The following is a 70278-nucleotide window of genomic DNA, read 5'->3' on the forward strand; positions in this document are numbered from 1 at the left end:
GGTTGGCAGCGCTGGACACAGAGGAGTGCGGGACTGGCTGGCTTCAGGCAGGGCGCAGGCAGGGGTTGTCTGGAGACAGGCAGGAGGTGCGGGCTGGTGCGGGCAGGGGCTGGCTGCAGGCAGGCAGGGAGGCGGCGCTGGGTGCAGGCAAGGGTGCGGGTACAGGGGTACCGCCCACCCTGTACGGTAAGTGCCTCCTCCTCCTCCCACCAGGGTAGCAGCAGCAGCAGCTCAGTTCGGGGGCTATTTAAAGGGCCTGCTCCCTGCTTCTAGCCCCGGCCCTTTAAATAGCCACGGAGCCTTGGCAAAGCAGTGGGGTTCCAGGGGCTATTTAAAGGGTTGGGGCAGTAGAAGCAAGGAGCCCCAGACTTTTAAATAGCCCCCAGAGCTCTAGCAGTGGTCTGGTGGCATTTAAGGGCCTGAGGCTCCAGTCCCTGCTGGGAGCCCCAGGCCCTTTAAATTGCCCCTGGGAAGCTGGGCCACCCGGTACAGCGCACTGTCAGGGCTTGTGCGGGGCCCTTAGGCGCGGGGCCCGATTCGGGGAATTGGCTGAATTGGCCTAAAGCCGGCCCTGGGTGCTGCTGCCTCCACTGTGCGCTGGGAGCCGGGGCTGAGCTCCGGGCTGCTGCTGCGGTGCCAGAGGGGCTGCTCCAGGGACAGACGTTCACTGAAGCACTTTCTGTGCCCATCCGAGGTGGGGACTTTCTCCAGCTGGACCCAGTCCCAGGCTCTGCTGCCCCTGGCCAGGGGCTGCAGGCACCAGGGGCCAGAAGGACCCCAGGGGCAGCCCTGGGTGGGCAGAAGAGACTCCACACACAGGTCCCAGAAGCTGAGGGTCTCGCAGCCCCTGGGGATCTGCTCTTGGGTGGGATCTGGACAGCAATGGAGCCCCTGCCTCATGCTGCCTCAGGTGTAGTGTGAGAAACTGCTGTGTGTAGGAATTTGCTACTTAGGGTGCATTGAGCATGCTCAGTAAATCTGCTGAAGCCACTTCCCTTCACCCTGCCCTTTCTCAGAATCATTCTGCAGATTGCTATTTACAGGGTGTCATAAACGTATAGCTACAGGTAGCATTAAATACCCTGTAAAGGGTTAAAAAGCTCAGATAACCTGGTTGGCACATGACCAAAAGGACCAATAAGGGAAGAAAATACTTTCAAATCTGTGGGGGAAGGTTTTTGTTTTCATGTTCCTTTGTTCTCTCTGGGTCAGCGAGGAACCAGGGCATGGAAAATACATCTTCCCTAAGCACATGGCATAGAAAAACCTTAGAGTTCTGTCCATAGGCAGGTCCTTCCATAGCTTGCTGAATCACAAGGTGTATCTGCCTTCTCTCAGTGGGTCGACTGTAGAGCTGATGGTCCGTAATGGGCCATCAAGCAGGCTAGGCAGAACTGACACCAACTTGTCTGGCTGGGGTGTTCCCTGGAAGCAGAGCACAAGTTTGAAATACGGGCAGCATAGAGCCAATATTCATAACATCAACTACAAAAATGATACACATCTAGAGATAGCATCATTATAATCAGCCAATCAGAACCTCTCCATAGACCTCTTACACAACAACCTTTCTACAATATTGGCTGCGAATATAGAACAGTGGTCGCAACAGTGATCTATACAGTTACAGATTATGTCAGTAATGTCACAGGAGGTGACACGGTTCTGAGGGCTGGAGAAAAATGCCTTCTAGTGAGCTATTGAAAGAGCTCAACCTGTTTAGCTTCTCAAAAGAAGATTGAAAGGTGACTTCATTGAAGTGTTGAAGTGCCTTAATGGAGAGAAAAGATTGGGTATTAAAGGGCTCTTGAATCGAGCAGAGAAAGGCCTAAGAAGACCCAATGGCTGGAAGGTGAAAAGAGACAAATTCATATTACAACTAAGGCACAAATATTCAACAGCGAGGATGATTCACCACAGGAACAAGTTACCAAGGAAAGTGGTGGATTCTCCATCTCCTGATGTCATTTCATGAAGACTAGATGCCTTTATGGAATGTGTTTGCCCCAAAAGTAGCTCTTGTGTCCTACAGGAGGCCTGCGATACGCAGGGGGTCAGATTAGATGCTCTAATGGTCTCTGCCATAAAGTCGACTAATTTCTGAAAATCTGAGGGTAGCATTGGGAGCAGCGTCTGATGTTTCCCTGCCTAGCCGGCTTGCTGCCTAGAACGAACGCTCCTTGAGTGGGGTGATCCACAGGGAGTAGCTCAAACCTGCAAAGTGCCTGGCCAGGGGCAGGACGTTAACCCAGCAAGGGAGGGGTGTGGCAGTGACATCACAAAGGCCTTTGCAGGACCTCAGCCTATTGGTCCAAGGTGGTGGGAGGTGGTGACCTCACAGAGAGATGCTGACATCAGCCAGGCAGGACAGGGCGAGGGGCCAGGGAAACCTCAGAGACCCCTGTGGCTTTACTGGAGCAAGTCTCCTTCTCCAGGTCTCCTTCTCCTTCTCCAGGTCTCTCTCTGAGGACTGAGAGAGTATTCGGGTTCATGGACGTGAGCGCCAGGAGGAACCTCTTTCGAGTTTTCTCCTTCCCTTTTAGTGATTTTACTAGAAAACAGCCATCCCTGTTTAGAAGGTAAGAGCCTCCTGGAGGTTTGAAACCTGTTCAGTCTGATCCATCTGGTGAGAGTTGAATTCTAGGCATGGAAAACACGAGCTTAAAGAGGCAGAATTTTATTGCGCACCTGGGATTTTGTCCCTTAGAATCACTGGGGACATTAGGGTTTGTCCTTTTTGTTTCACATTTTCCTCCATCCCTTCCTCCCTCCTTTCTCTTCTTCTCTTGCTTATTTTGTTCTTTCTCCTGTTCCCCTCCCAACACCAGGAGGGAGGGGGGGGTGTTGCGGGGGAGGGCTCTGCAGCTCCCACTGTGGAGGTCCACCCAAAATGTGAGGCTGAAATAGTGCTCAGGCAGTCAGGACCGGATTAGCCTTTTGTGGGTCCCGGCACCAAACATATTTGTAGGCCCCTATGTAGTCACTGTGGGCTCCGAGTGTGGGCCTGGTGGGCAGTGCCATTGGTGCCATAGGATACCCGGTACTGAACCTCAGAGACATTTTTCATTTTGATCACACACCCCTACATGACTGTACGCCTTGCCATACACAGCTCCCTCAGCCCCCGGGTTTTCTTATTGAGCTGTACACCCATGTGGGTTTACCAGTGTCCACAGTGAGCAGAACTTTCATAGTGATCAAGGAAACTCCCCACAGATTTATCTCCTTCCTCATTCAGACCTTCTCTAGCCATGTCTCCAGTACCCCCCATGTCACCAGTCACGGCAGGTGGTCCTAGTCTCAGCTCAGAGTTCTAAAGCCAGCAGATACCTGATCAGTTCTGACAGATCCCCCCCCCCAGCCCCCATCCTGCCATGTGAACCAGCCACCTGCAAACACCATCTCCCCAAAGTCAGGACTGAGCCCTTGGGAATCTGAAGCCACCAGCCTCTCTCCCTCTGCTCCCATCTACATGCTAGTCTGCTACCTGGTCACCACCACCTCTCCCCATACTTGTTTCCTTTCCACTTTGGAAATGCTCCCACCCAGCTGGAAGCTCCTCTGCCAGCCTGACCTGCTCCTCCTTCCCTGCTCCCTTGACATTCCTGTCCTACTGGTGCCCTCTGTTCCTTGAGGTGAACTCCAGTGTCTTTAGCTGCTCTAGCTTAATGGCCCCAGTAGTCACAGAGCCACCTGCAGCTTCTCTGGCTACAGCCATGGGGCCAGTTCCCAGAGGCCAGCCTTAGCCAGCTGCAGCTACTAGCCACAGGAGGGGTGGCAATGCCAGGGCTGAGCGTGCTTGAACCTTGCAACGGCAGCACTAGGGGCTCTAAATCCTCAGCCCTGGCCCTAGGCAGCTGCAGACTCTGGAGTTAGGCACTTCCCTCCTCTAGGCCATGGCTTTAAATACCTGCGATTCCCATCACCTGCAGCAGAGGCCACCAATTCCCACGCCCCCCTCAGCCAGCACCTAGTCGTGCAGAAAGTGCAGCCTGAGTGATTTTGGAGGCTGGGGTGCCAGGAGGTTCCCATCCCTGAGCAGCAGCTCTGCAACAAGCTCACGTGCGTCCCAGTTGGGACATTAGCTGTTACTGACAAGGCTTGTCTGTGTTCTTTTTTTATCTCATTGTTAGGTGTGAGAAGTATGAACTGTTGAATAGGTTCCATTAGTTGGTTAATAAGATGTCTACGAAGTAAATCACTGGCTTTAAAATAAGATCCAATCTGGAGCATATGAACTATTGACCCTGGACTCCATCTCTGAGAGGGGACTTGTTTACCATCAGGGACAGGCTCAAACCAGTCCAAACCGGTTTTTCCGCCAAAACCAGCCCTCAGCGTTCTATCTCCTCAGCCCTTTTCCCGCCACAGAAGTGATATAAGGACGTGCTCAGCGCCTGCGCGGGCCGTCCCCAGCGACGGCCCTCCACGGTCGGGTCTTCCCAGTGCTCCCGAGCCGAGAGCGACGAACCCCTGGGTCCCGCCGTGAGACTGAGGAACAGGAGGCCTGTCACCCCATTCCTGCCGTCCTGCATCCCTGGTGTCCAGCCTCCCACGGAGCCCCCGGGGAGTGAGAGACCCCGGGGGGGGGCACTGGGGCTGGGCAGGAAAGTGACTCTGCCCCGGGGAACCTGGGAGAAGCCTCAGAGCTGCCTCAGCCCCAGTGGAGCTGCAGCAGGAGCTGCCCCGGCATCGCTGGGATTTGGGGGCAGAGACTGGGGCCTGGCGGGGATCCTGTGGTGTGGGGAGATGGGGGGTGTCAGGCAGGGAGGGGAGAAGCTGGAGTTGTAGGAGGGGGAAGGTCAGTGGGACGCGGAGCGGGGGGTTGAACTGTCTCTGGGCAGCCAGGAAATTCCCAAGTGGGGGGAGAAGTGGTGGGCGGGGTAGGGGAGGGGGTTAATTGATCCTGGCCCTGTTTGTGCCACTTGCCTCTCGCCCCCGATACAAATTCTCTCTAGTTCTGCCCCTTTTCTCGCTCAGTGTCTCACACGGGGCTATAAAATCTGGGGCGATTTCCCTTTCCTCCAATGATCAGCTCTCCGTCTCCCGATTTCCTGTTCTCCCCATGAGTCTCAAACGTCAGTTTAAAATCTTCTCTCGTGAGGGGCATTTTCCACCCGTGTTATCTGCAGCGATTTGTCCTTGTGTAGGTGGGAAATTGTTGCCCTGCGTCATTCCCCAGCACATGGCTGCCCCTGGAGTGGGGTGGGATGGCTCAGTGGCTTAATGCTCAAATAAATTTGTTAGTCTCTAAGGTTCCACAAGTACTCCTGTTCTTTTGTGGATACAGACTAACACGGCTGCTGCTCTGAAACTATGTAACTGTACTCTCTATGCCAGGATCTAAATCATGAATGAAGATATTGAACAGAACTGGACCCAGAGCTGAGCATGGTGGGACCCCACTCCTTATGCCCTTCCGGCCTGACTGTGAACCACTGATAACTACTCTCTGGGAACAGTTTCCCAACCAGTTATGCACCCACCTTAGAGTAGTTCCATCTAGGTTGTATTTCCCTAGTTTGTTAAGGAGAAGGTCATGTGAGACTGCATTGAAAGCCTTCCTAAAGTCTAGATAAACCATATCTGCCGCTTCCCCATCCGCAAGGTTTGTTACCCAGTCAAAGAAAGCTATCGGGGGCTGGTTTGACACAACTTGTCCTTGATAAATCCAAGCTGGCTATTGCTTCTCTCCCTATTATCTTCTAGATGTTTTCAGATGGATTCCTGAATTGTTTGCTGCATTATCTTCCTGGTGCAGAAGTTAAGCTGACTGGTCTGTAACTGCCTGGCTTGTCCTTATTTCCTTTTTCATATATGGGAACTACATTTGCCCTTTTCCAGTCTGCTGGAATCTCTCCCATCTTCCATGACTTTTCAACTATAATAACCAAAGTAAAACTAGCCCATTGGGTCTGTGAGCAGGTAAATCGCCTCCTCGCCCAGCAGCTCCCAGGGCAATGACCCAATGCCTCCCCACCACAGGGACAGAAGCTGAAAGTCCATCTGATGGCAGGTCAGGGGCTAGCGTGGAATGTGCTGGGATCTCGGCCTGGGCCCTAGTGGGGTAGGTGACCCCGTCACCCGTAACCACACCCAGCAAGGCCTGCACCGATTTTCTCCCTGTCTGTGAGTCCCAGCAGAGAGACCAGGGACTCATTGGTCCATGGAGAATGAGCTTTCCCCAGCTGGGGCTGCAAACCAGTGATCAAGGGCAGCGGGTGAGGGAGCTTGCACTAGCGCTCCTGCAGGGTCCATGGTGTGGGGTGAACAGAGAAATCCAGTGTCCTGGGCTCTCAGGCCACGTGTCCATTCCACTGCAGGAGGATCTGGGAGCAGCCTGAGGGGACTGGGGCAGGAGTCGGGAAAGCAGCCGTCTGGGAGAAGGAGGGAATTCAGCTGTGCTGGGGAAGCTGGGCTGAGCAGAGATGCTGCTGCAGATGCTGCTAGTTCCTGAGTACGACGCTGCAGCACTTTAACTACATGGTTAATATAGAGGTTGCAGCTCAGCTGAGTAGTGTGCTGCACTCATTTTAATGGTGTTAGTGGCTTTGCCAGGGTATAAAACCAGGGCCGCCCAGAGGATTCCGGGGGCCTGGGGTCTTCGGCGGCGGGTCCCGCTTCGGCGGTAATTTGGTGGCGGGGGTCCTTCCGCTCCAGGACCCGCCACCGGTGCCCCGGAGACCCGTGGCGGGGACCCCTGCTGCCGAATTACCGCCAAGACCGGGCTGCACGCCGGCGGCGGGTCCCACTTCGCAGTAATTCGCCAGCAGAGGGTCCTTCCACCCCAGAGCGGAAGGATTCCCGCCGCCAAGACCGGGAGCAGAAGAAGCTCCAAGGGCCCGGCCCGCAAGAGTTTTCCGGGCTCCCGGAGCGAGTGAAGGACCCTGCTCCAGGGGCCCCGAAAACTCGTAGGGGCCCCTGCGGGCCCGGGCCTGGGGCAAATTGCCCTCTTGCCCCCTCTCGGCGGCCCTGTATAAAACTGAGGTGCAGCTTCACCCTGGTCACACCTCTATCCCTGCTCCACCCCTCCCCTCCAGCCTGTCCATGCTCCCCTCCCGAGCACTCCTTGTGCCTACAGCTGCTGGGAGGCACAAGTGGCACCTGTGTGGGAGGAATTTCCCAGGGTGGGGAGGGCTTTACCCTTCCCTACAGCCCCTTTGGCCCACCCTGGGCAGCATGGGAGGCAGAGCACAGTGGTGGGCTGGGGCCAGATTTCAAGAATGTCTCTTGATGTCAGATCCAAATATGGGATCCTGCCTTTACATGCGTAGGGGCTGGACACCTGCAGTGCCCAAGGACTCCACATGCAGCTGTGGCTGCAGTTGGAACAAGTTCCTGCAGTCCTGTAGTTCAAAGGAGAAACTGAGGTACCCAAAATTAGGCCATTGTTGTAAATTGAGGCCTTTCCGCCTTGCCCGTTAACAACAGTCGGTGGGCTAAGGCTCATTGGAAGTCACTGTTTAGACTTGATCACGGCTGACGTAGTCCTGGTCATAAGCAGAAGCCTGGCAGTGAAAGGTCCTGATTCCATCCCCAGCCTCCAGAGGCAGATGGTCCCCCAGGGATGGAACAACCCTGGGGAATATTTTACACTCACAGTCTTTCCCACGGGCTGGGTAATTCCACAGTCTCATTCACAGGGCTGAGAACCTCAGGGTTAAGTTGCACAAAGTGAAACTAACTGAAATGTGCCCCCTGCGCTGCACGCTGTGCTGTGCTGCCCTGGGGAGATGTGGCTTTAAGCTGCTGTCCCAGCCCCTTCCCACTCTCAAGAAGGACTGGGCCAAAAGAGATCTGATGAGGTTCAACAAGCGTAAGGATTTTTATCTCTCTAGGCCGATCTGATCAGAAGATCTCGGGAGCCTTGCAGTTTATCTCCGCTGAGTCCCCTTTTAAGGCCATCTATCAGAGCTGACTTTAATGAACTCCACACACACAAAGCTATAAAATAAAACAACAACACTTTATTTGCTAAGGGAGAGGAAGGAATGGAAAGGGGAATGGATTAATGATTCTGGAGATTCGAATAACACACAGGCACTTATAATACAAGATGTTCTATCTTTACAGACATCAGCGATAAAGGGGTGCAGGATCCAGAAAAGAGAAGCCAGTAGTGAACACTGACTGTGGACAACAGATGAAACAGACAGGTACGTATCCCTATCTTAACTCCCACCCTAACCCGCTTTGCGTCGTCCTGAGTGCACGATTGATCTAACTAATCGGACCAGGTCCGTGTATGCAAGTTTGCTTTCCCAAAACAACAAACAAACAACCCCAACTTAATTAGTAAGTAGCTATTGCAGGCCCATAGCCAGTGGCAAGATTGTACCGCACCAGGAGAGAGAGCAGCCACCTGCACCTCTGACAGCTCAAAAGCTCAAGAGCCAGTGCCCTGGCCCCTCCCCTCATTGGTCTCTGTAGGGAGCTGTTGCTGGGCAAGGTCAGATTCCTGCTCTTCCCACTTTCCCGCCTTTTCTAGGTACTGAGGAACAAGAACCTGACCCCCAATGGAGGTCGCCTTGTCCTTTTACCAAAACAAAATGGCCTTTTGATTTACAGAACTTATTTTAACTTTTATACAGAATAATTCGCAAACATGTATACTGAAATTAACATTTCCCCTCTTGTCGGTGTTACACCTGTTTTAAAAGATGTAACTGCCGACACCTGTGGCTTTGCCAAATTATGACCCACCCGATGAATAAATTGTCACATGGCGAAAAATTTGCATTGAACCCAAATACAACCATAGTATTACAGAGGGGTAGTGCTGATTAAAACATTCCTTATCGCAGACTGGGGATGTGTAATAACTGTTTGATTTGCTTCTTCCTAATTACCACGGGACCAGTTAAACTAGGAATAGGAGAAGGAAGAACCAAAACAAATTGGTATACTCTTATTCCATACGGACCTACCATAGACCATTTACCAGAGTCTGCCGTTGTAACATTCATTTTAAACCTCCTATACAAGTCTAACTATTTACGGAAAATTTAACCTTGATCTTACTGCAGTAGAAAGTTTTACAATGAAAAGACTCTTCCTGCTTTACATCCATTTCCTGCATAGACGAACTATCGCAAGAAGGTGTGGATACAACAGTACATTGAGAGCCGAGAAGGAAGGACTGTGCTGGAGTACTAATTCTGAACATGGCACTAGGTCTTTCATGAACCCAAGGAGCTGATATATTTCCAGAAACCCACCCCATGGTACATGCTCAGGTACTTCCAATTTAATGCAACCGCAAATCTGAGAACTGTTGGGCACCCTAAGTTTGGTACAATTCCCAAAAGAGGTTTTACTATATCCCACTTACATGACATTTCTGTTTTTTCTCTGCATCCCACAGGTGCAGCCTGATAGTTAAGGCACATTTCTGAAATTACTGCTTGAAATATACCTGCCTTGTTCGATCTTTCTTTGACCCACTTGAGCACACAGCACGGTTCTTCCTTGATCATTAAAACAGAAATGGGGTCATTTTGTTCCAAAGGATCCAGGGTGGCCATGGGATCCTCTGTGGCATAATGACTCCTGTTATACAGAACAGATGGTCACCTTCAACCAAATCAATTAACCAAACCTTAACAAATACAGTGCAACCTATATACATAGAGAATAGGATGATGGCGGTCATGTCGATCTAGGAATGGAAGAGAAAATATGATTGGCACAGTTAAATGGGTTGATTTCCTTTCCATTCCTTTACCTGGCTGCTATGGAATCACTTTAATTTGATCCCCTTCTTTGCTGGTATTTGAACCTGATATACAGAGGCACTTGCTCCGTTTGTTATGATAACTGGACCCACCCAACGAGGACTAAGGACATGGCCTTTTCTATATAATACCTAAACATTACCTTTGTACCAACCACCCATCCTACATCATTAATGTGGCCTAACCAAGCACTAATGACTTGGTTATTAGCTTTTAGTTGAGGAGCTACTCGATGTTGAAGACTGCTGATGGTGTCTAGCAACTGTGACATGTATAAGTCTATTTGCACCCTGGGAAGGTACTCATCCGGTGGAACTCCTCCCACCCACTAAAGTTCAGGGGTGTGCATAATTCTCCCAGTTAGCATCTCGTGCGGTGAAAACCCTCACACAGTTCTAGTAGATCGCATGGCCGCTAGGATATATGGGAGTTTGCTATCCCAATCCCTTCCTTGCACATCTATTACTTTTCTAAGAGCAGTTTTCATGGCTCTATTAGCCTCTCGACGATAACAGACTTTGCGGGTGAGCAGCTATGTGCAACCGCTGTTTGATGTTTAAGGCCGCACACAGCGCTTTTGTGACTTCACCCACAAAGTGTGGTCCTCTGTCTGAATCTATTTCTGATGGGATACCAAATCGAGAAAAGGTTTGTTCCAGTATTTCCTCCTTTATGTTAGGCAACCACGCCACTTAGACACCCGTTCCAAAGATTTGGACGCAGCATAGTGTCCCTGGCCATGAGCTACAGTTATTAGTTCTTTTCGTGGAGTTATTGGCATAACCAGTACAGGTAATTCACAGTTTGGTGATGTTGCTATAATCAATCCGTTTTTGTCCTTACATATCCTTGATGTTTCCCTGCTGTTAAAAGGGCTTGGAGATCATTATCCTGTTTTTGCAGGGTCAAGATGCCATGGCCTGCTGACACATCTGGAGACGGCATCTTAACTACAGCAGCTGAAATTGGGTCTTATCCCATGTATATGCTGATCCTAACCTAGCAGCTTGTTTTGCTAGCTGATTGGCCTGATTGTCAAGCGTGGTCAGAACCGAACACCTTCGTATGGGCTTTTACTTTGAACTCTTTTCTTCCAGATGGGAAGGGCTTGAACCACCCAACTAGAAGCAGAACACAGACAGATGTTTTCCTCAGGTGCTACCCCAGACGATACTGCCAGGACCGCAATTCATTGTGCAGCTTGTGCTGACGGCGGCCTCACCGTACCCTGCACCACTTGCTGTGTCCCCTCCTGGATTGCAGCAAACCCTGCAACAGGATGCCCTTCGTGGTGACAAGCACTCCCATCAACTGCCCAGAGTGTTAACCCTTTTCCTTGTACTTCTTCCCAGGATGTTGCTAAGAAGAATGGAGATAGTAAGTCTAAATCAGGATCTGGCAACGGACATTCGTGCTCATCTCCTGCGGTAATCGGAGCATAGGGAAGGATTCTCGTATGGGGGGGATCTTCTCAGTACGAATATCCCGATTGACCAGACTTAGAGTCCATCCCGCCAGCCGGGGAGAGGATACCCTTCCCTCATTAATTCTTCCAGAAATGACATATTTTACTGGAGTATGGCATGTCCTCACCACAATGAGAGCTGTGCCACTTAAATATTCCCAATGTGTTAGGGACCATACCAGGGCGAATATCTCACGTTCGCAAGCTGAAAACCTCGCCTCCACCTCACTGAGAGTTTTGGAACCATAGGCCATCGGTCTCACCTGGCCAATTTGTTTTTGCAGCAAAACAGCTCCAGTGCTTGCTGGAGTAGTTGCCAGGTGCAAGTAAAATGGCAGGCCTTGTTTAGGAGAGGCTCGCGCTGGTGCAGCCGCTAGAGCCTTTCTAAGATCATTAAAAAGGCACCTTTCACAATTGGCAAGTCAAATCCTAGTGAGGAAAAGACAAAGAAGCGTAAACTCTGGCAAGTCAAATGAAAAGTATAGGGCAGAGGCCAAAAATGAACGTGAAGAGCAACTAGCCAAGGCACAACAACTAACAGCAAAGGGTTGTTAAGTACATGGGATCAGGGCCGGCTCCAGGCACCAGCCTACCAAGCACATGCTTGGGGCGGCACCTTGGGAGGGGGGCGGCACTCGGGGGTTGGTTTTATTTTTTTTTGTTTGGCCAGGCGGCGCTGGGGGGAGGCGGGTCTTAGGAGGTGTGGTGCCGTGTTGGGGCGGGGACTTGGGCGGTGCTCGGCTGGGGTGGGGACTTGGGCGACGTGTCGCTCGGGGCGGGATGTGGGTGGGCGCCGCTCAGGTGGGGACTGGGTGGGCGCCGCTCGGGGCGGGGCTTGGGTGACGCTCGGGGGCGGGGCCTTGGGCGGTGTGACGCTCGGAGGGGGGGCGGCGCTCCTTGTTTTTGCTTGCGGAGGGGGTACATGGGATGCAGGAAGTCTGCCAAACGGTCAGCAAAGCCACTAGGCAATCGGTGCTAAAGGAGCACTCCAGGAAGACCAGGCCACTGCGGCGAAGCTAAAAAAGTTCCTTGCTTCTGTCTTCACTGCAGAGGATGCGGAGGAAATCCAGACACGCCAGCCCTTCTTTTTAGGTGACAGATGCTAGAATCAAAGAATTATAGACCCATCAGGTTAGAAGGCACTGCAAGGTCCAGGGAGGGTGTTTGGGTGAAGAAGGGGGTTTGGGGTGTAGGCTCTGGGAGGGAGTTTGGGTTCTGGGTGCAGGGTCTGGGCTGGGACAGGGGTTTGGGGTTTGGGTGCAGAAGGGGGCACAAGCTCTAGGAGGGAGTTTGGGTGCTAGGTGCAGGGTCTGGGCTGGGACAGGCGGTTGGGGTGCAGGAGGGGGTTTGGGTGCTAGGTGCAGGGTCTGGGCTGGGACAGGGGGTTGGGGTTTGGGTGCAGAAGGGGGTACAAGCTCTAGGAGGGAGTTTGGGTTCTGGGTGCAGGGTCTGGGCTGGGACAGGCGGTTGGGGTGCAGGAGGGGGTTTGGGTGCTAGGTGCAGGGTCTGGGCTGGGACAGGGGGTTGGGGTTTGGGAGCAGAAAAGGGTACAAACGAGGGAGTTTGGGTGCTGGGTGCAGGGTCTGGGCTGGGACAGGGGGTTGGGGGTTGGGTGCAGAAGGGGGCACAAGCTCTAGGAGGGGGTTTGGGTGCTAGGTGCAGGGTCTGGGCTGGGACAGGCGGTTGGGGTTTGGGTGCAGATGGGGGACAAAGCTCTCGGAGGGGGTTTGGGTGCTGGGTGCAGGGTCTGGGCTGGGACAGGGGGTTGGGGTGCAGGAGGGGTTTGGGTGCTAGGTGCAGGGTCTGGGCTGGGACAGGGGTTGGGGTTTGGGAGCAGCAAAGGGTACAAACGAGGGAGTTTGGGTGCTGGGTGCAGGGTCTGGGCTGGGCCAGGGGTTGGGGTTGGGTGCAGAAGGGGCACAAGCTCTAGGAGGGGGTTTGGGTTCTGGGTGCAGGGTCTGGGCTGGGACTGGGGGTTGGGGTGCAGGAGGGGGCTTGGGGGCTGGGTGCAGAGTCTGGGATGGGACCGGGGTTTGGGGTGCAGGAGGGGGGGGGGGGCGCTGGGTGGGAGCGGGGGGTTGAGTGGTGGGTGCCGGCTCGGGGCTGGGCCGGGGCGTGGGGGGGCAGGCGGGGGTGCAGGGTGTGGGTCTGGGCCAGGGATGAGGAGTTTGGGGTGCAGCAGGAAGGCTGCCCTGGGGCTGGGGTGGGGCCAGAGGAGGATTCCCAGGGACAAGACACTCACCCAGGCCCCACCAGGCTGCTGCTCAGGAGGTCCAACCGGGATAAGCCCTCCTCAGATTCGACTTGGAGTCACCTGGTGGGGCGGGAGGCTGCCATGCGCCTCCTACTTCCACAGGCGCAGCAGCCGCCTCAGCCTGCCCCCAGCGCCTCCCTGTAGCCTGCAGTGGCAGCGGCCAGTGAGGGAGCACAGTGTGGAGATGCAGGGGGCAGGCAGAGACGCTTGGGGGAGGCACGTGGGGGTGGCAGGCAGGGCCGGGGGAGGCACGTGGGGGTGGCAGGCAGGGCCGGGGGATGCTCTGGGGGTGGCACGTGGGAGTGGCAGGTCGGGCTGGGGGAGAAACCCTGCCCTGAACATTGGTGGAGCCGGGCCCCTCGAGGCCCTGAATTTGCTGGAGCCCGGGCACCACAGGCCCATATAACTCGCCGCCTCTGGCAAGGTTCATCTAGTCTAACCCCTGCCAAGATGCAGGACTTTGTGTGTCTAACCCACCCAGCTTCTCTCTTCTGGCTGGGGTCCCTTGACTGCAGCAGCTCCCCCGATCTCCTCGCTCTCCTCTTTCCCTTACTTCCTTCACTTCTCTGCCCACTGGTTTGCTGCATCTCTGAGTCCTCTCTATATGCCCTGGCCCAGCAGCTAGTTGCCCAGGCTACACTCCCATTGCCATCCGTGGGGGCAGCCTGGGCTGTGAGGGCTGCAGGTTTTGGTCCCTGGTCAATGCAGGTGCTATGGCTGCTGCACAGCTACGTGGTGACTCCTGCAGCCCATCACCAAACTGCGGGGCCATATTCTGCAGGGTGGCCTCCCTGGCTGAGATTCTGGGAGCAGAGAACCCCTGGGTCAGAGAAGGAAAATGGCCCACACAGAACACACTGTCAATGGCTGCTCCCACAGACGTCCCCGTGACACCCGACTGTGCAGCCCAGAAGTTCTCCTGCTCCTTCATTGTCACCGCGGGCAAGAGTCTGGCAATGGGAATGGATTATGCATCTGGGCAAGGAGGAATTGGCCATGGAGGTGGAGGAGGACTTGGCTTTGCCCTCCTTATCCTCCTCCTCATCCAAGTCGTCCTCTTCTGCTTTCTTCTCCATGACCACGTGCTCCATTCCCATGGCCAGGTCCTCCCCCTCCTCCACTTCCTCCTCTCTGGCCAGATCCTCCCTCTCCTCTGTGGCCAGGTTCTCCTCCTCCTTTTCCTCCTCGTCCTCTTCTCTGGTCAGGTCCTCTTCCTCCTGCTCCTTCTCCGTGGCCAGGTTCTCCTCCTTCTCATCTTCCTCTCTGGCCAGGTCCTCTTGCTCCTACTCTTCCATTGCCAGGTCCACCTCCTTCTCTTCTTCTTCCCCCTGCATCGGCACATCCTCATCCTCCTCCATTCCTGGGTCCTCCTAGTCTATAGTCAGGTCCTCTACCTCTTCTTCCGCCTCTTCTTCTTCCCCCTGCATGGCCACATCCTCGTCCTCCTCCATTGCCAGGTCCTCTCCCTTCTCCTCCTCCTGACCCAGATCCTCCTTGTCCTCCTCTGTGGCCTGGTCCTTCTCCATGGCCAGGTCTTCCTCTTTCTCCTCTGGAGCCAGGTCCTCCTCCTCTTCCTCCTGCTCCATGGCCAGGTGCTCCACTCCTGTGGCCAGGTCCTCTTCCTCTTCCTCCACAGGCAGGTGCTCCTCTTCCTGCTCCATGGCCAGGTCCTTCTCTTCTTCCTTTTGCTCCATGATCAGGTGTTCCTTTCTTCCTCTTCCTTTACCTTCTTCTTCCTCCTCCTCAGTGATCAAGTCCTCTTCCTCTTCTGTGCAGAGGTCCTCCTCCTCCTCCTCTTCTGCTGACAAGTTCTCTTCCTCCTCCTCTCCTCTGCTGCAGACACATTCTCCTCCTCCCCCTTTCCTCTGCTGCAGACACATTCTCCTCCTCCTCCTTTCCTCTGCTGCAGACACGTTCTCTTCCTCCTCCTCCTCCTCTTCTTCCTCTTCTGCAAACAAGTTCTCCTCCTCCTTTTCCTCTTCTGTAGTCAGATTCTCCTCTTCCTTCTCTTCAGACACATCCCCCCCCTCCTCCTCCTCTTCTTCCTTTTCTGCAGACACATTCTCCTCTTCCTCTTCCTCCTCCTCCTCTTCTTCCTTTTCTGCAAACAGGTTCTCATCCTCCTCCTTGTTCTCTTCTATAGATATTTCCTCCTCCCCCTTCTCCTCTGTGTCCAGGTCTTCCTCCTCCTCAGTGGTAATGTTCTCCTCCTCTTTCATCACTAGCTCCTCCACCTCCTCCTCTTTTTCACTAATCAGGACTTGCTCTTCCTGCTTCTCCTCCTCCTCTGTCTTTAGATCTTCCTCCTCTTCCTCTCTTTCTGTGTCAGGGTCTTCATCCTCCTCTGTCTTTTCCTCAGGGGCAAAGTCCTTCTCTGACTGGTCTGTGGGGGTCTCTGCATCAGAGAGACAAGGGCAGAGGGTGACTCTTGCTGGGGAGGGGGGAAGAGGAAGGACAGGGGTGAGAAGGGATGGGGAGAGCAGATTTAATGTTTCTCCCTCCCATGTAAGCATCGAAAGGCAGAGAGATCCCCACAGTGTCCCTCTCACACACCCCTCAGCCCCAGGACCCATTGCAGAGAGATCCCCACACTGCCCCGTCCACAGACCCCTCAGCCCCAATGACCCATGGCAGAGAGATCCCCACACTGCCCATCCCACAGACCCATCAGCCCTATGCCCCCATGGCAGAGAGATCCCCACACTGCCCCTCCCACAGACCCTCAGCCCTATGGCCCCATGGCAGAGAGATCCCCACACTGCCCCTCCCACAGACCCCTCAGTCCCAGGGCCCCATGGCAGAGAGATCCCCACACTGCCCCTCAGTCCCAGAGCCCCATGGCAGAGAGTTCCCCACACTGCCCCTCCCATAGACCCTCAGCCCTGTGGCCCCATGGCAGAGTGGGCCCTTCACTGTCCCATCCTCCCTGGGAGTTGCTCCAAATCATCAGGGACCCACTTCCCAGAAGCTCCCCCCATGCCCCATTGCAGGGGGTGGCTCTGCAACTCCCGCTGATGTCATTGAGCTCACGTGGCTCTGGCCAGACCCCTGGGCTGGGATCCCCACAATGACTGGGACAGAGCGACTGGGTGTTAATGGCCCTTGCTCCTCCCCATGCCCAGGGGGTCTCCTCACCTGCAGTGGAGGACCACTCAGCCTCCGTGTTGCAGAGAACCTCCAGAGAGTAGCTGCTCTCCTCTCCGGCAACAGTTAAGCAGCTGAGGCAGCGATCCCCCAGCTCCTGCCCTGGGAATGCCTCCTGCTGGCCCACGCAGCTGGGATGAGGGCAGGCCTTCCAGCAGAAGCAAACCCAGAGCTGCGTTGCCTGGCTCCTGCCATGGGCTGAGTCCTGCCTGCCCAGATTGAACTTAGGCCACCTCCATCTCGGCCTGGATGTTGTCTCTCTCTGCTCAGCACCAGCCCTGGGGGCTGGTTTCCTCCCAGTGAGCAAGGCCGAGCAGGACCATCTCCTGGGGTGGCCGGGGCCTGCTTCACATGCCATGCGGATGGAGGGGCAGCTCTCTGTCTGGGGACGCTGGCAGCTGGTCCCCTCTGGCTCCGGGGCCACCTTCCTCCTGAGATACCTTCTCAGCACGTCCATCCTGGAACTGAGCAGGGAGCAGCCGTGAGTCTGGGGCAACAAAGCCTCTCAGCAATGGGCCTGTCTTGCCTCAGGGGGGATGGAACCTGGGTCCTTAGAATCATAGAATCTCAGGGTTGGAAGGGACCTCAGGAGGTATCTAGTCCAACCCCCTGCTCAAAGCAGGACCAACCCCAACTTAATCATCCCGGCCAGGGCTTTGTCAAGCCGGGCCCTAATAAACTCTGAGGATGGAGATTCCACCTAGGAACCCATTCCAGTGCTTCACCATCCTCCTAGTGAAATAGTGTTTCCTAACATCCAACCTAGACCTCCCCCACTGCAACTTGAGACCATTGCTCCTTGTTCTGTCATCTGCCACCACTGAGAACAGCTGAGCTCCATCCTCTTTGGAACCCCCCTTCAGGTAATTGAAAGCTGCTATCAAATCCCCCCTCACTTTTCTCTTCTGCAGACTAAACAATCCCAGTTCCCTCAGCCTCTCCTCATAAGTCATGTGCTCCAGCCCCCTAATCATTTTTGTTGCCCTCCGCTGGACTCTTTCCAATTTCTCCACATCCTTCTTGTAGTGTGGGGCCCAAAACTGAACACAGTACTCCACATGAGGCCTCACCAATGTCGAATAGAGGGGAATGATCACGTCCCTTGATCTGCTGGCAATGCGTCTACTTATACAGCCCAAAATGCCATTAGCCTTCTTGGCAACAAGAGCACACTGCTGACTCATATCTAGTTTCTTGTCCACTGTAATCCCCAGGTCCTTTTTTGCAGAACTGCTGCTTAGCCAGGCGGTTCCCAGCCTGTAACGGTGCATGGGATTCTTCCGTCCGAAGTGCAGGACTCTCTTGGCCCCTGCTGACTCCACCCCAGGGGGCCCCTCCTAGTGCCTGAGTCACAAGGGCTGCTGTGCCCTGGGGAAGTGTTTGGTGCCCAATAACAGACTAGGATTGTCATCCAGGCACAAGGGTACAAATCTATCACAATCTCCCAGTAACAACACAACAAGTGAGGGAGCTTATTGGGCAGAGGGAAGAAAGGCCTGGGGTTAAGGAAAGAACAGGAGCAACTAGACTAGTAACCCATCAACAATCACAGCATTGACAAGGGGCCCGACCCGCCCCAACCAGCTCCCTCCCAGCCCCTGCGCAGCAGAATGGGAGTTGAGTATCAGTTCTCTAGGGGCTGATGCTGCCCTGTGCTCCTTGGCCGGCTTGAAATTCACAAGGAAAACAAGCAAAAGGGATTCTTACCGGGTCTTCGGTCTGAGTGTCAATGGGCACCTCCCAGGCTGTGACGCGTCTCCCTCAGCTCCACTCCACCAACAGCCAACAACCGAATGGAAACCAACCCCTTTGTCTCCGAGCGCTGGCTTCTGATTGGCTCCCTCTGCTCCACTCCCCCAACAGCCAACAACCAAATATAAACTGACCCCTTTGTCTCCGAGCGCTGGCTTCTGATTGGCTCCCTCTGCTCCACTCCACCAACAGCCAATAACCAAATGTAAACTGACCCCTTTGTCTCCGAGCGCTGACTTCTGATTGGCTCTGGTAGTAGCTCCCCGCATGTTCCGTCTCCGCCCGGCATTCCAGGCATGCTGGGAAGCGGTATCCTGAGCCCTGCAGCCATTGCAGTGGCGGCTTAACGCACAGGGGGCCCATGCCCAGGGGCCTCGGGCAACTCGGGGGGCCCTGGGAAAATCTCACCATGCTCGGGCAGCATGATTTCGTTGGTGATTGTCTTGCCTGGCATCAACAACGCTTCTGCTCTCACTCGTTTTCCATCTCACCACTGGGCTGGACTCTTTCCCCTCTTCCCCTCCCTCTCCACCCCCACATTTCTTTCCCCTTGGTGCCAAACACAACACAAGAGGGAAAAACAAAAGTTATCATCACAATCTGCCGTGATGGCTAGGCTCTCCTTCTCGCATCACCCACACCCCAGGGCTTACCCTGAACCCCCTTTGCATGATGTTGTCACAGCTACAATTGGAAAGCACCCCACTGCTGCACCCAGCATAGTCACGCTGCACAAGAGACTCTTGTCCCTTCCACTGGTATTAACCCCACAGAGCCCCAGGTCCAGCTAGGATGCACCTTATTTTTCTTTAGTACTGGGGTTCTCGTCCTCTCCTTCCTATCTCTCTTGGACTCCATCTGTGGGAGTGGACAGGGAAGTGTTACAGACACACAGACCCTCCCCCAGCTCTCTCTGCACCCTGGGCTCACACCTGGTTGTCTCCCCAATCCTTGGCGCTGTCCAGCATGCCTCCCCCCGCAGAAGTCATAGAATCATAGAATATCATGGTTGGAAGGGACCTCAGGAGGTATCTAGCCCAACCCCCTGCTCAAATCAGGACCAATTCCCAACTAAAGCATCCCAGCCAGGGCTTTGTCAAGCCTGACCTTAAAAACCTCTAAGGAAGGAGATTCCACCACCTCCCTAGGGAACCCATTCCAGTGCTTCACCACTCTGTGAGTGAAAAAGTTTTTTCCTGATATCCAACCTAAACCTCCCACACTGCAACTTGAGACCATTACTCCTTGTTCTGTCATTGGGTACCACTGAGAACAGTCTAGATCCATCCTCTCTGGAACCCCCTTTCAGGTAGTTGAAAGCAGCTATCAAATCCCCTGCTCATTCATCTCTTCTGCAGACTAAACAATCCCAGTTTCCTCAGCCTCTCCTCATAAGTCGTGCTCCAGCCCCCTAATCATTTTTGTTGCTCTCTGCTGGACTCTTTCCAATTTTTTCACATCCTTCTTGTACTGTGGGGCCCAAAACTGGACACAGTACTCCAGATGAGGCCTCACCAATGTCAAATAGAGGGGAATGATCACATCCCTCGATCTGCTGGCTATGCCCCTATTTATACAGCCCAAAGTGCCATTAGCCTTCTTGGCAACAAGGCCACACTGTCGACTCATATCCAACTTCTCGTCCACTGTAACTCCTAGGTCCTTTTCTGCAGAACTGCTTCCTAGCCATTCGGTCTCTAGTCTGTAACAGTGAATGGGATTCTTACGTCCTAAGTGCAGGACTCTGCACTTCTCCTTGTTGAACCTCATCAGGTTTCTTTATCTAGGTCCCTCTGTATCCTATCCCTACCCTCCACTGTATCTACCACTCCTCCAAGTTTAGTGTCATCAGCAAACTTGCTGAGAGTGCAGTCCATGCCATCCTCCAGATCGTTAATGAAGATATTGAACAAAACCGGCCCCAGCACCGACTCTTGGGGCACTCCACTTGAAACGGGCTGCCAACTAGACATGGAGCCGTTGATCACTACCTGTTGAGCCTGACGATCTAGCCAGATTTCTATCCACCTTATAGTCCAATCATCCAGCCCACAGTTCTTTAACTTGCTGGCAAGAATACTGTGGGAGACCATATCAAAAGTTTTGCTAGAGTCAAGGAATAACACATCCACTGCTTTCCCCTCACCCACAGACCCAGTTATCTCCTCATAGAAGGCAATTAGGTTAGTCAGGCATGACTTGCCCTTGGTGAATCCATGCTGGCTGTTCCTGATCACTTTCCTCGCCTCTAAGTGCTTCAGAATTGATTCCTTGAGGACCTGCTCCATGATTTTTCCAGGGACTGAGGTGAGGCTGACTGGCCTGTAGTTCCCTGGATCCTCCTCCTTCCCTTTTTACAGATGGGCACTATAGTAGCCTTTTTCCAGTCATCCAGGACCTCCCCCATTCACCATGAGTTTTCAAAGATAATGGCCAATGGCTCTGCAATCACATCCAGCAACTCCTTTAGCACCCTTGGATGCAGCGCATCCAGCCCCATGGACTTGTGCTCTTCCAATTTTTCTAAAAGTCCCGAACCACTTCTTTCTCCACAGAGGGCTGGTCACCTTCTCTCCATACTGTGCTGCCCAGTGCAGCAGTCTGGGAGTTGACCTTGTTTGTGGAGACAGAGGCAAAAATCATTCAGTACATTAGCTTTTTCCACATCCTCTGTCACTAGGTTGCCTCCCTCATTCAGGAAGGAGCCCACACTTTCCTTGACTTTCTTCTTGTTGCTAACATACCTGAAGAAATCCTTCTTGTTACTCTTAACATCCCTTGCTAGTTGCAACTCCAAGTGTGATTTGGACTTCCTGATTTCACTCCTACATGCCTGAGCAATATTTTTATAGTCCTCCCTGGTCAATTGTCCAATCTTCCACTTTTTTTAAGCTTCTTTTTTGCGTTTAAGATCAGCAAGGATTTCACTGTTAAGCCAAGCTGGTTGCCTGCCATATTTACTATTCTTTCTACAGATCAGGATGGTTTTTTTCCTGCAATCTCAATAAGGATTCTTTAAAATACAGCCAGCTCTCCTGGACTCCTCTCCCCCTCATGTTATTCTCCCAGGGGATCCTGCCCATCAGCTTCCTGAGGGAGTCAAAGTCTGCTTTTCTGAAGTCCAGGGTCTGTATTCTGCTGCTCTCCTTTTTTCCTTGTGTCAGGATCCTGAACTCGACCATGTCATGGTCACTGCATCCCAGGTTCCCATCCACTTTTGCTTCCCCTACTAACTCTTCTCTGTTTATGAGCAGCAGGTCAAGAACAGCTTTGCCCCTAGTTGGTTCCTCCAGCACTTGCACCAGGAACTTGTCCCCTACACTTTCCAGAAACTTCCTGGATTGTCTGTGCACTGCTGTATTGCTCTCCCAGCAGATATCAGGGTGATTAAAGTCTACCATGAGAACAAGGGCCTGCGATCTAGTAACTTCTGCTAGTTGCCGGAAGAAAGCCTTGTCCACCTCATCCCCCTGGTCTGGTGGTCTATAGCAGACTACCACCACGACATCACCCTTGTTGCTCACACTTCTAAACTTAATCCAGAGACTCTCAGGTTTTTCTGCAGTTTCATACTGGAGCTCTGAGCAGTCATACTGCTCTCTTACATACAATGCAACTCCCCCATCTTTTCTGCCCTGCCTGTCCTTCCTGAACAGTTTATATCCATCCATGACAGTACGCCAGACATGTGAGTTATCCCACCAAGTCTCTGTTAGTCCAAGTCACCTGGTCTCATCTTAGACTCCATCTTCATATTGCTCTTCTCCTTCCCAGAACTCCGGCTCTGCTCCTCAGACCTGTCTGTTGTGTATTTGGTTGTCATGGGTTTTGTTACTATGGCAACTGAGTTAGACTATTAAGGGATAGCTCAGCCTGTTTCAACCGGCTGAGTGAGCTCTCTGTATATCTGTAAATAAAATGGAGGTTTTGGTTAGCGGCCTGCTCTCTGGCCTCAGGTGATTGCTTCCTACACCGGCTGCCCCAAGGATATAACACTGGCGACGAGGATGGGATTCGGTGCTGCTCCAGTAACAGAAGGAAGTAGAAGTTAAGGTAAAGAACAAACAAACAAAAAGCTGCTTGTTTGCACTGACTGTGAAAGTGAAACTAAAAATCATGGCTACTCTGACCAGGCCCCTGGAGCCTTTTGATGAGAATACAGAGCAGTGGCATGTGTATACTGAGCGTTTTGAGCTTTTTGGTATTGCAAATGACATTACAGAAGCGAAGAAGGTGCCAATATTCTTAACTGTTGTAGGGGCTAAAACCTACTCTCTGCTACGCAGCTTACTACACCCTGTTAAGCCTGAGACTAAATCTTACAGTGACATTGTGGAAATCCTGGGGTCTCATTTCTCCCCAAAACCACTGGTAATTGCTGAAAGATATAGGTTCCACAAAAGAGACCAAAAGGAAGATGAAACAGTTGTACAATTTGTAGCCATTTTAAAAAGCTAGCAGAACACTGTGAATTTAAAGAGATGTTAAATGATGCCCTGCGTGACAGGTTAGTGTGTGGCCTCTGCAGTGAAGCTATACGGAAGCGCCTACTGACAGAGGCTCAGCTTACATTACAGAAGGCTGTTGATATTGCTGTCTCCATGGAACTGGCTACAAGGGAGGCACAATACATCGGTGTATCCCCTAGGGTGCAAAAAGTGTCACAAGAACTGACCCACAAAACGGTGCAGAGTCAAGAATGTTACCGCTGTGGTAAGCTGGGTCACCAGGCATCAGAACGCTGGTATAAGGACCTGGTGTGTCGACACTGTGGCAAAAAGGGACACATTGAGTATGCCTGTAAACAAAAGAAAAAGAGGCCTGTGGTCTGGCCGACAAAGAGGAACCTTGCATACCCTAGAGCAGACCCAGGATGATCAAGGTGACACCTCCTCACAAGAGGAAGTGCCACTGCATGTTTTGTCTTTGGCAGCGGGCTCACATTAATACTGGGTAACCCCCTTATTGGAGGGCAAACCTATATGCATGGAACTAGACACCGGTGCAGCTGTCTTGCTGGTTCCTGAGACTGTGTATAAGGAAAAGCTACAGCATCTTCCGCTTAAGGCAACAAAACTGTTCTGAAGACGTATACAGGTGAAGCTGTGCCCATGTTGGGCACTATTGATGTTAAGGTGGAGCTCAATGGACAGGCGGCTAAATTGCCACTGTTTGTGGTGAGAGGTGACTACCCAGCCTTAATGGGTAGGTCTTGGCTTGGGAAGATTCAGCTGAACTGGGCAGAAGTGCACCGGATGACTAAAGAAGAAACCAGTCTAACCCTATACTCAGGAACCATGCTGCTGTTTTTGGAGATGATTTGGGAAGTATGAAGGGAATCACTGTGACATTGAACATTAAACCTGGCAGTCCACCAAAATATCTGAAAGCCCGAACTGTGCCATATGCCATCAGGCCAAAAGTTGAAGCAGACCTGGAGCGCCTGGTCACCAATGGAGTCCTAATACCAGTTACCCATAGCTCATGGGCCACTCCTATCGTTCCAATAGTGAAGAAAGATGGCTCTCTCCGGATTTGCGGTGATTTTAAAGTCACTGTCAACCCAGTGTTGTGTGCAGAGCAATACCGCTTCCCCGCATCGATGACCTCTTCGCAGGCCTGGCTGGGGGACAAAAGTTCAGTAAGATTGATCTGAGTCAAGCATATTTACAGATGCACGTCGATGAAAAGTCCCAAGAGCTGTTGACTATTGTGACTCATAAGGGGCTTTATCGATACTGTCGCCTACCCTTCGGAATTATACTTCCAGAGCTAAATGGGTCCCGGCCACAGTCATCACTCAAACAGGACCTGTTTCCTATACAGTCTGGACTGCAGAGAATCTTACCTGGCGGCAACATGTAGATCAGCTGTTGCCAGGTCATGCCAGTCTTCAGGACCCATCTGCAGTTGAGGGTCTGACTTCACCCTCCTGGTGAGACACCGAATCATGAGTCACCTGTTCCTGACTGTTCTCCTCCATTACTGCCTGCAGCTGAGATACCCCTTTGCCCAGCACGAGCTGATACCACCTCCTCACCTATTCGTGCTGCGGACCCTGAGCCCCTAGTACTTTCGGGTGCAACAACACCAGAAGTTCGCCGTAATCCACCTAGAGACAGAAGGCCTCCTCATCGGCTGGATCTTTAGTTAGGGCGAACCCACGGTTATGGGGCAAAATAATCCCCAGGGTTTAGCCGGGAATGGAGGCAGTCTACCTTCCTTCTCTAGTTTAGTGTGTGTTTTATTTAGGGGATGTTCTTATTAGGGGGGGAGGAATATGTTGTGTATTTGGTTGTCATGGGTTTTGTTACTATGGCAACTGAGTTAGACTATTAAGGGATAGCTCAGCCGGTTTCAACCGGCTGAGTGAGCTCTCTGTATATCTGTAAATAAAATGGAGGTTTTGGTTAGCTGCCTGCTCTCTGGCCTCAAGTGATTGCTTCCTACACCGGCTGCCCCAAGGATATAACACTGTCTGTCCTCAGCTCTGCAGGCAGAGGGGAAGGGGCATCGTGGGAACACACACGCCCCATTCCAGACACCACATGGCATCCACAGGGCTACCAAACCGTGTCACCTTTGGCCAAAAACCACACCCCACTCCAAGGGAGCAAAATGCCTTTGTGAGCCCAGCACACACACCCACACCAAGCCCAGCCAAACTGGGAGCTTGCCCCCGCTTCCCTGGGCTCACGGATGGAGAAGTTTGGTGGGTAGTGGGGCCCCGAGGGCCTGGCTCAGTGTGTGAATGAGTGACTGGTATATATGAGGGGGGCCGGAGTGTGGGGTTGGGAGTCCAGGAGGACCCAAGGGAAGGGACTAGGGGGATTAGGGGTAGAGGAGGGTAGGGTTACCAAGGTGCACTGTGGGATTGGGGGATTTAGAGACCCCAGAGAGGATGGGTGGGGTGGGTTGAAGGGCCCCACGGGGGCTGAAAAGGGGACCCTGGCAGGTTGGGGGGAGCAGAGAGTGGAGATGAGGGACTCACACACTGGGGATGGAGGGCCGTGGGGTGACAGGGACATGGGACCCAACCCTGGAGAAATGGGTTGGAGTTGATGGGGCGGGGTGGGAGGACGACACTCGGGAGGCAGCACATTGACAGGGCAAAGGAAAAGGCCACAGAGAGAAGACAGGGTGGGGAGGGTGCGCTGGGGATGAGGGGAGGCTGGGGTGAACTACGGGAGTTTGGGTAGCAGGACTGAGGGGTTCCCAGGGGCAGGGCAGGGCAGGGCTGGGGAGGGGTGGATGGGGGCTTGAAGGGACCCAGGGACAGGGCATGTTGGGGGTTGAGGGGGATGTCAGGGCCCTTTTCTGGAGGGCCAAAATCTCAGTATTCTAGTAGCTTGTTTGCTGACCAGATGTATTTATTATTTGCAGGTTCTTTGTGCTGCTACTTATGGGCAGTTTCCTCCTTCCCTCCCCCATCAGCTAGGTAATTTGCATTCACACAGAGGCTTTCTTGGCTTGCCTCTGGATCCAATGCTATCAGCAGCTCAGAGACTGTTTTAAAAGGGACAGGTTCCACTTCCTCCAGAGTTCGATTACTTTTCACTTTCATCTCCTGCTCCGAAACACACAGAGATCTGAAAAAGAAAGCACAATCTATTCTGGCTCCTGTTGGAGCCCTAACAGGATTTTAATGAAGTACCATGTTTTGTTTGCATTTCTTTTACCCCTTCTCCAATATACACTGCACATGTCCTGGGAAATCATTTAACCTCCATTATATCAGCCATATTAATTTTACACAAGCTGTGACTGCCTCCCCATGCCCACAGAGTTTTCATGCACCCCCAAAGTGACAGTCAGATCCCCCAGAGCCACCCCAAGGCTCAGTGTGCCAATCATTGCTCCCCTTTTCCTTTTCCTGTGCGCACACAATTCTATTTGGTCTAACATCCCTTGCACTGGGATTACTCTTTTTACACAACTGTACCCCGATTACCAGGGGCGGCTCCAGACCCCAGGACGCCAAGCATGTGCTTGGGGCGGCATGCCGCGGGGGGCGCTCTGCCGGTCGCCAGGACGGCGACAGGCGGCTCCGGTGGACCTCCCGCAGGCGTGCCTGCGGCGGGTCCGCTGGTCCCGCGCGGCTTCGGTGGAGCTGCTGGACCAGCGGACCCTCCGCAGGCATGTATGCGGGAGGTCCACCAGAGCCACGGGACCGGCAACCGGCAGAGCTCCCCCCGCGTCATGTCGCCGTGCTTGGGGCAGCTAAATGTCTAGAGCCGCCCCTGCTCCTCAAGCAGCTCAGTGGATGGGAATCTTAGAGTCACCCTGGTGCTTTAGGAGCAGAAACCCCCACAGAGCTTCCATGCAATTGGCACTTTGCCATCACTGCTCAGGACTGTAACCTGTGCAGGGAGACTGGCTGGGCCATATGCCAGCTGGGCATGAGCAAAGCAGCAGGGGTGAAAGGCAAACGTGGGGAGTGAACCCAGGGCCTTATACATGTGAATCAGGCACTGTACCACTGAGCCACATCCCCAAACAGGCCTTCTTTGCTGACTGTTACACTCAGAGCCTGCCTCTTTCCAACGCATCCAGTGGCTTATAAGCTTCACGGAAACCCTTTCCCCCCAGTCATGCTCTCGTGCAGGTTGCTGGTTCTTAGGGGTCACTTTGCAGCAGGGCCAGATTCGATGTGTGGGGCGGAGAGAGTGTGCGCGCCCTGGACTCAAGGTTAGCTCAAAAAAAAAAAAAGGCAAGGGAAAAACTGCTGGCTGGGAGCTGAATATGCAGGACAAAGGGTTGGGATTCTTCTCCGCTCAGATTTGTTATGGAGCTGGCAGTCTCCCAAATGATGGTCTGTTCCTTCCCTCAAAATGCCGGCTAACCCTCTCCTTTTCAATTTAAAGCTCCATGAAAGGAAAAAAATAATGAGGAAGAAAGCATAGATGCTATGGATGTACTTAAGAAAGGAGCTGGAGAGATAAAGGACCAAAGGAAGGAAAGTATCAATGTTTCTGCCTGGTTTTAAACCAGGGATCTTTTGCAAGTTAGGCAAATGTGATAACCACTAGACTACAGAAACCAGCTGCTGTCAATTTTGGGGCCCTTTTCTAAGGCTTTCTCAGTAGCTGCTACACCAGTTGATTTGCCTTTGAAGAACAGGGAAACAAAGGGCACCAAGAACTTATGTTTTTTGGATGAGCCAAGAAAAGGGAGTAGCATTGTCCCCCTCGGGTAGGCCCTGTTCAATTCCAGGTCAGAAAGCAAAACTCTTCTGCAAGAATATCCAAAAAATATTGTGTTTCACTTCACTTCATAAGTACAGTTGTGTGGCAATTAAATGATGACTCTAAAGTTTCATAAAAGCAAAGAACATTAAACAAAATAGTGTGGGAAATACAGATGTATCTGAGAAAATGGCTTGGAATGAAGGAAGACAAAAATTGATGGGTCGAGAGAACAGGCCCTGTTTCCCCCTGGTTTGGAGCTTCTCTCACAACTACTGGAATAGCAAAGCTAAGCAAATGGGGTTCTATTGTTGCACAGGAGATTGAAGTGAGGCCATTTTCTCCAGATGGTCATGTCAGCAGTGGGATTTGAAACCACGTCTCTATGCAGAGACCAGAACACCCAAGAGATAGGAAAAAAGTGTCTTGAAACTAGCACTTTCGACCAGTCCACCATCCTGCTGCTACAAAGACTCTGACTTATGAACCCTAGTTTTTGTTAATAATTGATGAACTCTTTAGGGCGGTCGAGTTGGCACATCTCTTTCAAAAATGGCCATCTACGTGACCAGGGAGAGGCGGTTGGCCAATGGAGACTCCTGCGACTGTGGGGCTTGTTTTTGATCCTTAGTCCATTCACGTCTCTGGGCGGAGTTCCTCTGGGCGGCGTCCGCTGGCTCCTTGACGCCTTTGAGGAGCGGTGGGCGCTGTCCGGGTTCTCTGCTCGGTGTCCCCGTCAGGCTCCTTCTTATGACCCTTTGACCGCACTCCTGTCCCTGTTCTTTTATTAGTTGTCCCCCGCAATTAGTGGGTTTCTGAGGCCCTGTGGAACCTCCTTAGGATGGGGGGGGGATCCGTTAGCATGGGGCGGGCTTTGCCCGCCCCGTTTCCTGGAAACCCAATAGATACATGGTCTTTCTCTCTCCCACACACCCTCCCCCCCCCCCACCCCCTTTGTTCTCCTTGGCTATGATGCAATCAGAATGCTTCAATGGAATTATTTCTCTAACATCCCATCATACCAAATAGGAACTCCTGGAGACCTTCTACAGCACAGCTGAATTTTAGACCCACTCACCCAGACCTAAAGTTACACGTTTCCTGGAGTTCCATGAGTTCTGCGGTGTTGTAATCTCCCGCTCATGTTTTAAGTGAACAAAAGATGGGTGCTGGCATTCTGAGACAGTAATGGTGAACCTCAAAATCCTGCCCTGGGGGCCAGACAGTTAAGCAACCAGCACCCACAACCTCTACCATGATAGCATCCTGTCTGGGAACAACTCACTGATCAATAGCTGGGGTGTGAAATCCTCATTTCTGTGTTGTTCTATCACTGTAGTCCCCATTTTCCTATTGCTTGTCTGTATAATCTCTGTCTGGTGCTGTGATTCTTTCTGTCTGCTGTATAATTAATTTGTTGAGTGTAAACCAATTAAGGTGGTGGGGTATAATTGGTTAGATAATCATGTTACACTATGTTAGGATTGGTTAGTTACATTTCAGTAAAATGCTTGGTTAAGGTATAGCTAAGCAGAACTCCAGTTTTACTATATAGTCTGCAGTCAATCAGGAAGTAAGGGGAATGGGAATGGGGGTAGGGAATTGGAATTATGTTTTGCTAAGGGGAATAGGAACAGGGAAGGGAACAGGGACACGGGCAAGGCTCTGTGGTGTCAGAGCTGGGAAGGGGGACACTGAGGAAGGAAATTGGAATCATTACTCATTGGAAGTTTACCCCAATAAACATTGAATTGTTTGCACCTTTGAACTTCGTGTATTGCTGCTCTCTGGTCACGCAAGAAGGACCAGGGAATGGGAGGGTGTTGGGATAAACCCTCTAACAAGTACGTCTTTCAGGGTGTGAAAAACCCCAGAACCAGTATAATTAAGCTGACCTAAGCCGTGGTTAGATAGTGCTAAATGAAAGGAAAGATTGTTCTGTCAATGTAGCTATTACAGGGATGCAAAACCACTCCCCTCACTGTAGCAACTGTCTTCTCCAAAGTGCTACAGCAGTATTTTAAGTGTAGCCAGCCTCAGAGTGAGACTAGGGCCTGGTCTACACTAGGCGTTTAAATCGGTTTTAGGAGCGTAAAACCGATTTAACGCCAAAACAAATCCACACTAGGAGGCACCTTATATCGATTTTAATGGCCCTTTAAACCGGTTTCTGTACTCCTCCCTAACGAGAGGAGTAACGCTAGTATCGGTATTAACATATCGGATTAGGGTTAGTGTGGACGCTGATCGACGGTATTGGCCTCCGGGAGCTATCCCACAGTGCACCAGTGACCGCTCTGGACCGCAATCTGAACTCGGATGCAGTGGTCAGGTAAACAGGAAAAGCCCCGCGAACTTTTGAATATTTCCTGTTTGCCCAGCGTGGAGCTCCGATCAGCACGGGTGGTGATGCAGTCCGAAATCAAAATAAAAAAAGAGCTCCCGCATGGACCATGCGGATGTGATCGCTGTAAGGGCAGGCAAATCCGTTCTATCAGCGCTCCGTTACAGAAGATGAAATTCAGAATCCTTTTTTAAAAATCTCCAGACAGACGCCATAGCAGGGACTCAGCGCACTGCAGCGTGACAAGCGTAACGGAAAGCCAAAGAATCAAATGGATGCTCATGGACTGGAGGACTGAAGCTATCCCACAGTTCCTGCAGCCTCCGAAAAGTATTTGCATTCTTGGCTGAGCTCCAAATGCTTCTAGGGTCAAACACAGTGTCCGCGGGTCAGGGCATAGCTTGGCAATCTACTCACCCACCCCCCACCCACCCCCAGAAGCGAAAGGTAAAACAATCCTCTGACTCTTTTACATGTCACCCTATCTTTACTGAATGCTGCAGATAGACGCGATAGTGCAGCACTCAACACCAGCATCCTTGCTCCCCCCCCCCGCCATGGGCGGCTGATGGTACAAAAAGATGGAAATCCATCCTCATCAAAATCCATCCTCATCATCAGCCTATTGGCCCTAATTTTTTCTGGTGGATGGATGGTGCAATATGGCTGGTAACCATCCTCATCATAGCAACAGGGGGCTGAGCTCCATCAGCCCCCACCCTTCATGTGTAAAGAAAAGATTCAGTTGCCCCTGGACTAGCAGTGGGATGCTGGGCTTCTCTCCTATACACTGCTTAATGTCCTGTCTGGACTATCATAGCAGCTGGAGGCTGCCTTCCACTCATTTCTCACTAACAAGTCAGTGTGTCTTATTCCTGCATTCTTTATTAATTCATCACACAAGTGGGGACAATGCTACGGTAGCCAAGAAAGGCTGGGGGAAGAACGGAATCAACAGGTGGGGTTGTTACAGGAGCACCCCCTGTGAATAGCATACAGATCATAATTTCTGCAGGCTCTGACACAGAGCAGCTGTGCTCTCTGGTTCTATGATACGGTGGTTCTCTAGTACACTTGCCTATATTAGGCAGCACTGATTCTATTTTTAGATACCAAAAAGGAGGGATTGACTAAGGGAGTCATTCCCAATCTTTGCTTTTGCGCCCTGGCTGATCGGCCAGGGCACTTATGACAGCAGCTAATGGTACAAAACGATGGAAGGTGCAATATGGCTAGTAACCAATCTTGGCTTTTGCGCCCCTGGCTGATGGGCCAGGGGCACTAGCAGCAAATGGTACAAAAGGACTGGTAGCCATGATCATCCTCAGTTCCAATTTATGGAAGGGTTTGGATGGTGCAATATGGCTAGTAACCATCTCTGCTGTCATGCAAAAGCAAAAGCATGCTTCTGTGTAGCGCTGCTGAATCGCCTCTGTGAGCGGCATCTAGTACACATACGGTGAGAGTCACAAACGGCAAAACAAGCTCCATGATTGCCATGCTATGGCATCTGCCAGGGCAATCCAGGGGAAAAAGGCACAAAATGCTTGTCTGCCGTTGCTTTCCCAGACGAAGGAGTGACTGACGACATTTACCCAGAACCACCGCGACAATGATTTTTGCCCCATCAGGCACTGGGATCTCAACCCGGAAGTTCCAAGGGGCGGGAGGCTGCGGGAACTATGGGATAGCTAGGAATAGCTACCCACAGTGCAACGCTCCAGAAATCGACGCTAGCCACGGACCATGGACGCACACCACCGATTTAATGTGCTTAGTATGGCGCTCCACCCGATTTTATAAATTCTGTTTTACAAAACCGGTTTATGCAAATTCGGAATAATCCGTAGTGTAGACGTACCCTAGATCTGGCCCCACTTTGGCTCTGTGGATGCTCAGGCACTAAGACAACAGTAATGACAATATACTGCAGCTGTAGCTGGCAGGATTTGAACCTGCGTGGAGAGACCACAAAGGATTTCTCGTCCATTCCATTAACCAGGGATAGTTGATTATTTTATCAAGAGCCAAATTTCTTGGTCAAGGTCTAGTCAATGTCTAGATACCAGAGAAAATAATAAGAAGTATATAGAAAAATTTTGCAGTCACTATGGGCATAACTATGACGATTGTTTCGTGTTTCACTCTATATATTTGGCACCACTGCCTTTCCCTTTAGTCTTGTAGTTTACCAAGGGTAAAACTAAACATCTCTTCAGATACCAGGGAGTGTTTATGTCCATTCCTGTGAGCTACACAGGGGTTTGATGTAGCGGCTTTCAATCCTCCAGCTCTGCCGGGACAAGTAACATTTCAAGGTGTCACTGAACTGAAGAAGGGAGATCATTTTTTGACAGGTTACGCCTCCTCTTAAAAGTTTTTGTCTGGCTGGCAGCCCTGGTTCCCAAGTCTCTCCTGAGGGAAGAAGGTTTCTGTGCAAAATACTAAAACTTTTAACAGAGAGGAGGGAAAGGCGATGGCCACATGATGGGGCCAGTATGTACCACAACATGGTTCTTTTATGTGGGATGACTCTGAACACTGACTGAGCTCCACTCCCTTGTCTTTGAAGAGATGTTTAGTTTTGCACTTGGGAACCTGTAAGGCTGAAGCAATGTTATGGATGGTGACACTACGATTGAAGGGTTATTTAATGTTGTAAAAATTGTTAAAAACACTGAGCTTCAACTGGAACTGCCTGTTGTTAAAGGCTGGTTTCCCCACGTCAGTTCCATAAGCTCTGCTAGAAACACCCTGGGTTCTCTCCTGCCTCAGTGGGAACTGGAGGGAATCGTCCCCTGCTGCCCTTGGCTCCAGGCTGGTTTTTCTGGGGAGGGGACGTGGAATTGATTTGTTTGCTGTTGAGAAGGGAGCCAGGCCAGTTCTCAGGGAACGAGAACTCCCAGCATCTTCCCAGCCCAGCCCAGCCCAGGCTGCTGCCCTGTCCCAGCCTCTGTTCCCCTGGGGCCCTGCGTGTTTGACTCTAGAGCAGGCCGGGGCAGCAGCTGAGGCAGAGGACAGCCTGGGCCAGGCAGATGCTAGGAGCAGAGCACCAGAGGCCTCTACTGGCTCCCTCCCCAGCAGCAAACAATCAGTCCCCACCCGCACCCGGGACAGCAGCCTGGAGCCAAGGACAGTGCCCAGTGGGGGTTTCTCTTTTTCCTCTTCCTGGGGTGAGCAGGGACCTGGGGGTGTTTCTAGCAGGGCAGTTGCAACTGAATTGGGGAACCAGCTTTTAATAACAGGCAGCTCAAGTTCAGACTAATTTTGTTACAATTTTCTTTATAATGTAAAATAATTCAAAAGTAAACGGGCAGGAATGATTGGAACTCTTTTCTCCCGGGCATAGAAAGAAACGGCTTTTGGCTTTTCATGATCCCGGAGTCAGGTTCATTCACTGTTCAGAAGCAACGTGCTCAGAAGCCTGTTGTGTTTCATTTCTTAGGTTCTGCTGCCATCGTGTGACCATTTCCTTCCCCTCCTTTCTGTCCAAAGCGCAGAGCCCAGTCCTCCAGGAGAGGACATCTTTCATCTTTCCTTCCTCAACAGCCCCCTTCCTTGGAGAGCCCTTTGCTGGGGTCTGGGTGGGGAACAGCCATTTCTGAGGATTAATTTCACACCATATTTGGTGTTGATATATAGATTTTACAGGCAGACTAGATCACTAGGGACCTCTGCTCTGACCTGATTCAGAACAGAGTCCAGAGAATTTTATCCAGTGACTCCTACAACCACCCCAAGATCTTCTGGCTGAACGAGGAAGGTTCATTCAGAAAGTCATTGTGTTTGGATGTAAAGGTGGGAAATGATGGGGAAATTGGCCCCTCTTTCAAGTTTAAATGTTGTAACTTCTACATCTAGACCGGGTGGCCAACCTGAGCCTGAGAAGGAGCCAGAATTTCCCAATGTAACTGCCAAACATGCACCTTTGTATGCAACTGCTGAGTCAGTTGTGAACCTTGCTACCATTATCATTATCCCTTCGAAATGATGATGGTGATGGACACTCGGCTCGATATCCCAGTGTGCCCTGGACGTCTACAGGTTGCATTAGCCAATCCAACCATTCGGCACTTGCAGATGGGCACCTCTGTATTGTGCCTGAGTCTTGTACAGCTATGAGAGGCTGGTAGATGCCGATATTTTCCCCTCTTTTTAACCAGCACTAATACCAGGCCAGGCCAGGGCTGGGAAGAGAGAGAGAGCAGCAGGTTTCCCCAATAGTTTCCTGCTTGATTTTTCTTGACTAGCTTCACCTCTGCACCAACTTGCACTTTTCCTATGTGAGCCTGGCTAGCTCAGTTGGCAGAGCATCAGACTTTTAATCTGAGGGTCCAGGGTTCAAGTCCCTGGTCAGGTGATAAACTTCTCAGTATGATTGTAAAAATCTGACTTTCTGGATTCTTCTTTGGTGTTACTCTTTCTCTTCAGGATTTTCCTTTCCTAAGAAGGGCCTTTGTGTGGGGGGGATTGAAGGAACAACTCCTTGACATCCCCTCTGTCCTTGCAGCCTGGAGGAATAAAGGCCTCTGGGCATAGAGCATGTTCCTCCCCTGCACACACACACACAGACAAACACACAGAATATCCCTAAGGAATTAGAATCACCTGCTGCCTTCCCCTGTCCTGCTGGATCCCCAAATGAAGATGCCCTTCAGCCCAAACCCATGTCCCCTCTTTTCCCAGTGCCCCTCAGACCCAACCCTCAGTCCCTCCTATGCTCACTGCTCCTCACTCCCAACTGGAGCCTGCTCCTCTTCACCCTTCTCCTCTGTCCCAACCCACAGCCCCCTCCTATTCCCAGTGCCCCTCAATCCCAACCCACAGCCCCCTCCTATTCCCAGTGCCCCTCAATCCCAACCCACAGACCCCCTCCTCATGCTGCTCCTCAAGCCCAACCCACCGCTCCCTCCTTCCCTCCAGCAGCAGGTGCTTCAGACCCCTCAGGAAGATTTTCTTGCAAGGTTTCGTGTATGAGTCTGCATGTGGATTTCACAGTATGTTGGAAATAGGTTGGGTTGCTTGCCGAAATGATCACTGGTGGCTGGTGTTGGATTCCCAGTCTCCATGTTATTGGGGCAGGAGAAACAAAGTGTTGTTATCCTTGATGTGTGAATCAAGGACTCAACCCTGTGTGTAAACTAAATGAGCTGCCCACAGATTCTGGAAGCCATAATGAGCATTTGGTGCGATAGCTCAGACCTGCCCCTGTCCCAGAGGGAGGGGACCACCTGCAAGGGGCTTGGACCACTGACCTATCAGCTCTTAACTCCCAAACTTTCAGTAACTCTATTATCAGTGCCAGTGAGTGTAATTTAAACCATAAGAAAAACCACACTGGGCTAGACCAAAGGTCCATCTAGCTCTGTATTTTATCTTCTGACAGTAGCTAATACCAGGTGCTCTAAAAGCATCTCAACAAGGCACCACTGGGAGTTGAACCCAGCATCTCCTGTTTACAAAACAGGTACTTTAACCAGCTAAACCATGGTGCCTGCCTGTGGCTAAAGTAGAGTGTCTGCTCACACCTGACTCCCTGCATCCCCACCTGGGCCCCACAAAGCAGAGCAGCAGGTGAGGTTTTTCTTGCAAGCTCTGTGTGTGTATGAATCTTTGGCCAGGTCTGCACTACAAAGTTATTTCAGCAGAATTATATTGCTCAGGTGTGTGAAAAACACACTATGCTCCCTCGGTTGGCACTGCAATGCCACATCTGGTGACAAAACTGCCCTGTTTTGGTGACCAAATAAAACCACTTCGATGAGCTTTTTGCAGCAAACTTAAAGTGACAGAGTGTCAGTGTAGACGCTGCTGTTCATTATATCACCATAACTGGCCTCCTCCAGTATCCCACTATGCCCTCTGTGAACTCGCCTGCCCTGCATTCCTGCTACAGAGCCATGGGCCCCCCTTTCATCACTCCGGGAAGTTCTGACAGCTGAGCCTGCTGCTCTGCTCCAGCAGCCAGGAGCAAATCACTGCCGTGGATGCTGCTCTCTCCCACACTGCGAACACAGAGCAGGGTAGCGGGAACTTCCTTACATGGGGGGGGGCACCGGCATCCGAACTGTGACACCCCCAGGACACCCCTTCCCTAGAGTAGGCTCTTACCTTCTAAACAGGGACGGCTGTTTTCTAGTAAAATCAGGAAAAGGGAAGGAGAAAACTCGAAAGAGGTTCCTCCTGGCACTCATGTCCGTGAACCCGAATACTCTCTCAGTCCTCAAAGAGAGACCTGGAGAAGGAGACTTGCTGAAGCAAAGCCACAGGGGTCTCTGAGGTTTCCCTGGCCCCTCGCCCCTGTCCTGCCTGGCTGATGTCAGCATCTGTCTGTGAGGTCACCACCTCCCCACCACCTTTGACCAATAGTCTGAGGTCCTGCAAAAGGCCTTTGTGATGTCACTGCCTGTCACGGACTCACAGATCGTGCCCACTCTTGGCCCCGTGCGGTCCGTGGGGGGTGCCCCTTTCAGTGCGACAGCCCTTCACGGGGGTCCACTCTCTCTCGGGGTCAGGCCCCTCCACCTCCTGGAGCCGCACCTCTCTGAGCCTTAGCACGTAACACCCCTCAGGGAGTCCACGCGCTCTGGACCCCCTGGGCCTCCTCACCCCCGAAGGGGTTGATGCCCCCTGTTCTCTAGCCCGGAGTGACCCTCAGCCAGCATAAAACAGGAGGGTTTATTGAGAGTTGAACACAGCACAGGAAACTCTCAGGGCCTCAGGCCTGGCCTCTCACAGTAACAGCACATCCCAGTCCCCTTGCAGCCAGGTGGGCTCTGCCTGCTTCCCCTCGCCAGCCCAGAGCCCCCCTGCTTCCCAGCTGGGCCTCCGATATCCCGGGCCCCAGGCCCCACCTCTGTCCATTGTCTTTTCTCCAGGTAAACAGGGTTGCCTGGGCCTCCTCCCCTCTCTGCCCCCCTCTGGCTGGAACAGGTTGGTCACGGGGTCCTCTCCCCGCAGCCCATTGTCCTCTCACTGGCCAGAACTGGCTGTGACTCCTGAGCTGGGTGTCCGGGTCACCAGGTCACCAGTCGCTGGGGTCTCCATCCTCCAGGCCATCAGCCAGGGTCCCAAGTCCCTCTCCGATCCTCTGTAACAACAAACTCCCTCTCCTCACCTCGTTAAACCAGTAACACCCGGGGACACTGAGTCCCGCTCCCTGTGCATGCGAACCACTGGAAAACACAGAAAACCCTAAGAAAATCCCCCACTTCGTCACAGAGCCCAGCAGACCTCTCCTCCTCTGGGCACCTAGAGCAGAGGCGGCTGGTACTGACGGCTCCAAGGGAAGGCTTAAAGCCACAGAGCAGCCGAGGGCAGGGCAAGAGGAGGGCAGGACCATGCCTATGTGTGGCCAGCAGACAGGCACAAAACACCCAGCCAGGCTGCTCCTGCCATGCCAAACCCCACTGAAGGCCACCCACAGACCAGCATGTGGAGAGGCTGCTGATGCTCTGTGGCCATTATCGAAGATGGTAGGAAAGCAGGGCCAGCCCCCCGGTGGCGCCTCTTACCGTTCCCACTCTCTGTGCTCACTTTGGCAGTGGGGCAGGAGATTTTACCCCAGCTGGCGAGAAGCAGAGAAACACCCAGGCTCCCAAGGTGCTATGTAGCAAGTACCTCCAGCACAGGGACAGGCGCACACTTGGAAGAGGGAAACTGCTCCACACTAGCCCGGGCAGCCGCCCATTTTCTCTGGCAAGTGAGGAAGGGCAAAGGCGAGACTGGAAGCACCTGGGGCTCATGCCCCAGCCTTTGTGACGCCCAACCCCCAACTCCTTCCCGGGGCTCTAGCTGAAGCCAGAGCATTGGCCTGAGCGGCCAAGAAGAGGTTCTAGCCCTGAAGGGAGCAGGACGTTCAGCCCAAAGATAAAACTGCACAAGCACAACCACGAAGGGACTCGACCCCTCGATTGCCTGATTCAAAGTCAGACGCCTTATCCATTAGGCCACGTGGTCACACAGAAAAAGGCCCTCCAGGCACTTCTTTGGAAAAGGCGACACTGACACATCCAACAAAGTGGGGATTCACCCACGAAAGCTCATGCTCCAATACGTCTGTTAGTCTATAAGGTGCCACACGACTCTTTGCTGCTTTTGCAGACACTGTGTTTCTCAGGTCAGCTACTGAGGGGGGCCAAGACTCCCTGGGCACAAGAAGTCGCGTTCCCAGTGAGATATGAGACTTAATTCTCTGGAGCCAGGTGCAGGGTTTGGCAGGGAGGCTCAGGCATGGGGGATTGGGGTGCAGCGGACGGACCGGCTGTCTAGGTGCAGAGATTTAGTTGCACTGAGGCACAGGAGGGAGGAGGAGGAGGAATCCTGCTGACAGGCAGTGGCCAGGGCCGGTGCAACCACTAGGCAAACTAGTCGGCTGCCCAGCGTGCCAAGTGGTTGGCGGCACCAAAAAGCACACTCAGGGTGGGCAGTGGAGTGGAGGTGAGCTGGGGCAGGGGGCTGGGAGGTGCGGGGGGAGGGCTGCCCGCAGCAAGTAACGGGGGTGGGGGCGTGCAGGTGAACCGCTCCCTGTCCCAGTTCACCTCTGCTCCGTCTTCTCCCCTGAGCACGCTGCCCCCTGTCTAATTCTCCTCCCCTCCCAGGCTTGCAGCACTAAACAGCTGATTGGCACCGCAAGCCTGGGAGGCAGGAGAAGTGGAGCTGTGCTGGCGAGCTCAGGGGAGAAGGCGGAGCGGAGGTGGGGAGCTCCTGCAGGGGGGGCTTCCCAGTTCCACCCCCCCACCCCTGCATGGTAAGTGGAGTGACCCAGCCCCAGCCTGCTCTGCTCCCCTGGCTCATGTTGGTGTTGGCTGGATTTGTGCAGGTGTTCATGTATGTTTGCAATTGTGTGTGTGTGCTCTGCTGCCCTCTGCCGGCGCGACAACTGTTTCTCTGTATGTCACAGCCCCCGTACCGTCGATCCCAGTGGTGATTTCCCCATGTTACAAGGGCTGGCTGGCCTGACCCTTCTCCCCTCTGCAGAGTGTGGTGCAGCTCACCCCCTGTGGGGCAGAAGTGCCAAGGTGCAGGGTGCTGGGCTCTAATGCACCTGGAGAGCAGCTCAGGTGAGGCTGGGCAAGGTAATAATAATTGGAGATATACCAATCTCCTAGAGCTGGAAAGGACCTCAAATGGGCATCAAGTCCAGCCCCCTACCTTCACTAGCAGGACCAATTTTTGCCCCAGATCTCTAAGTGGCCTCCTCAAGGATTGAACTCATAACCCTGGGTTTAGTAGGCCAATGTGCAAAGCACTGAGCTATTCCTCCCCCCTATAAGTCCATAGTCCAGAGGGTTGAGCAGGAAAGAGGCACAGTGGAGATGTTTCCAGGGCCTCACATAACTTCTGCCATGTGGAGGGAAAGCCGTTGTTTCAAAGTCCTCAGCACAGCTAGTGGAAAATCACAGGTGAAAGATGGGAGCTTGGAGTCACATGGGCAAGTCCACATCCATGCTTGATTTTGCTCAGTTATTGCAGGATGGATACTTTGCAGGATACGTCAGATGGAACGTTCACAGAAAAGTCTGTTCAGTGTAGATGGGTGTCTGCCATGGTCCACTGTGAGTTGTGTCCTTTTGATGGGCCACTCACTGGCTAACTACCTTGTGGGCGTTACCCCAGGAGCAAACGTATTTGAAATACAAGTATGGAGCCAGTGCTCACAACTTCAAGTACAAAAATTATACATGCATACAAATAGCATCATCATATTCAGCAAATCATAATCTTTTCATACACATCTTACATGCCACATTTTGTACCAGATTTGTAGCAAATATATAACAGTGGTTGCAATAATGATCTATATGCTCATATTTTAATCAGATAATGTCACCTGATTTTTGCATCTCCCTGTCAAAATACAACTGACACGTGTGGCTTTCTACAGAGTGTCATGATGTTAAAGTTGGGGAATTCAGTCTCTGTACTTGTGTGTAGGGGGTATTGCTTTGTGCCAGGCACACCGGGCTGTTAGCTGCACCCACTGTCCTTGCCAGGGGGCCCTGCTGAACCCTGGGCGGCTGCACTGCAGTGCTGGGGTGACTCTGCAGGGGGAGAAGCTGCTGTGGAGCAATGTTGAGCAGGTGCAGGAAGGAGCCGGGGTCACTATTCACATTCTGAACTGCACAATTTTCCAAATTTGGGAATGTCCGAGAACAATTCTAAGGGGAAGGTGAATGCAGATCAGTGACACTGGAGGTGCCCAGACCACCAACGGGGGCGGCGTGGAAATTAATAATGGGAAGATCATTTGTGAAATGAATCGTCACTGACAAGTATTGTCTCTGTCTTCACGTTGTGGTGTTAGTTAGAAGAATCAGGACATATTTTTACTATATTAATTAAACACTTAATTTTATTTAATCAAGCCAAAAACTTAGTGTCACTTATTTTTTCTCTGTCCTAGCAAGAATGAATTGAATTTCGTGACTTTCTGGAAAGTGCAGAGAGATTGAATGTGGGGAATTCAGTCTCTGTGTTTGTGAGCTGATGTTTTCCTCTCACAGGTCAGTGCCTGCATTGAAATACCCAGAGGGATCTAAGGGCTGGTGTACGCTGGGCACTGAACTGGCAGAGCGACGTCTCTCAGGGTGTGAAAAATCCCCACCCCAGACCCATAGAGTTAAGGTGACCTAAGCCCTGGTTAGAATTGTTCTGTCAATGCAGCTATTACAGGGATGGGAAAACCCCTCTAGTCACTGTCTACTCCAAAGTGCTATAGCAGTGCCACAGCAGCGTTTTAAGTGTAGACAGAGTGAAACTAGATCTGGCTCCAGTTTGCACTGTGGATGCTCAGGTACTAAGACTACAGTAATAATAATAATAATAATAACAATTCAGTGTTTCTGTAGTTAGCAGGATTTGAACCCACACAGGGCAACCCCAATGGATTTCTAGTCCATTGCCTTAAACACTCAGCTACAATTACTTCATATATGGGTGCTTGAATGTGGGTGAAGGACTCAGGCTGAGAAATGATTTTAAAAGGGGTTGTTTCATTTATTGGCCTGATTAAAAACTATGCCTAAAAGGCAGCCACTGTTGTTAGTACTTGTACCTGTGTAGGGACACCCCAATGGGTGTCAAGTCCATTGTCTTCACCAGGGGCAGTCGATTATTTTATCAAGGTACAAATTTCTTGGTCAAGTTCTAATCACCAGAGAAAACAATACACTGCTGATAAGAAGAAGTACATAAAAAGATTTTGCAGCCACCATGGGCATAACTATGATGTGTGCAGCCCAAGGTTTTCCTCCCCCCAGCCACACATCCTCACCCCCTCATGCTGGCTCGTCTGCTTGGCCCCCTGCCCCCTCTCGGGGGGCGCTGTGCAGCGTGGCTGGGGATTGTGCAATGGCCCAGCACCAGGCAACACAGAACGGACACCACACGCCCTGCCCTGCCTCACCTGAGCTACTCTCCAGGTGCATTGGAGCCCAGTGCCCTGCACCTGGGCCCTCCTGCCCCCAGGGGGTGAGCTGCAGCCCCCGCCACACTGCGCAGAGGGGAGAAGGGTCAGGCCAGCCAGCCCTTGTAAGATGGGGAAATCACCACCGGGGGTCGACGGTATGGGGGCTGTGACATATGGAGAAACGGTTGTTGCGCCGGCAGAGGGCAGCAGAGCATTCGCACACACATACACACACACACACAATTGCAAACATACACAAACACATGCATGAATCCAGCCACACACACACACACACTTGCTAATATACACAAACACCCGCATAAGTCCAGCCAACACCAACACAACTACTAACAGATGCAAACACACACACAAATCCAGCCACATGAACACACACCTGCACAGCCACAATAACCCCCACAGCTGCAATAACTCCCCCACACAACCACTGCAGAAAACCAGACATACACAAAAACACACAGAAATAGACACACACACACACACCATCCCCATTCTGTACACACACCTTGGGTCACTCACTGTGACACTGACCACTTCAATTGGATGGGGGGCCCAGCACCGTGGCTATTCCCTGCCCTCCAGGGCTTGTGTAGGTGGCAGAGTGAGGCCACAGGAGGCACGATCCAGTGCCAGCCAAGGGGGGCTTAGAGGTGGGGAGGGGGGCTGTGGTTTCTGCACCACCTGGTTCCTGGCACAGGCTCCTTCCAGGATTTGCAGTTCTTACCCCATCAGAACTTCCTGCTCAGCCCCCTCCTGCTGTGCAAGATGGTTGGGGGGGGAGATGGGAACTTGTGAAGGTTTTTATTCTTCCTCTGAATCATGTAGCACTGGCCACTGTTGGTGATAGGATACCTTATAGGCCCACTGACCTATTTTGCTATGGAAAATCCTATGGTATATTAGATAGTGAAGTACATTATGCAGGGGAACAGGATTACACCTTTCACCAAAGCATCCAGAATTGGCCACTGTCTGAGGCAGAATATCAGCTAAAATAGACCTCAGAAAGTTCTGGTGTGGCATACTGTAATGTTCTATAATAGAAGATTGAAGAAGTAGACACATTTGTTTTGCCTCCCTCTGAAGCATTCAGCATTAGACACTATTGGAGATAGGACAGCAGACAAAATGGACTATTCATCTATTCCACCGCATGGTAGTGGTAATAATGATTGGTAGATTATCTACAGTGCTTTTCATTAGATTGCTGAGTGCTTTACAGAAGAGGTCAGTATCATTTTCCCCATTTTATAGATAGGGGAACTGAGGCATGAGATGCCGTGACTTGCCCATGGTCACCATGGTAGGCCCGTGAGACAAACCAGGTCTTCTGAGTCCCAGTCTAGTGCTCTAACCACTAACCACACTGCCTCCCGTATGGTTTGGTATTACACAGTGAGATGCAAACAGTGCATGATCGCCATTAAAATATCATGTATTAGCCATTGTTGGAAATGAACCCACACTACTTAAACAACTGATTTATCCCTTTATGGAGAAGCCTATGGTATGATATTGCACAGTAGGATACATAGGAATTAAACAGCTGTGTCCTGGCCACTGGTGAAGACAGGATACTAGGTTAGATGCGTCAGTGGCTGATCCACTGTCAGTACTTCTAGTCTGGCATGGTGGGTGAAGTATGTGATGATGGAGAGGTGGGGTGCATTACACTTTTCTGGGAAGCAGTGTTACTCAATCTCTTCACATTAGCAACTCCTTATTCAACGCGAAATTGTTTTGTGACTATTCCCCAGACATTTACTATTGAAAAGTAAAATAAACAAACAAAAACAAACCAATGGTAATATATTTAATCTGTGCCTGTACTTGTTTTCAAAGGTTGACCGAGAACACTTGACCTTGAAGAGTACGGACGAGCAGGCAGTGGGAGAGGGGCTTTTTTTTTTGCCTTTAATCATTAATAATACATAGCTCTTATATACAATAAACTCAGGCCGACCTAGCTACATCACTCAGGGAAGTGAGACGTTTGGTCCCTCTTCCCCCCATGCCGTGGCTATGCCAACCTATGCCCTGGTGTAGACAGGGCTCTGTGATTGAAGAATTCTTCCCAGCTGCCTGCCTGGGGTGGGGTTATGGGGTGCGGAACAATGTTTATGGTGGGGGTGCTGAGAGCCACTGAACCAAACTGTAAATCCCGTCTATAATGGAACCACTGCAAGTCAGGGGGTGCTGCAGCCCCCCCCCCCCCGCAGTTCCAGCACCTATGGGTGAGGATGGCTGACTACAGCGACTGAAGGACCCCTCTGGCCGCCGCAGCGTCTACACCACCGGCGCCCAGCGACACGCTGCAGGGACTGGGGGGTGAGGGGAGCAGGGCCTGGCATCAGCCCCAGGCAGCGGGGAGGGGCCGGGAGTGGGGCACCACGGGACGGGCGGAGGGCTCCGGGGCGTGGCTGTAGCGCCACTGGGGTCCCTGAAGCCCCGGCCTGGGCCGCGCGTCTCGAATTGGGCCCCTTGGACTCCCGGCCCCGCCCACAGCTAAGCCGCCATTTTGTTTCCCTGCCCCGCGCCCCCCGCGGCCGCGGCTCCCGCCTAGGCACCGAGCGCGGCCCGCTCCGCGATCGGGTCGGACTCGCCTCCGCCCACCCTCCCCGGTTCGGAATATGCAAATACAGCCACGCTGTGATACGATTGGTTAAATTACCGGCCCACCCGCCGGCGTCAAGTTCTGTTTATGCAAATACAGCGGCATCCTGGAGCTCTGATTGGAGCCCGCCCTCCCTCCGCTCCACCCCGTCCGGCCGCCGGGCCCCGGCATGAAGGTTGGGGAACGCGGCCGGCCGGCCCGCCTCCTTCCTGTGTGCGTCACTGAGGGGGCGTGCTCCGCTCGCCGCGATTGGCTCCTGCCGGGGGAGGCGCGGCAGGATTGGCCGGCGGGCGGGAAGGGGCGTGGTATATAAAGTGAGGCGGGGCCGGGGGCCGCTCTCCAGGCTGCAGCTTCGCTTTCGCTTTCTCCGCCTGCCGGAGCCGCTGGCGCTGGCCGGGTAGGAGCGGGGCCTTGTCTGGCGGGTACCCGCGAGCGGCCGCGGCCCAGCCGGGCTCGGGGCGGTCGCGGGTCAGTGCTGCCCGGGGGGGGGGCCCGACGCAGGGGGTGGCGAGAGCGCAAGCGCTAGAGCGCCTGGCTTCCCTGCCATGTGATGCGGTGGGGGATGCTGGGACATGTAGTCCAAGGGCCTGGCCCACCTGTGGTCTGTGTGAAGTGATGCATGCTGGGGTCTTCACACCCCCGCTTTGCTTCCTGGCTGCTGCTTTGGTGCAGTGTGGAGACTTCGCTTCCCAGCATGCACTGTGCCCCCTTATCCCATGGGGCTGGAATGACCTGCTGCTGCATGCCGGGAGGTTCGCTCTGCAGAGCAGGATTCAATTGCAGCTACGTTTTTTCCATCCCGTCATCTTTTGTTGGCCAAATGGCTCAAATTACAACATGTAATACAGGATTCTGTACCCTAGGCATGGACTGTGGCTTGTCTACCGGACTAAAAGGCCATGTGACCTTAAGGTTGAGCTGTAAATGTAGACTTCATGAGTCAGGGGAGAGGAAGTGCGTGTGAGGAACTGGGAGCAAGAGGCGTGCAAGGAGCTGAGATGGCTGAGACGGGATGGATGGAGCATCCCCTTTGCAGAGAAGACACCGCCCTGTCCCGTTCCTGACTCGCCCTGACTGACACCCATCACCATTCAGAAGAAACATTGTCCCATGGAGCCTGGGCTTGGAGACCTGCAACTCTCTGGCCTCCCCAGGAAACCCCTTGGATTTCAATGTCCCCTTCACTTCCGCTTAGCCTGGCAATGTGACATCCTGCCTCCTCCCAGAGCATAGACCCCCGTGCCCCCTTCATATCCCACTCCTCCTTCCCTTGCAGCGCCACATCCCCCACCTTAAAAAAAAAAAAAAAAAAAAAACTTGTAAGGGACTTTGTCCTATCAGATAAGCTTTTTTGGTTCACTCTGAGGCCACATGGTATCCTGTGCATGTTGTGTGCCTTTGTTCTAGTAGCTACTCTGCAACTCAACTCCACGTTAATTATTGATACTTTGCACGTAAGCAAATAGAAACATGAGCTACTAAACTCATGAAGTTTAAATCTTGCTACTGTTGCTAATGTTTTTAGTTTTTTTTAAAAAGGAAAACATTAGTTCCACTAACTTCTATCTTGTACCTGATGTAGGTCATTTTTAAACATGGGCTAACAAACTGAAGTGTTTGCATGTGTAGTAAACAAGCTTCTTATTACAGGCAAAATGTCTAAGGGGCCAGCAGTTGGAATTGATCTTGGCACCACGTATTCCTGTGTTGGTGTCTTCCAACATGGCAAGGTGGAAATCCTTACCAATGATCAGGGTAACAGGACCACGCCAAGTTATGTTGCCTTCACAGATACAGAGAGGCTGATTGGCGATGCTGCAAAAAACCAAGCTTCAAGGAATCCTACTAACACAGTCTTTGGTAAGAAAAATGAAATGAGACTTTAAAACTGGGATCAGAGTACTTCAATCGTGTAACCATTAAACTGAATAAAGTTGCTGTATCATTGCTTAGCTAGCATAAAGTGTATAGCTCTTCAGCTTGTTAGGGGGTATAGCATCATGCAGAATTGGGCTCTCTAATTTGGATGTAGATGGAAGTTAGAGGCCTCGCTTCTCCATTGTTTCCATTTTGGCATCAGTTTAGGTAGCAGTGTATTTGCTTTCGATGAACACATTCTGGGAATGGAGGAACAAATGCCATCTTTTTTACAGCACATCCTGTTGTGCAGGTTGGTGCTCAAATTGGCATGAGGCATAAGTTATTTAGACTCCAAGTTTGATTCATAGTCCTTAAGCTAAAATGATCCTAGTTAATTATTATTTTCAGCTTTCATTGAGTTCAGCTGTTCCATTTTAATTAGTATACAGTTGGACTTTAAATCAGTGGTTTTCAACCTGTAATCTGCAGACTGCCTAAGATATCCAGAGCAGTCTGCACATCCAAGGTTGAAAACTACTGCTCTAAATCATGCAACCTCCATTTACCCTATAAAGTGGAGATTTTTGCTGTTGTCCTGATACTAGTAGATAGGATGGCTTAAATGTGCTCATACCATGGCAGGAGTTAAGTCTCCATAATTCCAGTGACCAAAATAGCTAGATATTTGGGGAGCGGAGTTATTGTGGAGTTGCCTCATGTTAACTTAGACACAGGACATAACTGAAATGCTAATGACAGCATGTGTTTGTAGAATGATGAATTGGAGTTGTTACTGATAATAGTTAACCCTTTTCAGGTGCAAAGCGGCTGATTGGTCGTAGATTTGATGATGCTGTTGTCCAGTCTGACATGAAACATTGGCCTTTCACTGTTGTGAATGATGCTGGCAGGCCAAAAGTCCAGGTCAACTACAAAGGGAAGACCAAAAGCTTCTACCCAGAGGAAATATCTTCCATGGTATTGACTAAGATGAAGGAGATTGCAGAAGCATACCTTGGGAAGGTGAGATTAAGAGCTGAGTTTACTCAGCTAACTCTCCTAGAATTTAAGGGGTTAATAGTTTCAAACCTAGCTTGAGCTTGATTTCATCTACCATGTAGATGAAAGTCTCAGATGATTCTGACTTCTTTCTCCTGCCCATAGACTGTTACCAATGCTGTGGTCACAGTACCAGCCAGCTTTAATGACTCCCAGCGCCAGGCCACAAAAGATGCTGGAACCATTGCAGGTCTCATTGTGCTCCGGATCATCAATGAACCGACAGCTGCTGCTATTGCTTATGCTTTGGACAAGAAGGTGAACAAGCTGTACTATAACACAGCTAAACAGCATAGTAGATTGTTGTTAATCAGTTCAATATTGGTGAGATGTAACATCAGTAACAAAACTCTCTATTCCTTACAGGTTGGAGCTGAAAGGAATGTCCTGATCTTTGATCTTGGTGGTGGCACTTTTAATGTTTCAATCCTCACTATTGAGGATGGCCTCTTTGAAGTAAAGTCAACTGCAGGTAATAACCACTTGGGTGGGGAGGACTTTGATAACCGCATGGTCAATCATTTCATTGCTGAATTCAAGCACAAGCACAAGAAGGATATTACCGAGAACAAGAGAGCAGTTCGCCGTCTCCGCACAGCTTGTGAACATGCAAAGCGTACCCTCTCCTCTAGCACTCGGGCTAGTATTGAGATTGACACTCTCTATGAGGACATTGATTTTTACACCTCGATTACCAGAGCTCGTTTTGAAGAGTTAAATGCTGATCTGTTCCGTGGCACTCTGGATCCTGTGGAGAAGGCCCTGCAGGATGCCAGACTAGACAAATCACAGATCCATGATATTGTACTGGTTGGTGGGTCCACCCAAGTCCCCAAGATTCAGCAACTGCTCCAGGATTTCTTCAGTGGCAAAGAGTTGAACAAGAGCATCAATCCTGATGAAGCTGTGGCTTACGGTGCAGGTAACTCATTCCCCCAATAACTTTTTGGCTTGTAATGCCAGGTTTGATCATGGGTATAGATGTATGTAAAGTCTGCAAAAGACTAACACAGCACTCAAGCCATGGCTAGTAAGCGATCGTCTCCCAGGTTTACACTTAAATGTTGGTGACCTGTGGATCACAATGGCATCAATGAGAAATCACTTACACTTAGTTGAATACTGTGCATATTTCTTAAATCCTATTGGATAGCATCTTTCCAGTTCAATTGCGTTGATGAATTTGGTTCCAAATTCATCCATACTTTCCACCAGAAGTGGACTGATAGTTAAAATCTTCCGTGAATGTCCGAGCGAGTTAAAAGAAACCTGTCTTTCCAGTGACAGTATTTTACTTTGTAGTGTCTTCACACAGCTTCTTTTTTTTTTTTTCCAGCTGTTCAGGCTGCCATCTTGTGTGGCGACAAGTCTGAGAATGTAGCAGACCTGCTGCTGGTGGATGTCACTCCTCTGTCTCTTGGTATCGAAACAGCTGGACGTGTCATGACGGTCCTGATCAAGCGAAACACTAGAATCCCCATCGAGCAGACTCAGACATTCTCCACTTACTCTGACAACCAGCCTAGTTTTCTGATTCAAGTATGTATCTGGGCTGGAGTAATATTCTTCAAATGGTTAAGGGGCTGCTACTCAATTCCCTTCAGTCTCTGTACTGCAACAAAACTAGCATAATCTGGTCTCAGGTACTGAGAACCTCCAGTTTAAACTTCAAACTCCTCTTGTAAGGAAGTACTGTACTTGTAATGGAAGTTATCTGCTGATGAGTGCGCAGGTCAATCTCGGTGAGTAGACTCTCTCTTAAGGCATGGTAGGTTTTGAAGAATCCCTTCCCTGTTTGAGAGTTGATTTGTGAAGGAGTAACTTACGGCTGCTATGATAACATTCCAAAAATCATTTGTAGCTTCTACTAGAGGTTGAAAAACCCATGTTGGCTCAAAGTACCTTCCTTGGATGTCTGAGCGACCATAACACATACTTCACTTGACTTCCTGATCCTCAGGAAAATACTAGTTTGCAAGTAACACAGATTAAACTTCATATAGCAAAATACTTACACTCATCTTGTTGGCCCTTGTTTCTTCTCCGCCCTGCCCCACCCCCGGCCAGGTCTATGAAGGGGAGAGAACCATGACAAAAGACAACAACTTGCTGGGCAAGCTTGAGCTGACTGGCATCCGTCCAGCTCCAAGGGGTGTACCTCAACTTGAAGTAAAATTTGATATTGATGCCAATGGCCTCCTTAATGTGTCTGCTGTGGACAAGAGTACTGGCAAGGAGAACAAGATCACAATTACCAATGACAAAGGTAGGCAGTGCATAGTCCAGGTGGGGTGGGGGAGGAGATGCAAGAGGGCTGCAGTAGTTTGTAGGACTGCATAATGTCACCTGAAGTGGGTGGGTGAGTGCATATACCAGTGATTCGTAGAATGGAAGGCCAATCTTATTGCTCTAGGGGTACTGGAACCACCAACTCCAGCTCCTTTCCCAGAACAACCACCACCTTGCTGGGGTGTACCCCAAGCTAAAGCAGCTGCCTGGTCACCCATTCATGCTGATGAGGAATGTTAAAACCATGTTGCAAATTACACAGGCATTACAGTCTGATAAAACCTTAACATTGGCTTGTTTTTTGTTTTGTATTTGTTCCTCTCATCTTCAGGGATACAGTGGTTCTCCATACTGTACACTCCAAAAAGGAAGTATGGGTTGATGTAGATAGTTTGAAGCCTAAAAATCTCATTCCATGAGTACAATATTTCTTATAGTAATGTGGCCTACAAACTTAATCCAACTGACTTACCGTATCTTACAGGTCGCTTAAGCAAGAAAGACATTGAACGCATGGTCCAGGAAGCAGAGAAATACAAAGCAGAAGATAAGAAACAGCTTGATAAGGTGTCTTCCAAGAATTCTCTAGAATCCTATGCTTTCAATATGAAGGCCACTGTTGAAGATGAGAAGCTCCAGGGCAAGATCAGTGATGAGGACAAACAGAAAATCCTGGACAAATGCAATGAAATTATCAACTGGGTGGATAACAATCAGGTATGTGAAAATTATAGCTCCATGAGAAGAATTTTCATCATCCAAAAACTGGAATTAAAAGCTCCAACAAAGCTTCCTGACTCATTTTAACCTGACAAGGAACACACTTATCGAAGTGTGCAGCAACAGATGGGCAAGTCTCCTGCCATTGTAATCTTAACTAGTGTCTTTTGTATTGTAATGGCTTACAGAAGGCAGCAGTACCAAAATCCAAGGTGGGATCCTAGTTTCTATGGGCAGGCTGTAGCTATTGGCCTAGATTGAGTGGCAGGAGATAGCTAATGGTCGCTATGACGAGAGTGACACCAAAGCCATTCGTAGTTTCCACCAGCAGTCGAAAGACTTGTGTTGGCTTAAAGTACCTTTCTTGGATGTCTGAGTGACCATAAAATCTTTCTAAAAGACTTGCCTTAATAAATGGATTTCTCCTGGTGGTACAAGATACAATGTCAGATCAGATTCTAGTTACCAACTCAGCTAAAAGAAAGGGATTCCTGAATATTTCCTTTCCTGAGTGGACATCTTGCACTCATGAATTGAATTAAAAAGCAATTCCTTGCCAAAACTGCTCTGACTGTCTCTTTGACTGGCCTATAAGATGTTAACGCTGTAGATTACATAGGTTCCAAGCTCTTTAGCAGTGGTTACTGTTAATCTGTAGCTTTCCTTCTGCTTAATTTTTTGTCCATATTTACACTTTGTTCTAGATTCTGAATTCCTCTATGTAGCTTGTCAAATGCCTAGCTTGGCATACTACTCTCCCCCACCTATCCTTGTCACCCAGGCAAGCGGAAATTGACTAATAGTGCAAGCCTCCCCCACCCCACATGGGGTTTGCATAAAGTACACTGTGGCTTAAGCTGCCATCTTAACCCTGACCCAAGGTAAATGGGAAAATATAAGCAGTAGGTTGGTTCTTGAGCTGGCTTTCCAGGGGCGCACTTGCAGTGAGTGTACAAATTGTTCTCTATATGTTCCAGGCTGCTGAGAGAGAAGAGTTTGAACATCAACAGAAGGAGCTGGCGAAGGTCTGCAACCCCATCATCACCAAGCTGTAGCAGAGTGCAGGAGGGATGCCTGGTGGCATGCCTGTTGCATTCCCTGGTGGTTGGAGCTGCCCGATCTGGAGGGGCCTCATCTGGACCTTGAGGAGGTGGATTAAATGCACAGGAAGCAACCTTCCACAGCTGGCTATTGTAATAAGAGGAGGCCCTGAAACAAAGCCTTGTATTAGAGGCCCAGTATGAAGCCCAAAGCCTGGACTAAAGTAATGGTCAAGACTTTACTAATGTAAAGCAAAGTTAAGCTGTGAGCCAGAGGCAGGCCCTGCTCACAGAAGCTGGCAAGGAAAGAGCAAGATACAGACCTAAAAGGTCCTGGACACCAGGTATCATACAGTTCCAAAAATTGCCCATTCCACACAGATAACAAGGAAGAGGCTGACCCATCCTGAAGATGGGCAAAGGGGTAATATGATGGATAGAGTTGTTTTGTTCATACCAACATGTGTACAAGGTGAGAGGCGGCACCTTGCTACGCAGAGGGGTTGTACCTCAATACGTCAGGACTGATGTATAACTTGTTTGTACCTGGGGATAAGAATGCATCCCTGGGGCAGTGGAGTGTCCTGCCACTGACTGAGCCGGTCCATTGTTGGGGCACATATTTGTAGTATGTCCTGTAGAGTCTGCTGGAAACTATTACTGTGCTTCGTTTGACAATAAACCTGGCCGGGTGCCTTATTAGAATCTGCGGTCCTTGGAAGTTCTCTCAGGGTCTGCTGTCAGCTCTCTGCAGAGCCAGGGTAGCACACAGAGGGAACATGCATGCAGCCAACTGATCTGAACATTGAACAGAGCAGAGTACCACACTGGTGGCATCTGACACCCAGGGGCGGCTCCAGGCCCCAGCACACCAAGCGGGTGTGGGGGGCACTCTGCCGCTGGTCCCGCGGCTCCCATGGACCTCCTACAGGCGTGCCGGCAGAGGGTCCGTGGGTCCCGCGGCTTCAGTGGACCTCCCGCAGGCATGCCGCTGTGCTTGGGGTGGCAAAATGTCTAAAGCCGCCCCTGCTGACAACAGCTATTTCTTAGCATCGAAGCAGTTGAAGAAAACTCCATTTGAGCTGCTATATAAATTGTTTCTGGGCATTTTAGGCATTCTAAATCCTTGAACATGTGCACAGGGATGGGAAGGTGAACACGATTGCACTTTATTAGAGGGGTGTGTGTGTGTGTGTGTGTCCCACACCTATGTCTACGAACTTTTATGTAGCCTGATGCACAATAACGAATGGCATAGGGGTCTTCCCACAGACTAAGTACACCACAAGAGAGTGATATGCGTACATACCTGTCATCAGTGTGTACACACACGTGCACCTATGGATTAACTGTACTCTAATATTTCTGTGGGTGAGGAATGAAATCTTAAACTTTAAGTTTCAAGGGAATTAGGCTAAACTTGGTTTCCTTAAGTTTTATTCTTATTTTGTGTATTAGGTTTTGATTTAAGTTAGCCAAGTAAAACCCTAGTCAGCTTTAACAGCTCTTAGCATTTTCTAAGCACTGCATCCCTCACTTAAGAATTGAGAAACCTGAACTGCAAGGCTGGTCCTGTGTCTCTAACCACCAGGTTATCAAGGAAGGGTGTGAGTACATTAACCAAAACTTTGTTGCATATAATACTATATTCTCATATGTAACTTTTTAAATAGCAGTAATGCAATTGTAACTTTGTAACTTTTGAGTATTTTACCATTTACTTACTAATATTGATTTTAATAAAAAGTCTTTAAAGCTATATCTGTCTCAGTGTGAGTTTCCTGTCATACCCTGAGGGTCCTTTATAAATTCTGTGCAGACTGATTCAGGACAAAACTTTGATCTTCTGATCAAACAGATTGGTGAGCCTACACCCATACTTAATTATTAAGATCAAATAAAATTACATTAATAAACTAAATTCCCATATTATCCAACTATATATTAGTACACCTTAAATCTGGCTACAGGCTGGTGAGCCAGCCAGGAGTCTCAAGGAGTGTGTGACAGGGATTCCAGGCATCCTTAGACCCCCTGAAAATCTCACCTGAGACATAAGTAAAGAGTTAAAGTTACAAGGAGTTAGAGAGCAAGAGTTGTGTGTCTTGCTAACTCACTGTTAAGAACACAGGAACCTGATTTCCTGTGGCTGCAGCTTGGCAGCAAGACCAGTATTTCCATTGTTTTGTGGTTTAACTTAGTTTTGATGTATCAGTTTTGAACTTTATCTTGCAAGATAAAGTAGTAGTGATGTTGTTAAATGTGTTTAAGGGGCTTTGCTGGAGGTTGAAGTTGTAACGAATGGTACCGATTAAAAATATAAGCAGTAGCACCGGGCCCGCTGACCCACACTGAGTGGTGGTGGGGCAGTTAATACATGGATTTATTAATTGCCACCAAGAGGCTGCAATAACTCAGAACTTGTATAGTTCTTCAGTCCCCACAACTCTCCCAGGGTGCACCTCTGATCCATCTGCCTCAGTATCCCCAGTTGTTTGGCAGGTCCCGACAGAGGGGAAAAGACCTTTCAATCAGCTATGAGCCATCAAGGGAAGAGAGGGAACATGCCCCCCCCATCTTTTACTTGGGACTTATTGAACTAGGTAGAAAACCAGTTTGGGGTATTGTTTCCTCCTTCTGTGAAAGGATGCCTTCAGTTACAGAATAAAGCAACAGAACGTTCATTCTAGTTTATTACATAAGCTAGTGAAGTGTTAGAATTCAAATGAGTTCTATGTTGGGTTAAGGTGAGTGGAGTAAGGGCAAGAGTAGAGTCCGTTGGAATTGCCCATAGCATGGCTTTAGAAAACCTTGCCAGAAAATACATTCAGGAACATGGAGGAGGTTTAGAACAGCTAAAGAACAGCAAGATATCTAAGCATTGTAAGCATGGGGTTTTGTGAGTAATGTATTTGATGTAGAAACAAAGCAGAAAAAAAGGCTAAACTGGTGAAGAAAATAGCTGTTAAATGTCTGCTAATAGTTTGCTGGTGGAACCCTTCTGCCCCTCCGAGTTGGCAGCAACAAGGGCCGGGTTCACTATCCAGGGGTTCTGTTTCAATAACAATGCAAAACCGGCTCGAGCCCCCACCCAGTGACCTGGGACAATTATCTACCCCCCCCCCCCCCGGGCGCCTCTAGGAGGCAATACTTCCCCACTCGCAAGCACAGAGTCTGAGTGTAGCAAAATCCTTTTAATAAAGGAGGGAAACAATGTGGCATCATGTGGGGGAAACACCACAAACAGGATTATAACACAAATCATGAGCAAAAGACCCATCTCCAAGTACATTTGGCAATGTCCTTTTCCCTCAGGGTCTTAAGTCCAAATCACCCCAAAGTCCAACAACCCCAAAAGTCTCTGTCCCTGGTCAGTGCCACCCTAGAGTTCAAAAGTTCATTTGCAGTTTTACCCCCCCCAGCCTGGGTGGAAATGGGGGGGGGCACACAGGGTGTAAAGGGGCATTTTATGTGGGCTGAGGCTAACTGCCCTGCCTCTCCATGGAGATCTGCTGCAGCCGTCACCATGAACAGCTCTGCTCCGCTCCACCAGCCCTCCCATGAACTACTCCAGCTGTCCACTCCCTCCCCTCGGCCAGGGTTTAGAGCAATACAACCTTTATTAAAATAAAATAGTAAACAGGGTTTACTTTAAATAATCTAAATCTGTCCTAATTTTAGTATTAAATCCAAAGTTCTTAAAGATCCCATCAATAACCAAAACCTAAATGAAAATTGAAATAAACAATGTTTAATTTAAAACCCAAACATTAAGAAAAACTTTGTTTTTAAAAACAAAACTAACAAATGCCATAAATTAATAATTTCAACATTTTATCAAAAAGGTGTGCTACTGCAGGATGAGAAAATAACATAAAATAAATAAGCCTGACCACTAAAGCCTCCTATAAAGGAATTGAATCCTTGAATACTGGCCAAATCTGTATAAAATATGTAGAATTATGTCAAAACTGGTGTTGCAGGTCAGCCATTCGAAGCCAGCAAATGTCAATTAAAAGCTCCATTCCAACTAAAAAAGACAAAACAACCCAATAAACCAAAACGGTCACAGCCTGAAACAAACCTACACAGAAGCAAAATTAAACCTTTGCCAACACTGGAACAAACAATGTAAATGTCTAATTCTAACTTCTTGTTTCTCCCAGGAGGAAAGTGTTTTGCATCCCAGTAACCAGGCTGTCACTGCAGCTTTCCTTTCACTAAATAAGATTTTTACCAAATATAATTTGCCCTCAGTTTTCTCTATGAGAAATTGAAATTGTATCTTTGCACTAGTATCCCAAGTGTGCAAGTCCATCCCCTCAGAGTAGCCCCATCCCCTGAGCTCAGGGGAGACTCCCAACTGGTTTGTGCATTTGTAACCTTGGGGCCTGAAGCTGATGAGAGAAAGGGAAGTGAGCGATCTTGGAGCTTTCCGATACCCCCTGCTGGGAGCAGAGGGAATTGACTGAGTGATGTCCTGGCTAATTTTCACCTTGTTCTCTGCCAGCAGGCTCCACTGGAGAGCTGGGGAGTGACTTGACCATGGCAGCACCCTATGTACATTTTGGGGCCATTGGGGTGAAATGTGAGTACTTTTGGGGTTGGGACCCACATGAGAAGGGATGTGCACAAACTGGAGAAAGTCCAGCAGAGGGCAATAAAAATGATTAGGGGGCTGGGGCACATGACTTACAATGACCTACAGGCCATATCCTGTATGTTAAGCTAAGGCAAAGTGAGCATATCTATATTGTGACCTTTTACTCAGAAAGGAAACTTGACCTTTATCTTGTTACTTAAATAGAGAAGTACCCACGCCTGTCTAGACCAATCGACAATGGAGAATGGCATAAGGGGTTTTTCAGTGTTGTACCCACAGAATTAACAGGTACACCAAGAGGGAACTTATGTGCATATGTACATGTCATCAACACGCACAAACATACTAGCCTATGAAGTAAGCGTACCCTAACGTTTTGTGGATGGGGAATGAAATTTGGGCATAGGAGGAAGGATTTCCGGCGCTTGTGCCCTATGAAAGAGGTAACTCACCTCGCTAGAGCACGTCGCTCTATCATTCTAACTTACTTCCTCCACTCTCTCTCTATCTACTATCAGTAGGCGCCTGTACTTGTTCTTAAACTTTAAGTTTCAAAGTAACTCGGCTAAGCTCAGTTTCCTAAGTTTTTATTTGTTTATTAGGTTTTGATTATAAGTTTAACATAGTCAAGTGAACCCTAAGTAACATTAGCTTTTTCTAAGCACTGCATCTTTCACTCAAGAATTGAAAAACCTGAACTGCAAGGCTGGTCCTGTGTCTCTTACCACCAGGTTATCAAGGAAAGGTGTGAGTATATTAACCAAAACTTTGTTGCATATAATGCCATATGTATCTTTTGAATAGCAGTAATGCAACTGTAACTTTGTAACTCAATTATATTAAATAAAATGTAAGCTAATAAATTAAATTTTCATCATATTTTCCAAATTAATATTATTAGTACACCCTAAATCAGGCTACATGGGACAGAGAATTGGAGTGCAGGGGGATGAGGGCACTGGCTCTGGGGGTGCAGGCTTTAGGGTTGGGTTGGAATGATAGGTTCAGAGGGCAGTAGAGAGCTCAAGCTTAGGGCAGAGAATTGGGCTGTGAAAGCTCTGGAACAAAGCCAGTAAAATGAGAATTTAAACATGAGAAAGAAAAAGATCAGACTAGAACAAAAAATGGTGGGGGTTGAAAAGTTTGAGATACAAGTAAGAAAAAAACACCCCCCTACCCCAGAGCATTTAAGAACTAAATGAGAAATACCTCTCCCCCGCTGCACCAACAACTCTAACAGGAGCTGACTGAGGAAGAATCACCACTTGCCAGCAGTTTGGTTTGGTCTGGAATGGACCATGAACATCTCATTCCCACAAATCTGGTGTGTCTGGCCTGGGACAGGAGGGGCTCCTCTCCTCTCCATTGGGGACATGGCGGGATGAGAGATGTGACAGGGCTTGATGGGAAATCATTATTTCCTGATCATGTGCCAGTCCTAGTCCGTGCTGACCCAAACAAACCGTTTATCCTGCATGCTGATGCCAGTTTGGAGGGCCTATGAGCACTCTCGTACCAGGAAGTGGAAGGCAAATGTAAATCTGTGGCCTTTGCCAGCTGAGAACTGTCAGACAGCGAAACTCGCTATCCCATCCACCAGCTGCAGTTCTTGGCCTTGAAATGGGCCATCACTGAGAAATTTTGAGACTACTTGTCTGCTGCTCAGTTTCAGGTATGAACAGAGAACAATCCACTGACTTATGTGTTAACAAGGGCTAAGCTGGATGCTACAGGGCAGAGATGGGTGGCTACTTTTGCTAGCCATAACTTCAGCATTCAATACCAATGAGTTGGTATAACAGGGAGTGTGATTTATCAGGACCACCAATTCTTGGCTGGGGGGAGGGTGTAAGCAGGGTCAGAATGAACTCTACCCTGCCATCTGTTGGTGTTGTGTTGTAAAGGCATTTAGTTGCTGATGTGCATGGTCACACCCACCCCGCATTGCATGATGGGGGTGCTTGTCCAAATGGTGATTTTGGCTGCTGTGGGATCCCCAATCTCTTTCTTATTAGGGCAAGAGTAACAAAGTGTAGTGAACCTGGTGATATGAATCAAGGACAGTAGAACGGAATTTAGCAGTTCTTGATTTCTGGACTCACCAGAACCCACATGAAACTCAGTATACAAGGGACATGGGTTCCAAAGCAGAGTGAATTAAAAGAGATTGAAAATCAATATTTGCACTTAATACTAGGTTTCTTTTAAAATTTCTAAATGCAGATTTTATGATTTTTTTTCTTGCTTTAGTTAAAAAAATATAATTATTTATGATAGAGAACATTTAAAAACTTTGATGCTTAAGTGTACATTTTAGATACAATTTAGTGGGTTGTCTCTTATTTCACATAAAAGCCAAACCTGGCAGAATAGTTTAGCTGGAAGAAAAAGCAGAGCAGAATTGTTAGTCAATAGTCAGTGGGTGGGTTTATGCAAATACTAGACTCATGGACCGGAGGAGGGGTGGGGGGGGGCACACGCACCATCTCTGAAACTAATGCTTGCTACTTCACTCCATAACACCACACACAGAGCAGCCCTTTACCTCTCAGGACCAAAAGACACCGTGAAAGAGATCTAACAGCACAAGCTTACAACAAGCAACTGGAGCACAAACAACAATTTTAAGGATTCAAAACCACCTCTGTCTTTCCACACCAGGGACAACAGAAAGGACCAGCACCTGCAAGAGACCACCAAACATCCATTCCTACCTCCCACCCCATTTTGTCCTTTGGAACCCATGCCCTTAATGGTGAGTACTTTCCAGGACAGGGTGACGCTCTCAGGCCTCAAATGCCAGGTACAGTTACTCTGTCCTTGATCCGAAATCAACAGGAAAATACACTGGATTACTCCTGCCCCAATAAGAAAGAGACTGGGGATCCCACAACACCTGAAATGACTGTTTGGACAAGCACTCCCATCATGCAACCTGAGGTGGGTGTAACCATGCAAATGACATCAGCCCCAAAAGGCCTTGACAACACATCACCAACAGATGGCAGGGTAGAATTCATACTGACCCTGCCTCAACTAGATTGTGGCAAAGATTCCAAAACACCAAACATTAAACCTCACCAAACATGGGTCAATCCATCCTCATCGTCAAATCTGCTTGTTATACTCCACACCTGAACAGTAGCCCTCCTATGGACAACATACCCTCCTAATTCAGAGTCTGTACGTTAACCTTTACCCCCAGTTGGGGCTATTGCAGATTATGTATTCCTTACGCCACCCGATCTTAAACAGAACTTCGCACCCTTGGATAAGCTGTACGTTGTTCCCTGAGCACCAGAAACTTCTACGTCTAAACTCTGTACCGTACACATTTTTTTCTTTGAACGTCATCTTAATAAAATGTTGACTTTTGTTTGAGATCCCGGCTCCTGTTCCTTTGCAAGGCGTGTGCGTTCGCTCCGGGTTATAGTCTGCTAATACAGCGAGAGGGGGGGAGGATATAGCCAGATGCGCTCGCCTGCTGCAGACACGGATCCAAGGCTGAACCTCGTCCCCACAAGCTGAAGGCTTAACTGAAAACAGTTTAAGAAGTGCTCCCGTCTCTGGCACTCAGCTACCCAGCTCCCAATGGGGTCCAAACCCCAAATAGATCCTTTTTGCCCTGTAGAAGCTGTAAAATCCTGTGACCAGGGCAGCAGCCTAGCAGCCTGCACATCTGTCTGCCAGCGCGAGAGCACGTAGGGCACTAATCTGGATAGTGGCAGCTGGGTGGCAGGGGGAGGGTGTAAAAACCAGCAGAGTGGTGCAGCGGGAGCGTGCTGGGCCCATAACCCAGAGGTCGCTGGATCGAAACCATCCTCTGCTAGGTGAGCGCTTGTTTCTTTTCCCTCTGGGCCTTCAAGCCAGGCGGTGACCAGCAGAGCACCAAGAGCCTAGGCCATGAGGCAAGAGGTGGCTGAGGCGAAGCGGCGGCCTGCCAGGGAGCTCCCTGGCACCTCTGGCTGCCTGGGCTGAAGGCAAGAGGCAGGCCTGGGCGTGGCGAGGGCCTCCTGTCCTGGAAGGAGGCTGCAGTGCTTCCTGGTCCCCTTTTCCCACCACCCCGGCAGGCGGCTGCTGCGGGAGAACACGAGGGAGGCTCTGGGGGCGCTGGGCAGCGCTGTGTGTGTGGCTGTCAGGGGAAAGAGCCGAGGCTCCGGACTCGACCTGCCATTGACTCGCGTGGCTCTGCGCGCTGTCAGCCGGGGCGGGGCGGGCTGCGGACGTGACTCAGGCTTGGGCCGCATGGCCGTTCTTTCCTGACGAGGCATGAGGCAGGCCAAGAGCTTTGCACAGCGTACAGGGAAGTGGGAGGGAGGCGTCTTTGAGCCGGCCTGTCTCCTCCGCTTCTCCCTTGCCGCTTGGGCGGAGGCGGGAAGGGAGCGAAATGTTCCCGGCTGAAGGTTTTGCACTCGGCCTTGAGGATTAAACCTGAGCCTCCGGCACGGCTGCTGGGAGAGGCGCTTTTGCAGCGCGGCCCCGACACTCTTGTAGGCAGCAGGTGAATCCACTGTGTCCAGGAGGGAGCCTTCGAGGCGGCAAAAGGGGGACAACACGGCTCCCAGCAGACCTTGAGGAGCCCATGAGGAGCCTTCAGTGGCATCCCTGGGGGAGCATAACCCCCCCTCCTTTCCATTAACAGCTGAACTCACTGACCCATGATACCACAGAGACACCTACCAGCAGCTGGTTTGCCAGGGCCGCTGCCCAGCACCCTGCAGCGCTTCCTGCCAGTGCCAGAGCTCACCAGGCACTAGCCTGGAGCCAGGGCCGCTAGGCGCTGCTGAAGAAAAGCCAGCAGAGTGACACAGTGGAAGCGTCCTGTGCCCAGCACACAGAGGTGGATCAATCAAAACCCTCTTCTGCCAGCACCAGGCCTCCTGCTTCTCACACTGGGCCTGCAAGCGAGGGGGCGGCTGGCACAGCACCAAGAGTCTAACCTGTGAGGCAGGAGGCGGCTGACGCCCGCAGCCTGCTGGGGAGCTCCCAGAAGTTATTAAGGGACAGAGACTCCTCAGTGCCCTTAGTAACAAGGGTTTGGGGTTCCCCAAGGCCAGTAAGGGGGTCACTATGTCTGTCTTATAACCCTGGGTGTCAGGTCGCAAGTCTAGGGGCTTGGCTACACTTGCAAGTTTGAGCGCATTAAAGCAGCCCCGGGTGCCCTAACTCCTGAGGTGTCCACACTCGCAAGGCACATGGAGCACCTGGGCTCTGCAGCTGGAGCGCTCCTGGTAATCCACCTCCATGAGAAGCATAAAGTTCACTTTGCCTCGGCTGAAATGCCCAGGTGTGAGTGTGACGACGTGTTGTATTACTGCACTGTGACTGGCCTCTGAAAACGTCCCATAATCCCCTGAAGTCAAGTGCCCACTGTGGTCATTGTTTTGAAATCGGCATGCGGATATTCCTTTCAAAGCGCTTTTTCCGACCGCCGGCTGCTTATCTGCGCCGGGACAAAGCAACCTTTAGTGGGGAATGCTGCTGCCGATGTTGCTGGGTGGGGGTGTGAGAGAGAGTGGTGGGGGAGGGGTGGTCTGCTGCTGTCCGAACACACAAGACAGCATGCTGACACACTCTCAGACCCCCAAAACACACTGTCTCTCCCCCCACATACACACTCCACCCTGCCCCCATTTGAAAAGCACATTGCAGCCACTTGCACACTGGGATAGCTACCACAGTGCACTGCTCTCTGTGGCATTTGCAAGAGCTGCTAGTGTGGCCATTCCAGTGCACTTGCAGCTGTCAGAGTAAACACACAGCAGCATTTTCCCTGCTGTGGTCTCCGAGGGCTGGTTTAACTCCCAGCGCCTACATCTGCAAGTGTAGCCAAGCGCTAAATTTGCCAGGCCAACCTACATAACACCTAACATATTTGAACCTCTTCTTTCACACGGTTGCTCAGTCTCATGGGCTGCTTTGTCTCCAGACAGATCCATTCTCTTTCAGAACAGCCTTGCTCTTTCTGTCTGTGTCGGAGTAAACACTCCCTTCACTCTAGTCTCAGACAAACACTAGTATTAACTGTTTGCTACTGATGGGTTTAGAAAGCATTTGTCAAATGGAAGATTCTGTTCCTGGAGGACTGTTCTGAAGATCCAGTACTTTATACAAGAAGAGAGGAGTTTTTCACCCCGGATGGGCCTTGAACCCACAATATCTGGTTTAGGAAGCTAATGTTTTCGCCATTAGGCCACTGAAGAGCAGTAGAAAGGTAGATGGAAATTCCCTCTCATAATTGCACATTTCTCACATTCACTCAGAAGCCAAATACCCCATTTAATCGCCTTACAGAAATGTCTGTATCCCCTGGCAGCGAGGCAACTGGGCAGGTCGCTGACAGAGCTGAGCACCACCTTTCTGCCAGCCATCGTTAGAGAAGAACCCCACCCTGGAGTCACCCCTCCCTCCTTCAGCACCTCCACGGCTGTGGCTCTGAGTGGTAGTAGGATGATTAGGGGGTGAATCCGGGACTGGAAGGGGGGTGAGGTCGGCCTGTAAGGAGTAACCAGGTGGGGCTGACCCAGGGGGAGGCTGTGGGCTGCTGGTCAGTTTAGATCAAAGCTGCACAGCGACCTGACACCCAGGGTTATACCTCATCAGGAAAGCGCGGCCATGCGGCCCAAGCCTGAGTCACGTCCGCGGCCCGCCCCGGCTGACGGCGCGCAGAGCCACGCGAGTCAATGGCAGGTCGAGTCCGGAGCCTCGGCTCTTTCCCCAGACAGCCACACACACAGCGCTGCCTAGCGCCCCAGAGCCTCCTCGTGTTCTCCCGCAGCAGCCGCCTGCCGGGGTGGTGGGAAAAGGGGACCAGGAAGCACTGCAGCCTCAGGCCAGGACAGGAGGCCCTCGCCACGCCCAGGCCTGCCTCTTGCCTTCAGCCCAGGCAGCCAGAGGTGCCGGGGAGCTCCCTGGCAGGCCGCCGCCTCACCCAGGAAATAAGGAAAAGGGGATGAATAAAGAAGTCAGGAAATAACAAGGAAATGAAGCAACAAAGAATCCTGTGGCACCTTATAGACTAACAGACGTTTTGAAGCGAGAGCTTGTGGGTGAATACCCACTTCTTCGGATGCAAGAATAACTCTGAGCGGTATCCAAGAAGTGAGTATTCACCCACGAAAGCTCATGCTGCAAAACGTCTGTTAGTCTATAAGGTGCCACAGGAGTCTTTGTTGCTTTTACAGATCCAGACTAACACGGCTCCCCTCTGATACAAGGAAATGAAGAGGTTTGTCGAACGGGTTTCTGCCCCATTTACCATCTTCTCAGCTACCGCTCAGAGTTAAAGACCTAGAGTCGACCTATCGGCATAAGTACAGATGGTTGGATGGGAATTAAAAGGAGCTGCTGTCACAAGTGTTAGGTGCCTGCAAGCAGCATGCAGAGCGTTTAAAAACACCGCAATTAGAGGCTCAGATGAAACGTTTGCCCTAAATCAGAAGCGACAATAGGACGACCAGCAGAACGCCACTCTAGGTACATGGCAGAGTAATGGAGGCCGTTAGAGGCAAAAAGTCATTCCTCAAAATTTGGAAATCAGATCCTAGTGAGGATAGTAGGAAGGTGCACAAACTCTGGCCTGTTAAGTGTCAAAGTGTAACAAGTCAGGCCAAGAAAGAATCTGAGAAGCAACATGCTAAAGACACAAAAGCTAAGCATAAATCCGGTCAATGCGAGTCCTGGCCTGTCCCCGCAGAAAGGTGAACCCCCTCTGTGGCTGGAGTGAGCTCCTCTAAGCCGACCTCCAGACCTGCGCCAGGTAGTGCTCATTGTAAAAATGTTTCCTCTGACGGTTGGGAAAACGGGACCAGCGGTGCTCAGGCCGGCTGACATAATTAAAATCCGCCCCCCCCCAACACCAAACATCATGCAGCCCAGAGGAAGGGAGCCTTTGATCTTCCCTCTCATGCCTTAACTGGGGACCATACACACTAATATAGCAGTAACCAGTGCCACAGAGCACAAAGCCACCAGTAATGCCCTCCCTGGTTGGAGCTCCACCACCTTCTGTACTAGCACCGCGAATGTGAAAAACAAGACTCCAGCCCCATCGTTCTTCCCTGGCCAGGAGGCCCTTCCTCCAATCACCCTCTGCCTATTGAGCTACCCTAGAGTTGTTAATGTGCATTTCCTGAACACCCACCATGGCCAAGTCCAGCTGCTCCAAGGCACTGAACATCAAGCGCCTCCTCCTGGGCCCCCAAATCCCTGCCACCTTCCACAGGGCCACTTTTACAGATGCCCCTTCCCTGGTACTGCCCTTGCTCAGCTGCACAGAGGAGCTTCCATCCCCAATCCCTGCCTGTCACTGCCCAGCAGCCCTCTGGCACCATTCCTGAGGGTCACCCTGCCTTGCTGTCTTCCTGCCATGTTGGGAAAGACAGATCCCATCTCTCCTTGTTAAAAGTCAGGTGGGCCAAGTAGGGGCAGAAGCCCATTCTATGTTTTCCTACTGCAGAGCCCAAGATCAGAGACTCACCATCAGTGCCACCCACAGGGGAGGCAAGTGGGGAAGTTTGTTCCAGGCCCCACAGGGGCCCCATGAGAATACAATGTTGCAACTTTTTTTAATGGAAGGGGCCCCCAAAATTGCTTTGCCCCACAGCAGCTCTGCTCACCTTGGGTGCAAGTACCACTGGGCTGCCAGAGAACAAGCTGCCCCCCTGTACAAAGAGAATAAAAGAACCTGTCAAAGCCTGGGATTGAACCAGGAACCTTTAGATCTTCAGTCTAACGCTCTCCCAACTAAGCTACTTTGGCAGCCATGGAGCAGTATTTTGGCCTGTTGCTTCTCTGCCCGGGATGTTTTTGCAGCAGTTGCACACAAACAGGACGTCATTGTGAGCGGCCCATGAAGACAAGACTCGCTTTTGCCTGCCTTGCTCAGCTTGACTTGCTGCCTCACCCCGTTCCTGCCCTAGTGGCCGGGTTGACCTGGTGGGGGAAGGGGACTGGGGGCCAGTGGCACGGGGAGGAGGTTGAGCTGGACCCTGAGCTAGACTAGACCCTGGCAGTGAGAGTCTGGCCACCACCTGCCGCCCCACCCTGTTGTCCTGGCTTCCCCCACTGGGCGTCATTTCGGGAGGGAAGTGGGGCTTCTGCCTCCCCTCCCCGATTTTCACACCGCAGAGGAGTGCGGACAGGAAAACGAACGGCTGCTCCACACCCCCACCGGAGGAACCCGGCGCCCTTAGCTGTGGGGAGTAAGAAGTGGCTGTTGGCTGACAGGGCCTGTCCCCGAGGAGCTGGAACAGCAGCTGCCGCCTCCCCCTCGGCTCCAGGCTGTGGGAATTGCTCATTGCCTGGCTGCATGGGCGGCTGCTGCCCGTGCTCTGGAGAGCGTCTGTATTGCTCTGTCAACCCCCCGTCTTCACTGAGCCAGTCTGGTAAGGTCCCAAGTGCCCCCTCCGGCCTGGCAGCTGAGAGTCTGTGCAGACATCAGCCCCCCTGCCAGCCCCACAGGCAGCAGCAGCGCCAGCCCCCCAGCACCACAGGGGCACTCGATGCACTTCCTGAGGGGAAATGGCTCCTTGGCGTCCAGCTGCTAGAGTGAGAGCCAGGAGAGAGCAGTGTCTGGCTCACCTTGGGGGAGACAAGAGACCTGGTGAGTGCGGATCTCCCTCAGCCCCCCCCACAAGGCTGGTCAGTTTTATTGTCACTGTGATAGTCGGTGCTTCCCTTCAGGGCCGGCCCTAGAGGGATCTGGGGTATGGGACAAATCCCCCCTTTCCTCCCCAGGCCCTGCCCCCCACTCCACCCCTTCCCCCAAGCCCCCACCCCTGTCCCATCTCTTCCCGCCCTGCACCTTCCTGCCCCATTCCTCTCCCTCTCCCACTCTCCCTGCTCCTCCCCCCCCCCAGCGCCTCCTGCACCCCACTGAACAGCTGATCACTGGCAAGTGTGAGGAGCTTGTCAGCAAGGCCTGTAGTGGGTGGGGGGGAGCTGGCTGCCAGTGGGTGCTGAGCACCTTTTTTTCTCTGTTGGTTCTGCAGCCCCGTAGCTCCCATGGAGTCACTGACTCACATGCTAGAGAGAGGAGCAGAACCAGGGCTATGGCTGATCTATGGGGCACTAGGTGAGTGGCAGAGGCTTCAGGTGCTGAGAGTTTGCCCGACCCCTCAGGTACACAGTGTGCGGGAGTGTCCCAGGCATCTCGATGAAAGGAGCAGAACAGAATTTACTTGGGGTGGGGAGAGAATTGAGAGTGTCTCAGGGGGTTGTACAGAGGTATTGCCCGGGTGAGAGACTGGCTAAAACACAGGCCTCGCTGTGAGCAGGATTTGAACCTGCGCAGGGGAACCCTATTGGATTTCAAGTCCAACGCCTTAACCACTCGGCCATCACAGCTGTGAGCACAAAACTGCCCCAATGCCAGAGAAACTGGTAAAGAATCACAATGCCCAGGCGTGAAGTCATCTGAACTACAGGATTCCCACAGCAAACCTGGCTCCCAAAGCACAGGGGGGATTTGGGGTTTGTTCTGTTTGCTTAGCCAGGTGCCACAGGAGTCTTTGCTGCTTTTACAAATCCAGACTAACACGGCCCCTCTGATACTCCTAGTGACACTCTCCAATGGATCCCCATCCTCCACCCACCTTGAGCTAGGTAGGAGCGGATCATCATTATCCCTACTTGAGAGAGGGAGAAGCTAAGGCTGAGAAAGGAGAATTGACTTGTCTTAGGTCACACAGCCAGCCAGTGGCAGAGTTGGGAATAGGACCCAAGAGCCCTGATTTTCAAACTAACCATCAGATCTTGAATTTCAAACACTGAATGACCTGAATAAAGTGCTCTCAGATGAGCTCCAGACCAACAACAGTGCACAGTAATTATTCAGCAAGTATTTGAGGAGAACTGCAATGTTAGAGAGAATCATGAACTGCTCAGAGACCATTAATGCAGCAAAGCAGCAAAATTTGTCAACATATAACAGGTTCTGACTTATTTCCTTGGTCTTAAAAGAGAACAACAAGGACCTGAGTCTCCTCCCTGTCAATAACCCCCTGCTCAGCCAATCAGGGTAGAGACTGAGGACGGGAGGCTGAGGGTTCTCACCAGAGAGCCCAAAGGATGGCCCAGGTCACTGGTGGGGATCACTGCCCGAGCACTATTTCAGCCCCACATTTTTGGGTGGACCTCCCACAGTGGGAGCTGCAGAGCACTCCCCCACAACACACACACACACACACACACACACACACCGCTCCTGGTGTTGGGAGGGGAACAGGTGAAAGGACAAAAGAAGCAAGAGACAAAGAGAAAGGAGGAAGGGATGGATGGAGGAAAAGGTGAAACAGAAAGGACAAACCCTAATGTCCCCACTGATTCTATGGGACAAAATCCCAGGTGCGGAATAAAATTCTGCCTCCTTAAGTTTGTGTTTTCCATGCCTAGAATTCAACTGTCACCAGATGGATCAGACCGAACAGGTTTCAAACCTCAAGGAGGCTCTTACCTTCTAAACAGGGATGGCTGTTTTCTAGTAAAATCATGAAAAGGGAAGGAGAAAACTCAAAAGAGGTTCCTCCTGGCGCTTACGTCCGTGAACCCGAATACTCTCTCAGTCCTCAAAGAGAGACCTGGAGAAGGAGACTTGCTGAAGCAAAGCCACAGGGTCTCTGAGGTTTCCCTGGTCCCTCACCCCTGTCCTGCCTGGCTGATGTCAGCATCTCTCTGTGAGGTCACCACCTCCCCACCACCTTTGACCAATAGTCTGAGGTCCTGCAAAAGGCCTTTGTGATGTCACTGCCACACCCCTCCCTTGCTGTGCTAATGTCCTGCCCCTGCCCAGGCACTTTGGAGGTTTAAGCTACTCCCTGTGGATCACCCACTCAAGGAGCATTCGTTCTAGGCAGCAAGCCGGCTAGACAGGAAAACATCAGATGCTGCTCCCAATGCTACACTCAGCTTTTCAGAAATTAGTCGCCTTTATGGCCAGAAGAGACGATTAGAGCATCTAATCTGACCACTTGAGGATCACTTGAGCTGCAGTCAAGCACTCTACCGCTGAGCTATACCCCCACAATGACCTGAGTAGGGAATCGTGATTTTCAGGACTTTGAAGGACAAACCCTGATTCATCGAGCTCCTTTGCCATTCCCAGACCACAGGTGGTTTTAAAAATGGGGTTTGATTAAACTTCTTAAATGTGGCAAACACCACAGCTTGCACACCCACCGATATAGCTTCTCCCACTGACATAGCTGCCACCTCTTGGGAAGTGGATTAACTACACCCCAGGAAAACTCTCTCCCTCAGCATAGAGCAGTGGTTCTCAAGCTGTGGGGCAAGACCCCAAAGTGGGTCATAACCGTGTTTTAATGGGGTTGCCAGGGCTGGCGTTAGACTTGTTGGGGCCTGGGGCTGAAGCCAAATTTCTGAGCCCCACCACCCAGGGCTGAATCCTTCAAGCTCTGGTTTTGACCTCCCCTAACTGGGGCAGGGCTCAGGCTTTGTCTTCCTGCCTCTGCTCAGTGGGGAGGGGCCTGGTCCTCTTTCCAGGGCCATGGAGTAAGTTTTTTTTGGGCAGAAGGGGGTTGCAGTGAAAGGAAATTTGAGAAACGCTGGCATAGAGCCTCTGAATATGTCTAGACTTGGCTCCCTGTGGCAGATCAGACACGGAAAGTACAGCCATGGAGACACCACACACCAGCCTTGCCTAACAGGCAAGAATCAAACCTCCACAGAAAGACGCCTGTTGCTTTCTAACCCATCTCCCTAAGCCCTCAGCCACCAACACTTAACAAAGGGGCTTTTCTACACGATGGTTCTGGTCTCACTGAAGGGTCATTTCCAATTGTTTGCTCAGACCAGCATTAGGGAAAATGGTGCCCTGGGCAAAGCTTGTACTTTGGCACTTCCCCATTGCCCCTGGACGGTCCCCACTCCCCCTTTACCGCTAGCTCCTGCACTCCCACCCCTTGCACCTCCTTCACCCCTAACTCCTGCCCCCTCCTGTGCCCCCTTTGCCCTTAACTCCCTGGGCCACCAGCCATTGCCCCTCTCCTGCAGCCCCTTCACATGGCTCCAGTGCTGGGGGCCCGCACTTGTTCTCCCTTTCCCTGGGCTTTGGCATCACTAGCCCCTGCTTAGCGAGTAGGGTTCAGTGGTTCCCAAAATGTGGGGCATGACTCCTAGGGGGACACAGAGGAACATGCATGGGGGCACCTCAGGGCCTGAGCCAGCCCCCATGGAGGGAGCAGCACTCAGCCCCACTCTGCCCCAGCTCTTCCCCAACCCCAACGTCAGCCTGGGGCTCTGGCTCCCAGCTCAGCCTCGACCCCCTTACCCCTGTCTGCACCCCTCTCCCCAGCAAGCAACAGCCCCACTCCCAGCCTCAGTTCTTGACTGCGGCTTCCAAGGGGCCACAGCCATGGCTAAGAGGGCACAGAGTGAAATGTTTGGGGACCACTGGTTTAGGGTGATGTTCTCAATCACTTCTATGAAGTCCAATAAAAGCTATTCCTCACCCACCCACCCACCCCTCCATCAGGACAGTCTAGGTATGTTCTGCTGCCCTTCAATCATGCAGGAAGGATAATAACATTTCATTCCATTGAATCCTAAAGTGATTTGTAACCCACCACCAGCCGAAACTGGTCATTTTGGGAAAGCGGCCCCATCATGCTGCATACCTAGGCAGAGTAGGTGTGTCTGTGCAAACACGCTCTGTTCCTGAAGTCTTTCCCCCAGCTCCTCACTAGATGTGAGGGGGGAGCTCATTCAGCCCCTGCTTCTGCGTAGTATTTAAAAACTCCTTATTGGCCCTAGCTCTGCTGGCCTTAGATTTCTCCTCCTGTCCCTTTTTAACAGCTCAGATGAGGTGGCCGAGTGGTTAAGGTGATGGACTGCTAATCCATTGTGCTCTGCATGCATGGGTTCAAATCCCATCCTCATCGGATGCATTTAGTTTTCACCCTCCTTTGTAGACAACCATCTCCCCTTTGGTACAATGACAGCTCAAACGATCTTGCTTCTTGCAAACAAAAACCTTCTCAGAAACTCAGAACTCCCTTGCTTTAAATAAAATGTCTAAATCCCAGATTTCTTTAAAAAAGAAATTCTCTAGTGCTGTATTTCTTAGTTTTTATCTCAAGAGGTAACATCCTCATCTTCTCCCCAAAACACCCTGGGACCTGCCCAAATTATTAAAATACCCTCAACTCGAGCAAGGCCACAACAGTGAACCAGAGCTAGTATCTAGGCCAAGCTGTTCTGAAGGAGGCAACTCAAACATTTTCTCCCTGCTTCCCTTGGCCAAGTCTGACTGAGAAAACAAAATTCCCCAAACTGAAAATTTTCTGCTGAAAAACTAATACTAGTCTGTTTGGGGACTTTGGTTTGAAAGTATTATTGTTATTATTCTCTTCTGATTTCTGAGTCAGTTCAGTTCAGTCTTTTTCCTCCAGGTGTGTTTCCAGCTGCTGAGTTGTGGGGGAGAGAGGCCAGGTCATGATGTCTCTTCCCTCTTTCATAGTTTCCTCTGACTTGCTAGGAAGCTCCTTTGCTACGATGTGAGTCAATCAGTGTCCATTGTCGCTGTGCTATCTCGGAGAAGCCTGCATTGTACACGGTTCCTGGGATGGTCCTTGGGAGTGTGGATCCCTTCAATGGGCCAGCAGCGAGTCTGGCTCCTCCCTTGTCGCACCTGAAAGTCTGGTGGGGGGCATTTCCCAACCTCATAACATATCTCAGTAACGCACACAGAGCAAAACTTCATAACTTCCCAACCAATGCGAGCACACAATCCAACACGATATTAATGTTCAACAGATCAAGACTTTTGAA

General features: G+C 51.0%; 1 protein-coding gene, 1 long non-coding RNA gene and 5 other non-coding genes across 7 annotated transcripts; 4 read left to right on the forward strand and 3 right to left on the reverse strand.

Annotated features, from left to right (window-relative positions):
* The first annotated feature begins 8079 nt into the window (after positions 1-8079).
* On the forward strand, positions 8080-11321 carry LOC120393853. Its single transcript, XR_005592143.1, has 3 exons — positions 8080-8156; positions 9082-9236; positions 10832-11321. It is a non-coding gene; the product is annotated as an uncharacterized LOC120393853 (long non-coding RNA).
* Positions 11322-34165: 22844 nt separating this feature from the next.
* On the forward strand, positions 34166-34238 carry TRNAK-UUU. Its single transcript has one exon. It is a non-coding gene; the product is annotated as a tRNA-Lys (tRNA).
* A 1061-nt stretch (positions 34239-35299) lies between these two features.
* On the reverse strand, positions 35300-35373 carry TRNAT-UGU. Its single transcript has one exon. It is a non-coding gene; the product is annotated as a tRNA-Thr (tRNA).
* Positions 35374-44258: 8885 nt separating this feature from the next.
* LOC120393855 (heat shock cognate 71 kDa protein-like) lies at positions 44259-51232 on the forward strand. Its single transcript, XM_039518346.1, has 9 exons — positions 44259-44317; positions 45571-45780; positions 46598-46803; positions 46945-47097; positions 47206-47761; positions 48176-48378; positions 48907-49105; positions 49613-49845; positions 50826-51232. The coding sequence occupies exons 2-9, from the start codon at positions 45576-45578 to the stop codon at positions 50901-50903; spliced, it is 1833 nt and encodes a 610-aa protein (XP_039374280.1). The 5' UTR covers positions 44259-44317; positions 45571-45575; the 3' UTR covers positions 50904-51232.
* Positions 51233-64178: 12946 nt separating this feature from the next.
* Positions 64179-64251, reverse strand: TRNAF-GAA. Its single transcript has one exon. It is a non-coding gene; the product is annotated as a tRNA-Phe (tRNA).
* Positions 64252-65756: 1505 nt separating this feature from the next.
* Positions 65757-65838, reverse strand: TRNAS-UGA. Its single transcript has one exon. It is a non-coding gene; the product is annotated as a tRNA-Ser (tRNA).
* Positions 65839-69307: 3469 nt separating this feature from the next.
* TRNAS-GCU lies at positions 69308-69389 on the forward strand. Its single transcript has one exon. It is a non-coding gene; the product is annotated as a tRNA-Ser (tRNA).
* The last annotated feature ends 889 nt before the right edge of the window (positions 69390-70278 follow it).

This window comes from Mauremys reevesii, unplaced genomic scaffold (genome assembly GCF_016161935.1).
Source record: "Mauremys reevesii isolate NIE-2019 unplaced genomic scaffold, ASM1616193v1 Contig35, whole genome shotgun sequence".
NCBI lineage: Eukaryota > Metazoa > Chordata > Testudines > Geoemydidae > Mauremys > Mauremys reevesii.

Coding starts and splice junctions, on each gene's coding strand:
- LOC120393855 (XM_039518346.1), top strand. CDS start 45,576: ATGTCTAAGGGGCCAGCAGTTGGAATTGATCTTGGCACCACGTATTCC. Junction 46,804..46,944: donor CAGAAGCATACCTTGGGAAG/GTGAGATTAAGA, acceptor TCCTGCCCATAG/ACTGTTACCAATGCTGTGGT. Junction 48,379..48,906: donor AGCCTAGTTTTCTGATTCAA/GTATGTATCTGG, acceptor ACCCCCGGCCAG/GTCTATGAAGGGGAGAGAAC.